Source organism: Coregonus lavaretus (assembly GCF_964263955.1).
Source record: "Coregonus lavaretus genome assembly, chromosome: 9".
NCBI classification, from domain to species: domain Eukaryota; kingdom Metazoa; phylum Chordata; class Actinopteri; order Salmoniformes; family Salmonidae; genus Coregonus; species Coregonus lavaretus.
In genome coordinates this window covers 4173375-4243658 of record NC_139996.1, presented here as the reverse complement: position 1 = coordinate 4243658, position 70284 = coordinate 4173375, and the positions used below count along the sequence as shown (strand labels likewise).

Genomic DNA, 70284 nt, shown 5'->3' with positions numbered 1-70284 from the left:
CTTCTACATCTAGCTACATATTGAACGTCCATCCTCTCAGGCCAGGGGCACAACAATGTATGAATTAATGGTTGGATCAGAATCACTGTTATAATCATTGGCCAGTACATATAATTAAGTAAAACCACAAGTCCAAATCCCTATCTCCATCCATGGCTAATTTAGGAAAGGGACAATTTTAGCTAGCTAGCCACCGAGGACAACAACACAACGAGATGCAACAATTCAAGTTTTTCTGTCAATGACGTATGCTCTCAATGGGATTTGATAGGAGTGAAGCCAAATACAAGCTGGCTTCACCTGACACTTTTTTTTTGGTGCGCCACCATTCACAGTGGAGCTCTCTCAGTCAAGGGAGGACAGATGCTTGCTGGCTTCCCTTTAATGTTGTTGTTTTTAATCGCACTGCTTTGCTTTATCTTGGCCAGGTCGCAGTTGTAAATGAGAACTTGTTCTCAACTGGCTTACCTGGTTAAATAAAGGTGAAATAAAATAACAATTAAATAATGCTATGGGCGGCTACAGTGTGATACTCCTTTTGACCAGACAGCATCAGATAGATGGCCTACAGGTAGAGAGACAGAGGGGCGCTGTTTCACTCGCTCTGATGTTTTCTCCTGTGAGATACATTCAGCCTCTTGCGAATTGAAGGACAATTATGAAACACAAAGAGATTAATGATACATGATTTAATGTTGTTATTTTTTTATTGTCAATTTTCTTGGGGAAGCCTAGCTCCCCTTGGCATCCATGAATACACACCACTGCTTCTAAGTGTCAGAGGAAGGCCCTCAAAATTGTCAAAGACTCCAGCCACCCTAGTCATAGACTGTTCTCTCTGCTACCGCACGGCAAGCGGTACCGGAGTGCCAAGTCTAGGTCCAAAAGACTTCTCAACAGCTTCTACCCCCAAGCCATAAGACTCCTGAACAGCTAATCATGGCTACCCGGACTATTTGCACTGCCCCCCCACCCCATTCTTTTTACCCTGATGCTACTCTGTTAATTATTTATGCATAGTCACTTTAACTCTACCCACATGTACATATTACTTCAACTACCTCAACTAGCCGGTGCCCCCGCACATTGACTCTGCACCGGTACCCCCCTGTATATATAGCCTCCCTACTGTCACTTTATTTTACTGTATATATAGCCTCCCTACTGTCACTTTATTTTACTGTATATATAGCCTCCCTACTGTTATTTTATTTTACTTCTGCTCTTTTTTTCTCAACACTTTTTTTTGTTGTTGTTTTATTTTTACTTTTTTTGTTAAAAATAAATGCACTGTTGGTTAAGGGCTGTAAGTAAGCATTTCACTGTAATGTCTGCACTTGTTGTATTCGGCGCATGTGACCAATAACATTTGATTTGATTTGATTTGAAGTTATGTGGGGTTTAACCTGGGTTGCCAGGTCTAGCTAAAATGTCCCCTGAAAACCCGCCCACAAGACCTGACAACTAGCCCAAAAAGGTTTTTTCGCAGCAAAAGGGGAGTTGCCACATTTATCCAATAAATCCTTTATCCATAACGTTATCGAGCAAATTAAGAAAGAATATCAACGTCATTTTTAACAAAAGTAGGCTAAGAAGCAAAATTAGTTTTTCCATCTAAATTATAATTATTGCGAGTTTAAGAATATGTCAATGTGTCAATTTATCAATGGATGTCAATTTAACCGGTTTTGACCGCTATGATTAAGCAATAAGGCCAGAGGTGGTGTGGTATATGGCCAATATACCATGGCTAAGTTGCTGTTCTTATGACATAGCCCTTAGCCGTGGTATATTGGCCATATACCACAAACCCCTGAGGTGCCTTATTGCTATTATAAACTGGTTACCAATGTAATTAAAACAGTAAAAATTATTTTTTGTTATTCCCGTGGTACACGGTCTGATATACCATGGCTTTCAACCAATCAGCATTCAGGGACTCAAACCACCCAGTTTATAACTGTAAATAAATCCTGTTTGTGCATAGCTATAGATAAATCCAACAGGAGAGTTTGAGTGATGAAAGATGGACAGAGGATCTCGAAATCTCTGTGCAAGAAACACTTGGACGAAAAAAAAAAAAAAAAAAAATGTTAGGCTATTTCCTGGTAATTGTGCCGTTATTATGTTCCAGATGTTAAGACTACAAACCGTTATAAATGGCCCATTTGCGAGATTTACTTATTATTTAAAATAGGCATAGGCTAGTGACTAAAATCTGGGTTTATAATTGCAATTCAATTTTGCCATAGTTTGCTGAGCTAGATGCAGCTAGCCTATAGCCCCTGATAGGCCTACATCTAATTTCAGGGAAAAAAGTCCACAATGAAACTGACATTACGCTGACAAACCGTTATAAAATGGCCTAACAGAAGCGGGCGAGGGAGTTCCATAACTTCCATTTCAAATGTCCAATCGCGCAGCGCTCCACACCCTAAAACTGAGCATGAGTAAAACCCTTCGCGTGATACGGTTATCCATAAGAAAAGTCGACATTAGAATGCAGTTTACTTTAAACCACCTCTGGGTGAATTTATCTAAAAGAGCTCTACAGTTCTCGCCCGTTTTAATATGTTTTAATGGAAAAAGGGTGTCTCCATAATGAACGCAACGTGTAAAGTGTTGGTCGCATGTTTCATGAGCTGAAATAAAAGATCCCAGACATTTTCCATAAGCACAAACAGCTTATTTCTCTCAAATTTTGAGCACAAATTTGTTTACATCCCTGTTAGTGAACATTTATCCTTTGCCAAGATAATCCATCCACCTGACAGGTGTGACATATCAAGAAGCTGATTAAATAGCATGATTATTACACAGGTGCACCTTGTGCTGGGGACAATAAAAGGCCATTATAAAATGTGCAGTTTTGTCACACAACACAATGCCACAGATATCTCAAGTTTTGAGGGAGCGTGCAATTGGCATGCTGACTGCAGACATGTCCACCAGAATTGTTGCCAGAGAATTGAATGTTAATTTCTCTACCATAAGCAGCCTCCAACGTCGTTTTAGAAAATTTGGCAGTACGTCCAACCGGCCTCACAACCGCAGACCAAGTGTAACCACGCCAGCCCAGGACCTCCACATCCAGCTTCTTCACCTGCGGGATCGTCTGAGACCAGCCACCCGGACAGCTGATGAAACTGTGGGTTTGCACAACCGAAGGATTCCTGCACAAACAGTCAGAAACCGTCTCAGGGAAGCTCATCTGGGTGCTCGTCGTCCTCACCAGAGTCTTGACCTGACTACCAGTGTGGCGTCGTAACGGACTTCAGTGGGCAAAAGCTCACCTTGGATGGCCACTTGCACACTGGAGATGTGTGCTCTTCACGGATTAATCCCGGTTTCAGCTGTACCGGGCAGATGGCAGACCACAAAGTCCTGGAAGCTGAAAATGTCCCAGTTCTTCCATGGCCTGCATACTGACCAGACATGTCACCCATTGAGTATTTTTGGAATACTCTGGATCGACTTTTACGACAGCGTGTTCCAGTTCCCACCAATATCCAGAAACTTCACACAGCCATTGAAGAGGAGTGGAACAACATTCCACAGGCCACAATCAACAGCCTGATCAACTCTATGCAATGGAGCTGCATAAGGCAAATGGTGGTCACACTAGGTACTGACTGGTTTTCTGATCCACGCCCCTGCTTTTTTTGTTGTTAGGTATCTGTGACCAACAGATGCATACAGTGGGGAAAAAAAGTATTTAGTCAGCCACCAATTGCGCAAGTTCTCCCACTTAAAAAGATGAGAGAGGCCTGTAATTTTCATCATAGGTACACGTCAACTATGACAGACAAAATGAGAAGAAAAAAATCCAGAAAATCACATTGTAGGATTTTTTAATGAATTTATTTGCAAATTATGGTGGAAAATAAGTATTTGGTCAATAACAAAAGTTTCTCAATACTTTGTTATATACCCTTTGTTGGCAATGACACAGGTCAAACGTTTTCTGTAAGTCTTCACAAGGTTTTCACACACTGTTGCTGGTATTTTGGCCCATTCCTCAATGCAGATCTCCTCTAGAGCAGTGATGTTTTGGGGCTGTCGCTGGGCAACACGGACTTTCAACTCCCTCCAAAGATTTTCTATGGGGTTGAGATCTGGAGACTGGCTAGGCCACTCCAGGACCTTGAAATGCTTCTTACGAAGCCACTCCTTCGTTGCCTGGGCGGTGTGTTTGGGATCATTGTCATGCTGAAAGACCCAGCCACGTTTCATCTTCAATGCCCTTGCTGATGGAAGGAGGTTTTCACTCAAAATCTCACGATACATGGCCCCATTCATTCTTTCCTTTACACGGATCAGTTGTTCTGGTCCCTTTGCAGTAAAACAGCCCCAGAGCATGATGTTTCCACCCCCATGCTTCACAGTAGGTATGGTGTTCTTTGGATGCAACTCAGCATTCTTTGTCATCCAAACACGACGAGTTGAGTTTTTACCAAAAAGTTATATTTTGGTTTCATCTGACCATATGACATTCTCCCAATCCTCTTCTGGATTATCCAAATGCACTCTAGCAAACTTCAGACGGGCCTGGACATGTACTGGCTTAAGCAGGGGGACACGTCTGGCACTGCAGGATTTGAGTCCCTGGCGGCATAGTGTGTTACTGATGGTAGGCTTTGTTACTTTGGTCCCAGCTCTCTGTAGGTCATTCACTAGGTCCCCCCGTGTGGTTCTGGGATTTTTGCTCACCGTTCTTGTGATAATTTTGACCCCACGGGGTGAGATCTTGCGTGGAGCCCCAGATCGAGGGAGATTATCAGTGGTCTTGTATGTCTTCCATTTCCTAATAATTGCTCCCACAGTTGATTTTCTTCAAACCAAGCTGCTTACCTATTGCAGATTCAGTCTTCCCAGCCTGGTGCAGGTCTACAATTTTGTTTCTGGTGTCCTTTGACAGCTCTTTGGTCTTGGCCATAGTGGAGTTTGGAGTGTGACTGTTTGAGGTTGTGGACAGGTGTCTTTTATACTGATAACAAGTTCAAACAGGTGCCATTAATACAGGTAATGAGTGGAGGACAGAGGAGCCTCTTAAAGAAGAAGTTACAGGTCTGTGAGAGCCAGAAATCTTGCTTGTTTGTAGGTGACCAAATACTTATTTTCCACCATAATTTGCAAATAAATTCATTAAAAATCCTACAATGTGATTTTCTGGAGAAAAAAAATCTCAATTTGTCTGTCATAGTTGACGTGTACCTATGATGAAAATTGCAGGCCTCTCTCATCTTTTTAAGTGGGAGAACTTGCACAATTGGTGGCTGACTAAATACTTTTTTCCCCACAGTATCTGTATTCCCAGTCATGTGAAATCCATAGATTAGGGCCTAATTTATTTATTTCAATTGACTGATTTCCTTATATGAACAGTCTTTGAAAGTGTTGCATGTTGTGTTTATATTTGTGTTCAGTGTATATTGATTAGATAAGTGTCACACCCTGGTTCGGGGACTCATTATGTTGAACCAGGGTGTGTTCATTCTATGTTTTCGGTTTCTCTGGTGGGTGTTCTAGGTGGTTTATTTTCTATGTTTGCCGGTGTGACTCCCAATCAGAGGCAAACGAGTGTCAGCTGTCGGCTGTTTGTCTCTGATTGGGAGCCATATTTAATCTATCTGTTTTCCTTTCGGGTTGTGGGATTTTGTTCGTGTGTGTGCGTGTTGTACCACAGACGTCACGGATTCGTTGTTTATTTGTTTTGCTCGTGTGAGCATTTAATAAATATACTATGTTCACTCGCAACGCTGCGCCTTGGTCTCCTGTTCTAGACGATCGTGACAGAAAATCCCACCAGTACCAGACCAAGCAGCGTGAGGAGGAGAAAGGAAGGACCTGGGATCAGGGGAGTAGGAGTTTCGGCTGGGCCACGCTAAATGAAGAGGAGAGAGGCTGGTCGATGAAGCAATGGATCGAGAGTCTGACGAGAGCTAGGGAGGCCTGGTCCACGGGGAGGAGAGAACCCCAGAAAATCTTTAGGGGGGGGCTCACGACGTGGACGACGGGGCAGCAGGAGGCCGCGATGGAGCGGTCCAGCGGGTGTGAAGAGGAGGCCGCCAGGTTAAGGGGGCCACTGGTCACAGAGGAGAGGGATAGTGTGGAGGCACGGCGAGAGGTACTGGGGTGTGTGTCCAGTCCGGTCCGGCCCGTTCCTGATCTCTGCGTAGGGCCAGTGGTGTGTGTCTCCAGTACGGGCCGGCCTGGTCCTGTTCCTCGCATCGTGCCGGTGGTGCGCGTCGCCAGCCCGGTCCGGCCCGTTCCTGCTCTCCGCACCAAGTCTGTGGTGCGCGTCGCCAGCCCGGCCCGGCCTGTTCCTGCTTCCCGCACTAAGCCTGTGGTGCGCGTCGCCAGCCCGGTCCGGCCCATTCCTGCTCCCCGCACCAAGTCTGTGGTGCGTTTCGGCCGCCCGGATCGGCCCGTTCCTGCTGTCCACACCAAGCCAGTGGTGTGCGTCGTCAGTCCGGCACGGTCCGTTCCTGCTCTCCGCACCGAGTCTGTGGTGCGCGTCGCCAGCCCAGTCCGGCCCATCCAAGCTTCCCGCACCAAGTCTGTGGTGCGTCTCGTCAGCCCTGTCCGGCTCGTTCCTGCTCTCCGCACCAAGTCAGTGGTGTGCGTCGCCAGCCCATTCCGGTCCATTCCTGCTCCACGCACCAAGCCAGGGGCGCGTGTCGTCAGTCCGGCTCCGGCCAGCGGGGCTAGACAGGACCAGGAGTACTTTGGGGGGTTGGAGAGGAAGTGGGGATCAAGCCCGGAGCCGGAGCCGCCGCCGAGGAAGAATGACCACCCAGCCCTCCCCTGTTTTGCTCGTATTTAGGCGCGGTCACAGTCCGCGCCTTTAGGGGGGGGTACTGTCACACCCTGGTTCGGGGACTCATTATGTTGAACCAGGGTGTGTTCATTCTATGTTTTCGGTTTCTCTGGTGGGTGTTCTAGGTGGTTTATTTTCTATGTTTGCCGGTGTGACTCCCAATCAGAGGCAAACGAGTGTCAGCTGTCGGCTGTTTGTCTCTGATTGGGAGCCATATTTAATCTATCTGTTTTCCTTTCGGGTTGTGGGATTTTGTTCGTGTGTGTGCGTGTTGTACCACAGACGTCACGGATTCGTTGTTTATTTGTTTTGCTCGTGTGAGCATTTAATAAATATACTATGTTCACTCGCAACGCTGCGCCTTGGTCTCCTGTTCTAGACGATCGTGACAATAAGTATTCAACCCCCTGAGTCAATACATGTTAGAATCACCTTTGGCAGCGATTACAGCTGTGAGTCTTTCTGGGTAAGTCTCTAAGCTTTGGATTGTACAATATTTGCACATTATTCTTAAAAAAATTATTCAAGTTCTGTCAAGTTGATCATTGCTAGACAGCCATTTTCAAGCCAAAACTGTAACTAAGCCACTCAGGAACATTCAATGTCATCTTGGTAAGCAACTCCAGTGTAGATTTGGCCTTGTGTTTTAGGTTATTGTCCTTCTGAAAGTTTAATTCATCTCCCAGTGTCTGTTGGAAAGCAGACTGAAACAGGTTTTCCTCTAAGATTTTGCCTGTGCTTATAGCTGTATTCTGTTTCTTTTTATCCTAGAAAACTCCCTGGTCCTTGCCGATGACAAGCACACCCATAACATGATGTAGCCACCACCATGCTTGAAAATATGAAGAGTGGTACTCAGTGATGTGTTGTGTTGGATTTGCCCAAAGCATAATGCTTAGTATTCTGGACATAAAGTTAATTTCTTTGCCACATTTTTTGCAGTTTTACTTTAGCGCCATATTGCAAACAGGAAGCATGTTTTGGAATATTTTTTATTCTGTACAGGCTTCCTTCTTTTCACTCTGTCAATTAGGTTAGTATTGTGGGGTAACTACAATGTTGTTGATCCATCCTCAGTTTTCTCCTATCACAGCGATTAAACTGTAACTGTTTTAAAGTCACCACTGGCCTCATCGTGAAATTCTTGAGCGGTTTCCTTCCTCTACAGCAACTAAGTTAGAAAGGATGCCTGTATCTTTGTAGTGACTGGGTGTATTGATACACCATCCAAAGTGTAATTAATAACTTCACCATTTTCAAATGGATATTCAATGTCTGCTTTTTTTTTCCTTTTTTTTTTCATCTACCAATAGGTGCCCTTCTTTGCGAGCCATTGGAAAACCTCCCTGGTGTTTGAAATAATAATGAAATAATGTTAAACACTAATATTTCGGTGAGTCCATGCAACTTATGATGGGACTTGTTAAACACATTTGTATTCCTGAATTTATTTAGGCTTGCCATAACAAAGGGGTTGAATACTTGTTGACTCAAGACAATTCAGCTTTTAATTTGTAATTAATTTGTCAAACAAAATTAAAAACAGAATTCCAATTTAACATTATTGTGTGTAAGCCAGTGACCGATTTGATTACAATGTAATTAATTTAATCAATTGTAAATTCAGGCTGTAAAAAAGTCAAGGGTTGTGAATGCTTTCTGAAGGCCCTGTATGTTACACGGTGTGACCGACAGAAAGGGAACTGATATCAGCACTCCTACTCTGTACCATTGTGGATTGGTGCTACAGGAAAATAATTAAGTGGAAATGGCGTGGCAGTACAATTATGGATATTACATGGTGCTTTCAGCCTTTCAGAGACAAAGGAAGTCTTACAACAGAGCACACTGGTCTATGTGTGCTCATCATTCATTAGGCTCAGTTCAAGTCTCACTTGTTCATTTAATGAATGCTTTCCTTGTTCAGAATTATCTTGAAACTTTAGCAAAAAAAATTCTCAAGCAGCATGCACTTGGCATGAAAACCAAGAACACCACAATAAGAATGTTGAAATTAGAATGATAAAAGAAAAACTCCCGTGCGCTCTATGCAGCTGTATCCATTTCCTGTCACATATATGATCACTGCTGCTACTAAACTGTTCTCCAGTAGTTTCCAGAGTTGCGCAATGAATCTTGCGTCTGACTCTTAGAAAGAAAAAAAACTACTACTACTACAGCTTTTCTTCTGATTTCTTCAACAGTTCTTCTGTATTCGGTCTCTCGTTCGTTACTTAGCAATAGCATGCACTACCTGTAACAGAGCGTGTTTGTGCCTCTGTGGACGTGAGATCCAGTGCCTAGATCACTGTGTTGTGTGTCAGTAGGGACTATTTGGGATGTATCCGGAGAGGAAGCAGTGTACCATGAACTAAAAAAGCTTGTTGGTCATTTTTGGGAGCAGAGATTTCACCTTTCCTTTTTTTGGAAATAGTCATGACAGGAGCGGAAGCAGGATGACGAGGGAGGGTCGTGGAGGTGGAGGTGGCTGTCTGGGACTCCCAGGGATGTTACGAGTGTTCTTGGCGGGGACGTGTGCTCTGACGGTCCTGAGCTCCGCAGGCTTGGTGTTCCTCCTGGTGCAACACAGGCACCTATCGGCCCACCTGGCCCGGTTGGATCTACAACTGCAGGTGCTCTCAGAGACCTCTGGCACCGTGCTGCGTCATTCTGCAGCAGCATCCCTCAGGACCAGCAGGGACCCTGGAGAGGAAGCTTCCCACAGGATCAGCAGGGACCCTGGAGAGGAAGCTTCCCACAGGATCAGCAGGGACCCTGGAGAGGAAGCTTCCCACAGGACCAGCAGGGACCCTGGAGAGGAGACTGATGGGGTACAGGTGCTCTCAGAGGACTCTGGGTTGCAGACATCACCCCACAGGACCAGCAGGGAGGACCCAGGCAGAGAGGCAGAAAGGGAGCTGCAGCATAGCCGACCCCGCGGTAAGAGGAGCCAGGATGGCCGACCCCGCAGTAAGAGGAGCCAGGATGGCCGACCCCGCAGTAAGAGGAGCCAACATGGCCGACCCCGCAGTAAGAGGAGCCAACATGGCCGACCCCGCGGTAAGAGGAGCCAGGCTGGGGAACACCAGACTAAGCGACAGCAGAAACGTGAAGACGGGGACATGATGATGATGATGACATACTCCATGGTCCCGGTAAGAATCCTCCAAAAATATTTACTACATTAATTATAGACAGTATGTTATAGTTAGTTATATTAGGTTATAGTTAGTTATAGTAGGTTAGTTATAGTTAGTTATAGTAGGTTAGTTATAGTTAGTTATAGTAGGTTAGTTATAGTTAGTTATAGTAGGTTAGTTATAGTTAGTTATAGTAGGTTAGTTATAGTTAGTTATAGTAGGTTAGTTATAGTTAGTTATAGTAGGTTAGTTATAGTTAGTTATAGTAGGTTAGTTATAGTTAGTTATAGTAGGTTAGTTATAGTTAGTTATAGTAGGTTAGTTATAGTTAGTTATAGTAGGTTAGTTATAGTTAGTTATAGTAGGTTAGTTATAGTTATTTATATTAGGTTATAGTTAGTTATAGTAGGTTAGTTATAGTTAGTTATAGTAGGTTAGTTATAGTTAGTTATAGTAGGTTAGTTATAGTTAGTTATATTAGGTTATAGTTAGTTATAGTAGGTTAGTTATAGTTAGTTATAGTAGGTTAGTTATAGTTAGTTATAGTAGGTTAGTTATAGTTAGTTATAGTAGGTTAGTTATAGTTAGTTATTGTAGGTTAGTTATAGTTAGTTATTGTAGGTTATAGTTATAGTAGGTTATTTTTGTAATTTAGTGGTAGTGAGTGCATACGTTTTTAATACTTATTTCCAGTACTGATCCCCCGTGGGAATCGAACCCACAAAACCCTGTTGTTGCAAGCGCCAATGCGCTATCAACTGAGCCACATTGGATCATACCATGGATCATACCATTGGATCACACCATTGGATCATACCATGGGTTATGTGGTATGTGCAGTATAAACTGTAAGAAGACTGTGACCAGCTAGGACTGTCATGGCTTGAGTATTGGGTTTTCTCATGCATGTGTATCATCTATGTCCAACTGTGAATGCATATGAAAAGGATAGGAGATCGGGAAAGTTTAAAACTGATTACAGAACTTCAAGTTATTAGAGAGGTTTTTTTAACAGAGGAAGGAATATTCTCCACATGTCCAGTCATCTCCTCTTCTCAGTCTTCTGGGATTAGCAGAAATGTCCTTCCCACGCCAATAATAATCACAACCGAAGTCTCTGGATATATGATTAAGAGGAGGAAAACTGAGGATGCGTCTGAAATTGAACCCTTTATAGTGCACTACTTTCAGCGTTATGGGGTCCTGGTCAAAAGTAGTGCACTATAAAGGGAACAGGGTGCCATTCGGGGCGCAGCCTGAGCGTTTTTCCAAGTGGTGTTTCCTGGAGAAGTAGGAAAAAACTCTGAGCATGACAGGCTGTCGTTGGATTAGTATGGCAGAGTACCAAGCCACTGAATGTGTCCCAAATTGCACCCTATTCCCTATGTAGTGCACTGGGTTACTGGTCAAAAGTAGTGCACTGTATAGGGAATAGGGTGCAATTTGGGATGCATTCAGTGGCTTGGTACTCTGCCATACTCATCCTATCCTCTGGGCCTTGGCTAAACTACAGAGGGACCCACTTGGCTGGAGAAATGACACAGGAAATTAACATCAAACCACTGATCAGACAGTCATATGGAAATGAACCACTGGCAGTATTATTAGGTACATGATTCATTTACTTTCTCTGGCTGCTCTCAACTAATTACCCTTTAAAGCGGACTGGAGCTAAATGGTGAAGTTGCTGTTGTCGTCTTTTGAACCTTTCCTTCTGCCTTTCAGATCAAGGTCCTGTTGGAATTATGTAACAGCAGAAAAGACATGTGTTTAACAGGTGTGTTGTTGGAAATATCTCTTCTAGTATCTTGGGTACACGGGTAAGAAGAAACACATTGTTTGAAAACTACAACGATTAAATCAAACATTAGCACCTAATTGAAATACTGTGTGTTGCGGATTGCACACGAAATGGACATGAATATATATATTTTTTAAAAAGGTACATTACTAAACCATTCCTTCCATCCTACATTATAGGACCACCAGGACCTCCAGGTAAAATTAATCAATAACATTTTTCATCAAATCAAAGCATGACAAAAAGGCATATAGTTATTGATGATCAATACACGATGGTGTCTGTCCCAAGGAATTCCAGGTGTGGATGGGAAGCCAGGATTCAATGCTACAGATGGTATTCCAGGACCACCTGGAGTTGCAGGGAGACCTGGAAAAAAAGGTAAAAGACACTGTTGGTGGTTTGTGACTTTTCCTTCCATGCATAAGTGCTGTATTATGTAGACCAGTGGAGGCCGTGTCACCTTCAATTGGAGGACTTGTAATTCATTCCATTCCAGCCATTAGAACGATTCCATCTTCCAATTCGAAAGTGACACCAGCCTCCACTGGTACAGTACCCAATAACGAAAACAAAATAATTTTTAAAGAAATCTTTCAAAGAATCCATCCATAACTGTCATGATGACCCCCTGCCTGCCCAGGTCCCCCTGGGGAGAGAGGGGAGCCTGGACCTCCAGGACTGAAGGATGAGACCTCCAATGACATCATCATAGAGGGTAAAAGAGTGTAGAGTTCTCATTCTCTTCATAAATCCATCTCACTAGCTCATCCTACTACATTATCAACTACATCTGAGCTACTAGCACGGATTTTGCAGATAAAGCTGCAATTAAAAAAAAATGTTTTACTTGCAATGATCATTGTGGTTGTATTAGATACTGTAAATGTGGTCCTCTGTAGCTCAGCTGGTAGAGCACGGCGCTTGTAACGCCAAGGTAGTGGGGTTCGATCCCCGGGACCACCCCATACACAAAAAATGTATGCACGCATGACTGTAAGTCGCTTTGGATAAAAGCGTCTGCTAAATGGCATATTATTATTATTATTATGTTAGTTTCTCTGAGAAGCCTGTTCAGATCCTGTGCCTCTGGTTGTGTTTGAAGGACCTCCGGGACCAAGGGGCCCTCCTGGCCCTGCCGGTCCCCCTGGTCTACCTGGCCCCCCAGCGACCTTAGAGGCCCCAGAACCCTCCAGAAATAGGACCATCCGAGCACACCTGTCGGAGAACGCCTGTCTCTATCAAGCCAACACGTCTGACTCTCTGGGTGAGTACGCTGTCGGAGATTCCACCAACGATGACACGCATTCCACTTCACTGTCAATGCAAAACACTGTTACATTTTCTCTTAGCTTCAGAGAATACAGCCACAAGCAACGACGCCTTGAATGTAACCGACGCAGAGAATGTTAATGGGAACATCCGAGCACACACCCATCAAGCCAACGTGTCTATGGGTGAGCGTACTGTCCCTGGCAGAGATTCCACCAACAAGAACTCAGAATCACTATGTACGAACATACGTTTATTCCTCACTGTAAAATACTATTGCATCTTTCTCCCCTTAGAGTCAGCGAATCCAGCCGCCATTAATGACACGTTGAATGTAACTGACACCGAGAATGTGGAAGCAAATAACCGACAAATGACAGACACAGAGGTTATGGAAGAAGCTCCTTTGAATGTAACTGTCTTAGAGAATTTGAAAGAAACATACACAGAGATTGTGGAAGAAGCCCCTTTGAATGTAACCGTCTTAGAGAATTTGGAAGAAACTTATTTGAAAGCAACATACACAGAGATGGTGGAAGAAGAAAATAACCGACAAATAACAGACACCGAGGTTATGGAAGAAGCTCCTTTGAAAATAACTGACACAGAGAATGCGGAAGAAGCAGCTTTTAGGAAAACTGGTATGAAACTATTTACATCTATAAGGATGTTAGAAGGTGTTGAAATTGTCTTCATAATTGATTGCATTTTATGTACATTTTCAGCAGAAATCTTCTCTGTTCCCCCCAATGACACCTTGAATGTAACCGACAGAGAGGATGCAAAAGAAGCACCCGTTTGGAAAGCTGGTATCAAACTATTTCTACATAGGCAACACTGGGGGTTTAATTGGGATGTTGAAGGTAGATAATTTTTCCTCATAATTGGTTGCATTTTGTCAACAGAAGGCCTTGACGTCTTCCCTGTTCCCACAAATGTAACCCCAACAATTAAAGGTACAGTCTGTAACCTTAGTTTGTACCACTGTACTGTGCCTTCAACCTTTACTCACGAGCACCCCCTAGTGGAAACTGTTGCTGAGTGAAGTGTTTTGTCATTTCAAACATTCTTTAATTTCCATGTTTTTCCTTCCGTATCCATATAGAATGCATTATCAAAACCATAACATGCTTTACAAATGTCACTCAAATGGAAACTACATTTGGAGTTTGGATGCAAGACGCAGCCCAGGTGAATGATAACCAGATTTGGATGGCTGAGCACTTTTCAGGTACAGTGCCTTTGGCAAATAGTAAAGGAAATACCCGTAATATTGAGGAAATATGTATTTATAATAGGGAAAACTCAGGGCCAAAGAAAGAAAACAGCTTGGTACAATACATCAAGTTTATATAAGTTGCAACAATGAAGCAATCTCCAGCAGAGCAGAAAGAGACTGTGTGTGCGATTTACATTTGGCTTTCAGGTCGAGTCTTGAAGGAATACAGGAGCATCGCATCATTTCCCAACAGTAGCAGCAAGTCCATCGACATGAGGAAATTCTACCAGGGCTGTGGCCACGTCATCTACAACGGATCAGTGTACTATCACAATGCAGGAACCTCTAAAGTTGTCAAGTAAGCGTTTCTTCACTGCAGTTTAAAGCAACACGTATCAGATACGTATCCAAAAAAAATCGGAAGTATTTTGTCCCATTCTCAATATTTTTGCTTTTACAGGGATAACCTGAAGACCAGGAGATTACAGACACTGGCCATTGAGAATGCCCTTTACCACAATCTGACCTATCTCTTCCACAACTCCAAGACATACTTTAAGTTTGCCGTGGACGAGAATGGACTGTGGCTCATCTATGCTTCGGTTGTCGAGGAAACCATGATGGTAGCCAAGTTAGACCACAGGAGGTTTTCTGTGTTGTCTGTGATTGACACGTCCTATCCTCTACTGAAAGCTGGGAATGCCTTCATTGCACGTGGAGTTCTGTACGTGACTGACACCAAAGACACGAAAATCACACACGCCTTTGATTTAATGAGAGCGAAACCTTTGAATGTAAGTTTGGATCTCAGATCAGCCAATGGTATTATGGCTATGTTGTCATATTATCCCAAAAATCAACTTTTGTATATGTGGGACAACAGCTCTGTGAAAATATGCAAGGCTTATTTTACTTTGGATCAAAAAGTATAGTCAAATCTTATTGGTCGTGGGAGAATTAAACATTCTGCCTATGTCTTGAGCTTATTACATGTCAATGACGTGATCTGTTCATAATATTTTTGAATTTTAGTGTCATAAAATATATATTTTTGTATAATGTAGCATCAATTTTTTATATATGTTTCTTATTCATTTTGTACAATTTTACCAATAAATATGTTTTCTTTTCATCTTTTACTGTAATCCTCAATTCACCTGTAATCCAACCCTCATTCCTGTAATCCAACCCTCATTCCTGTAATCCAACCCTCATTCCCTTTCAAAGTTTGATAATGGGATACATGACATTAGTTACTGGGGCGTCATGCACCCCAAACATCTGAGGGGCCACAAAGTATGTGAGGATGGATGGGTTGCAGACCCGGGGCCAGGATAAAGTGACTAAAGGGGGCAGTTGAAATCGGTGAAGGGGCACAATTTTGGGAGGGTTGACGCATTGGAAATATATTGAATTCTGCTTACATCACGCTATACCACAATAAACATGAAGTTCAAATGCCGCGACTCAGAGACAATCGGGTGCTTTTGAAGTGACAGGTTGGCACAATCTGTAGGCTATCTCCGCTGCGTCAGCACAAGGGACAGCACCCTACACACTAAAGCAAGCCTGTTTTGGTAATGAATATAGGCTACAAGATAGATAGGGTAATTCACCTATTACAGACAGCCAATGTGAATGCAGCCGTACACACAGCGGTCTTGCCAAAATAATGCAAACTAAATGCTGAAAGTAGTAGCCTAGTTATTCATGCAAAATAAAAACACTGAATGGCAGTTTGGCTTAAGATAACGACAATTGCGAATGCGAACGAAGGAATGCTGTTACGTTCCCCAGCTAGAAAACCAAATAATGTCGCTCAAACAGAAGGGTGAACTAACACTTTACAAAACTGAGCAGGTGGGGTTCTAGAAGGGGTTCTAGAAGGGGTTCTAGAAGTTGACCAGCAACAACAACTGGAACCTAAAAGACACCCACCATGAGCGCCCACAAAATTTGCCCAAGAAGAGGCAAACAAAAGAAAAACCCACATCAAACTTAAAGACAAGAAACAAACCAAAACGTTGAGCAAAACAAAAACAGGGAAGATCAGACAAAGGAATGTTTTTCTAGAAATCAACTAGGGCGAGCCAACTAAAGGAGTTAACCCTCCACGTCTCTCAAGACAACTGGAGCACTGGGCCAGCCACTCTTAAATAGCACCTGGGCCAGCACAGGTGAAACACCTTCCCACTAACGAGATGGCAACCAGCACAGGTGTTAAATTTAGAATCTGCTTCCTATTTCGCAACAAAGCCTCCTTCACTCATGCTGCCAAACATGCCCTCGTAAAACTGACTATCCTACCGATCCTTGACTTCGGCGATGTCATTTACAAAATAGCCTCCAACACTCTACTCAGCAAATTGGATGTAGTCTATCACAGTGCCATCCGTTTTGTCACCAAAGCCCCATATACTACCCACCACTGTGACCTGTACGCTCTTGTTGGCTGGTCCTCACTACATATTCGTCGCCAAACCCACTGGCTCCAGGCCATCTATAAATCACTGCTAGGCAAATCCCCGCCTTATCTTAGCTCATTGGTCACCACAGCAACACCCACCCATAGTATGCGCTCCAGCAGGTATATCTCACTGGTCATCCCCAAAGCCAACACCTCCTTTGGCTGCCATTCCTTCCAGTTCTCTGCTGCCAATGACTGGAACGAATTGCAAAAATCTCTGAAGCTGGAGACTCTTATCTCCCTCACTAACTTTAAGCATCAGTTGTCAAAGCACCTTACCGATCACTGCACCTGTACACAGCCCACCTGAAATTAGCCCACCCAACTACCTCATCCCCATATTGTTATTTATTTTGCTCATTTGCACCCCAGTATCTCTATTTGCACATCATCTCTTGCACATATATCATTCCAATGTTCATACTAATTGTAATTATTTTGCACGATGGCCTATTTATTGCCTTACCTCCATAACTTGCTACATTTGCACACACTGTATATATATTTTCTATTGTATTTTTTGACTTTACGTTTTGTTTACCCCATATGTAACTCTGTGTTATTGTTTTTATCGCACTGCTTTGCTTTATCTTGGCCAGGTCGCAGTTGTAAATGAGAACTTGTTCTCAACTGGCTTACCTGGTTAAATAAAGGTTAAATAAAATAAATAAATTAATAAAAAACACATACTGACTAACGAGGTGACATCAGTCGGTGCGCCCTACGTTCTAACGAGCTATACGTGCTAAAGTCCAACCTCAAAACATAAATGGAAAAAAAAACAAAAACAAATCTGTAACAAAACAAAACAAAACAAATCTGTAACAATGCGAACAAAACAAAACAGAGGTACCAAGTAGACCTAGTAAACAGAATATCAGATCAATAAAGGCAAGACACCATCTATGTTTAGGCTAGTTAAAAACACCGTAAACAAAAAGGCGACTGGAGACCCAAAACAACCAAAACAACGACGCCTAACGTCTACTACAGTGAGATGCAGCCATGCACACAGCTGTCCTGCCAAACGAACAGGCCTATAGGCCCGCTTCAATCATGCAAAATCACGGCGGAAGCCAGTCCAGGAGAAATAAAATGCCATATGACAACCTGTGTTGTGATAATTGCATTGTTTGCTCTATAACCTGTTAGTTCATATGCTTTGACACCGTGATATAAAGGCAGAGACAATAAGAAGACCACACCTGTGCTTCATCACAAAACTGGAGAGCAACATCCGTCCGGTGAAGTCCACAAAACATATTGCATGTAACAAACAGTTACATGACCGACAGCGTGGTCAAGAAAGTTAATGTTTCCGACATTTTTGGACCACTAAACATCCATTGATTTTGAACCACGGAGAGTTTTACTGCAAGTCGAAAAGAAAACTGGAGCTGCCTCCACTATTCCAGCACCATTTCAACTTCAACATTTCAACATCATCAAATCACCTATGCTTATTTTAATACAGTGACAACTAAAAGATGCCAAAAAACGATTTAGTCCAATCAACGTATGCTAAATATGATGTGGCTATCCATGGTACTGATTTCTGTGTGTGTGCATGCTTGCAAGTAGAAAAAAACATGTTGACTCACCCTACTTGTAGACAAACGCCAATGACATCCTCCTATTTTTCTTGTTGCCTAAACGGTCTTTGACTCTGTCATACAGTACATGGCGTTTATTTGTTGTTGTCCAAGGCTACCTGGATAAAATGCTTGCTCTCTAGCCTAACTTCCATTCATGGGCAATAATACGCCAGTCCAGCTAATTAACATTAGCCTACCACCTCTAGCTACATGTTGAACTTCCATCGTCTCAGTCCAGGGGCACAACGTATTGAATTTATGGTTGGATCAGAATCGCTGTTATAATCATTAGCCAGTACGGAGAATTAAGTAAAACCACAAGTCCAAATTCCCATCTCCATCCATGGCAAATTTAGGAAAAGGACGATTTTAGCTAGCTAGCCACCGGAGGACAAAGACACAACGAGATGCAACAATTCACGTTTCTTTCTGTAAATGACATTCTGTTTTTTATGTGAGGTGATTGGTGTGAAGCCAAATCCAAACTGGCTTCCCTTGACACTTTTTTGTTGGTACGCCAGGTCCATTCACAGTTGAGTTAGCTCAGTTTAGCTCAACGCTGATTGGCTATTTTTATTTTTATTTTTATCAAGGCAGGCCAAATGCTTGCTGGCTTCCCTCGCATTCAATCCGATAACAAAGTCATACTCTTTTTGACCAGACAGCAGATGGGCTACATATACTGAGAAAGATTGGCACCGTTTCACTCGCTCAGATGCTTTCTCCGGTGAGATACATTCAGCCTCTTGCAAATTGAAGGAAAATTCTGAAACACAGAGAGACGAAAGATAAAAGAATATATGTTTTTTTAGTCAAAACCAATACGCTACCAAGACAACCATAATAGAACGTATCTATTTCTATGATGAAAAATACCAATATGTAGCTATACCCAGGGGGACGTCATTTGGGTTCTTGCATTGGAATTATATTGAATTCTGCTTATATCACCCTGTACCACAATAAACATAAAAGTTTAAAATGCAGACACCATTGAATGCTTTTGACCAAGAAGTGACAGGTTGGCTCGAAATCTCCGCTGCGCTCTATCAGCAGCGTGAACAGTGCCCCACACACAAAGCAAGGCCATTGGAAAACACAGGCTGCTGGCTAAGGTAGTCATTTTGACATTCTAGACCCTAGATCTTTGCTGAAAGGACGCCATTGGCTATACCACCAAGATGTTGATAAAAACCAACCCGGCTAGATTGTTTCTTACCTTTTCAGAAGAGTTGCAGCCTCCTTGATGCTCTGTGGAACTTCCTGAGTAATCAATCATTCCATTCTCCCTGAAATCTTCTTGTAAGAACCCCCTCAAATGCCAGTTGGATTTGTTGAGCTTTCCTCAGGTGAACACGTTGGTCAAAGTAGGAAATGAGTTCTGGCATGTAGCTGTGGACACCCCACTCATGAGCCCTATGATTTAATTTTGAATATGGTGTGATGTGTATGTGGGGTATGGTGCTAAACACCTTGGCATGTTCCTTGTCTTTTCGGAGAGTATATTCCCTCATATACAGAGGAGGTCCACTGCCCCCCTCCCCTCTTGACTCTAACCCTCAGTGGTTGCTGGTTTGAAACAAGGAACTCAATAAAATCGCAGACAAATACATGTGATTTCTTGCCAGCTGCCCATCATTCCCCCTTCTGATAACCAGGTGGCGAATCGCATCTCTGCATGTCTGGCAGACATATCAGTATGGATGACGGATCACCACCTCAAGCTGAACCCTGGCAAGACGGAGCTGCTCTTCCTCCCGGGGAAGGACTGCCCGTTCCATGATCTCGCCATCACGGTTGACAACTCCGTTGACCCTGGACAACACCCTGTCGTTCTCCGCTAACATCAAGGCGGTGACCCGATCCTGCAGGTTCATGCTCTACAACATTCGGAGAGTACGACCCTGCCTTACACAAGAAGCGGCACAGGTCCTAATCCAGGCACTTGTCATCTCCCGTCTGGATTACTGCGACTCGCTGTTGGCTGGCCTCCCTGCCTGTGCCATTAAACCCCTACAACTCATCCAGAATGCCGCAGCCCGTCTGGTGTTCAACCTTCCCAAGTTCTCTCACGTCACCCCGCTCCTCCGCACACTCCACTGGCTTCCAGTTGAAGCTCGCATCCGTTACAAGACCATGGTGCTTGCCTATGGAGCAGTGAGGGGAACGGCACCTCCGTACCTTCGGGCTCTGATCAGTCCCTACACCCAAACGAGGGCATTGCGTTCATCCACCTCTGGCCTGCTGGCTCCCCTTCCTCTGCGGAAGCATAGTTCCCGCTCAGCCCAGTCAAAACTGTTCGCTGCTCTGGCACCCCAATGGTGGAACAAGCTCCCTCACGACGCCAGGACAGCGGATGTCACTTACCACCTTCCGGAGACATTTGAAACCCCACCTCTTTAAAGAATACCTGGGATAGGATAAAGTAATCCCACTGGCTATATGGTGAATGCACCAATTTGTAAGTCGCTCTGGATAAGAGCGTCTGCTAAATGACGTAAATGTGCCCTTGAGCAAGGCACTTAACCCTAATTGCTCCTGTAAGTCGCTCTGGATAAGAGCGTCTGCTAAATGACTAAAATGTAAATGTAAATGTAATTAACAACTGTTGACAGCGATGTTCCCAATAGCCCTTCCAACTAGTTTTTTCTTTCCACAGTGCATTTCAAATGCTTTTGCTTGATGGCGCCTAGCTAATCTTAGAATGGTACTATCCATAGCATTCTTCCAGTTAGAATACCCAGCTTGGGTGAAGGCCTTGTCTGCGTTAGCATTTGAACCAACACAGAACTTTTGACATGGGAAACAAAATGCTGCATCTTCAGTAACCGAGTATTCCAGCCACTCTCTTGCTAATGACCAGTTGCTATTAAATTAACGTTTTCGAACAGAAAACCTGCGGCTAGGGTAGGATTCTAGGCTAACCTGGGCTGGCTCCTCTGTTCCAAGATTATCAGGAACAGTCGGAGGTCGAGGGGGCTGTGGAGCCATTATCCTGGCGGCGCTTGTGGAAGGGTGGGTAGGCTCTGTACGCGGAGCTAGCTGGAGCTTAAAGACTCCAGTCACCCAAGTCATAGACTGTTCTCTCTGCTAGCGCACGGCAAGCGGTACCGGAGCATCAAGTCTAGGACCAAAAGGCTCCTTAATAGCTTATACCCCCAAGCCATAAGACCGCTGAACAATTAATGAAATGGCCACCAGGACTATTTACATTGACCCCCCGTTTGTTTTTGCACTGCTGCTACTTGCTGTTTATTGTCAACGCATAGTCACTTTACAAATTACCTCGACTAACCTGTACCCCCGCACATTGACTCGGTACCGGTACCCCCTGTAAATAGCCTCGTTACTGTTACGTAATTTTTTTTCTTCTTTTTTTTTTCAAATACTATTTTCCCTCACTGTATATATATATATATATATATATATATATATATATATATATATAATATACACACACACACAACTGAGAAATGTCTCCATGTTTGTCATGCAGAGCACTAACAGCTCTGCTGACAGTGTTCCACATAACAGTGCAGTAGTAGGCTACCGGATGTATTTTCTCTCCTATTTAGAATAGAATAGAGCTGAATAGATTCTAGATTCTAGAACAGGTCTAGAATTTGTGGCAGTGGCATCCTGAAACCAGTTTAGTAGGTTAATCACCTTCACAGCAGATGGCAGCAAATGACACAATGTGACGAAATTTACATTTACATTTACATTACATTTTTTGTCCTGACCTCAATGACCTCAATGACCTCAAACCAATCCAAGGGAAGAATACTTTTACACTCCCCCTTGGATACATCTGATGCAAACAGCCAACAACATCGTTCTTAATACGTATTAACACAGGGGGGAATTGCTGACCTCGGTCTCGCAGTTTCCCTGACGTACTAACAGCTAACGTTATATCACACAGGGGACCAGTCGTCCCACCTGCGCTGGGGTTAGCATCGGTCTGACGCCGCGTTGACGTGCTAGTCGGAACTAGGAAACTGACATTTCCCGTCATGCTAACTGGTTGTAGTTATACACGTGCAGCGTTCAACGAATCAGCATGTCCGGAATTTCCTAGTTCCGATTAGCATGTAAACGCAGCATGAGTTGAAGCAGGTTACCAATCCTGTTACGAGCTTATGTGCCGAATACATTATGATGTTACAGGTGTCAAACTTATGGGCATGTGGCAGCAGTGTGTAGGAGGGAGGTTCCAAGGTGTGAGAAGTGTGAAATTGAGGTTGTGGTGGCAGCTGCAGAGAGGTATTTGGGTGTGCGAGACTTGACATCAGAAGAGTGTGGGGATCTATTTTCTTATAACTAGATGTGATGCCTAGCTTAGAAAGAATACATTAATGATTAAACATAATAGGTTTGTACTGTACTGATATAGATTGTTTAACATAACAAGCTGTGATTAATGTGGGGAACTGTTAGGGGGTAGGATGAGATAAGACTTGTGTCTCACATACACACACACTGCCTCTTTGTTAAACCGTTCAAGGACATGTGTTCTGCTACAGTGGAGAGGAACAGACTATGTCTGAGGTTGCTGACTCGAGACAAGTTGTGGAGATAACAACTAATGCCTGGCAACAGTGAAGCGCCAACGATAGGCTGAGTAAGTCTAAACCACGCTCAGTCTCTACTCTGATAGGCCTGCTTGGAACAGGAACTATCTCTGTCAGAGTATTTAAAGAAGAACTTATAACAATGGCTCAGTTCTCTGTCTGCCCTGCGTGGTGTTTCAGTGGACCCGTATATATACGAACATCATATTTACAATTCAAGTGTTTGCATTAATTAAAATACTAGTCTATTTTAGAAGACGTGTATTGACCTCTTTTTGTTCCTATACCAGATTTGAATTGACGCAACTTAACAAGAGTTACGGGGATTGTTAAGTGGTGATGTCCCATCATTTCAGGTTGAGGGCATGAGGTAGGAATGAGTATATTTGAATAGTGGAGTAGGGTGGTGTTAATTATTAATAATATTTTTGAATTTGTGAGTCTAGTGTTAGATGGTGGGGTATTTCTTTATTTTATTTTTCAAGCAAAATATAAGGGAGTTGTACTCCAGTCTAGTAGGTGGCGGTAATGCAACAAATTGGATGCCAACCGCCGTTAAACCTCATCGAAGAAGAAGACGAAGAAGAAGAAGAAGGTGGTTACCCATGCTAGCTGGACAGTCACACATTGGTACGACACCGTTGACCTGCTACCCTACACAGTCGCAGTGACTCGACGAAATTGTGCTCCGGAAGAAACTGTCAAGACTTGTTTTGGTTCCATCGTGCTCCTTTACGAGTCGACAGGTAACGTTAGCTGGCTAGCAAACCGTATTGTCAAGACACATTTTGCGTCTCTTAAACATGTCACATAGCTAGCCAGTTGAAATGTTTAGCTATGTTTCACACCGCTAACTAGCTAAATGACCTCTTTTCCGCAATGCTCACTTGTTTTTCTGTCGCCAGCCGCGTTTGCTAGCTAACATAAGCTAGCTAACTGCCCCACTCCATCCAAAATCATGCCTTGGCCTACCATCTCTAGGGGTGTTATTTGTGTTTTCAAGTTTGTACAGTAGCTTGTAAGTCATGTAACTACGCCCGCTACTTGTTGACCGGTGAACCCGATTAACTAGTTAGCTGTATTGTTTGTAGGGACTTTAGTTAGATGTGTGTACTTTGCTAGCTACCTAAAATATGGCCTATGTAGTTACAGTACCTAACAGCTGCCCGGGTTGATCAATGCTAGTTAGTTAATCCTGCTTCTCTGTATTTATTTGCTAGACCTCGACTAAAGTATGTCCTGCACATGCACGTCGGCCGCGAGGATATTCTTGAATTCCGCACACAGAGGTAAGAACTTTACAATCATGAGAAATTAGTTAACTACAGTAATTTATTGGTCGTCTAAACGCTTCTGCTAGCTACCTAATTTGCCAACCTAGACTCTTTAAGTCTGTGGATAAGCTACGTGACATTGACCTCGTGAACTAGTTTTGAAAACGGGTCGCCTGTTGCATTCTGTATTTGCTAGCTGTATTTCCATAATACCAATTGTTGACGTTGTAAACAACACGTTAGGCTACGTCAATTCGTGATTTCCTGAAAGGCTGATCTAATGATTGGCTGATGAAGAAGGAAGGAATCATTCTATTTCTATGGAACAGGGAAGTTGGGCTGACCTAATATGAATCATGGTGTTAAGTTGCGTCAATTCAAATCTGGTATATACGGGTCCACTGAAATACCACGCAGGGCACTCAGAGAACTAAGCCATTGTTATGAGTTCTTCTTAAAATACTCTGACAGAGATAGTTCCCGCTCCCTGCTGGCCAATCAGAGTAGAGACTGAGCGTGGTTTAGACTTACTCAGCCAATCCGTTGGCGCACAGGCTGGTCTCAGCCCCTTGGCGCTCCACTGTTGCCAGGTGTCTAGTTGTTTTGCAACTTATCCAGAAAGTCAGCACTTTTGCAGTACACACGTCCTTGGACGGTTAACAGATCACAAAGAGGCAGTGTTCGGGTATTGTGAGACACAAGTTCTTATCTCCCCCTACTCCCTAAAACAGCTCCTCACATGAATCACAGCTTGTTAGGTTAAACAATTTATATCAGTACAGTACAAACTTTTTATGCTTAATCATTAATGCATTCTTTCTAAGATAGGTATCACATCCAGATCCCCACAATGGCCATCAGAAATAAAGATATAGGAAAAGTACACATTTATGGATTATAACATCAGCCTAAACATTTGGTCGCATTGTGTTTTCTGTTGTACAGGACTGTCTTGTTCTCGGATTCAGCTGTATGCTCTGAGCAGACCTGGTTCTCGTGAAGCCCCCCTATCTCCCAGAGTCCGAGTGAGATCCATCCATGAAACGGCAGTATGTTTCGCCGCTAAAGATGGATCCACCAAGGATGGATCCAGCGATGGCGGAAAGGTGAACTTGATTCCACTGGATTATGACATATCTGTTTGCCGCTTTACAGAATGAATCACCCAGTGGTGACTAGCTTGGACCCAGGTCTGTTTGTGCTGTCTCGCAAACTCCTATGGTCATTGCCAAACATGGCATAACAACGTGGCACGACGGCTTGTTCCCTTGTCTGTTTATGCTAAGTGGAGACGTCATAATTGAATGACTGAATTGAAATGGAATTGACCCCATCTCTGGTGGTGACATCATAATTGAATGACTGAATTGAAATGGAATTGACCCCATCTCTGGTGGTGACATCATCATTGAATGACTGAATTGAAATGGAATTGACCCCATCTCTGGTGGTGACATCATCATTGAATGACTGAATTGAAATGGAATTGACCCCATCTCTGGTGGTGACATCATCATTGAATGACTGAATTGAAATGGAATTGACCCCATCTCTGGTGGTGACATCATCATTGAATGACTGAATTGAAATGGAATTGACCCCATCTCTGGTGGTGACATCATCATTGAATGACTGAATTTAAATGGAATTGACCCCATCTCTGGTGGTGACAATACACAAGAATAGACTTTCTAATAAATGCCCAGTGGTTTCGACGTGTGACAACGACATAGAAACAAAGCTTCCTATCTGTGGGTATGTGTTCTACATGATGGTTTTTCCTGCTGTTTTTGATAGATTGTCTCTATTGTGTCCAATCATAATGCAGAAGAACCTCAGTGAAGGAAAGAGACTGTCGGACTCTTCTGGTGGATCAGGGAAAGGGGGGAACCAGCTGCACTGTCCCAAATGTGGAGACCCCTGCACACATGTGGAGACCTTTGTATGTGAGTACCTTTAAAAAAAAAAAAAACTCTGCTCGCATAGGCTGTCTTTTTCTAAAGATTCAAGTCGTAGAAAAAGCAGCCGTATAAATGATTGACTTGTCACACCGTCACTACTATTTTATGAAATCAAAGACGGGTAACGGAAACATTTCTTTTTTTTTTCTTTTCTTTTCAGCGTCAACACGTTTTGTGAAGTGTGAGAAATGCCATCACTTCTTCGTGGTGCTCTCTGAGACAGACTCTAAGAAGGGTCTGAATAAAGAACCAGAGTCGCCCGCTGAGGCTGTCAAAATGGCCTTCGTACAGAAACCTCCCCCGCCACCCAAAAAGGTACGAGCACCAATGACAAACAGGAACTGGTTCTTTTTTTTCTCCAGTTTTTTTTTGTTTCTATGATGTGATGGTTATTTTCAAACAGGAATTACTATGATAATGCTGCAGGTATACCTGGAGCTATAATGCATTCCCTCTAAATGTACACATTTTGTGCTCTTGTAGAACTATGCAAAATATCTTGCATAGTTCGTTTTGTTTCGGTATGTTGCATTGTAAGTGGCTAATATTGCGTTGATTTGATCACAATTGCCACGGTAAAGGGAAAACTGGAGTAGTGGTCACCAACCTTTTCTGAGTCAAGATCACTTTCTGAGACAATGAAAGCAGAGATCTACTGCTCAGTTTTTTTAAAAGTGTATTTATTTATTTTTTAACATGACTTAACGTAAGCCTATGCTACATTAACCAATTAAAAACAGTACTGTAGCAATGAGGTTTGTGCAGTAAGCTATAGGTCCAATACATTATCACCACATATTGTCTTTGCTTGAATTGCCCTGCCAATGCATTATTCTTTTAAGTTATATTTAAAAAAAATTGAGGTAGGCTATATGATCACACTGGTAATAGATCTGTGGTTGTATTACTTGTGAGGCACAGCTGAGTGAGCAGACATTTTTAAATAATTTGCTTTTTATTTTACTGGGCTGATGGTGCCTGGGCTGATGGTGCCTGCATCTGATGGTCAGTCTCAGCGGAGGGAGAGAGCGGCAGACTGAGGGTCCGCCTCTCAACATCCCTCCGCTCTCCCTTTCCTCCACTGACACTGAACCAAAAAGGGACCCTTTCCTCCACTGACACTGAACCAAAAAGGGACCCTTTCCTCCACTGACACTGAACCAAAAAGGGACCCTTTCCTCCACTGACACTGAACCAAAAAGGGACCCTTTCCTCCACTGACACTGAACCGAAAAGGGACCCTTTCCTCCACTGACACTGAACCGAAAAGGGACCCTTTCCTCCACTGACACTGAACCAAAAAGGGACCCTTTCCTCCACTGACACTGACCAAAAAGGGACCCTTTCCTCCACTGACACTGAACCAAAAAGGGACCCTTTCCTCCACTGACACTGAACCAAAAAGGGACCCTTTCCTCCACTGACACTGAACCAAAAAGGGACACAGTCTTCCAGCTGATGGCTAAACTCGAGTCGCACCGCCTAATGCACAAATTCATGTTGTTACTCCTATGAGCAGAGAAAGTGAAATATTCCTCCAATATAGAAAAAAAAGCCTATAGATACTCATTCACTACTGCTGCAGCACTGAGTGGAAATAGGATGAATGCTCATTTTACAGCTTATTCAAAAGTATTGAATACAAAGTGACATTGCTGAGTAATAACTTTAAATATGAACTCACTCATTAAAAACAGCAGCTCTTTGCTGTATTCGTTGACAGTCTCTCTGTAGTCATGGTTGTATGAAAATAAAAGTATGCACTCACTAACTGTAAGTTGTTCTAGATAAGAGCGTCTGCTAAATGACTAAAAGGTAAATGTAATGGTTGTAAATGTTTTGAAATCTCACCGTATCACTTTTCTGTAGCTTTCTTTTATGCCTGCTTCACAGTAATCTGAGCCATCCGATTGGCCAGCGGTAGGCCTATAGTGCACTTGATTTGCTCTCCGGGCCCACCGGGAAGGCAGAGTTTGTACCTTCGGACACATGAAATAGTTCAAAATGGCAACAGTTCGCCTACTCGGCGAGCAGCGCAGCTGAATCAGGTGCACCTACCGCCAGCCCGAGGCGAATAAAAACAAAATATAAATAATGTTATAATGTGAGCCTACCAGACAAGCTAAATGCCTTCTATGCTCGCTTCGAGGCAATACTGAACCATGCATGAGCGCACCAGCTGTTCCGGACAACTGTGTGATATCGCTCTCTGTAGCCGATGTAAGACCTTTTAAATAGGTTAACATTCATTTAACATTTACATTTTAGTCATTTAGCAGACGCTCTTATCCAGAGCGACTTACAGTTAGTGAGTGCATACATTTTTCATACATTCGCAAGGCCACAGGGCCAGACGGGATACAATGACGCGTACTCAGAGCATGCACTTACCAGCTGGCAAGTGCCTTCACCGACATTTTAAACCTATCCCTGACCCGGTCTGTAATACCAACTTGTTTCAAGCAGACCACCTTGTGCCCAAGAACGGCAAGGTAACCTGTCTAAATGAATATCGCCCCGTAGCACTCACATCTGTAGCCATGAAATGCTTTAAAAGCCTGATCATGGCTCACATCAACACCATCATCCCAGACACCATGGACCCACTTCAATTCGCATATTGCCCCAACAGATCCACAGATGGCACAATCTCTATTGCACTCCACACTGCCCTCACCCACCTGGACAAAATGAATCCCTATGTAAGAATGCTGTTAATTGACTACAGCTCAGCATTCAACACCATAGAGCCCTCCAAGCTCATCCCTAAACTAAGGACCCTGGGACTGAACACCTCCCTCTGCAGCTGGATCCTGGACTTCCTGACGGGCCACCCCCAAGCGGTGACGGTAGGCAACAACACATCCACCCGCTGACCATCAACACAGGTGCCCCTCAGGGGTGTGTGCTTAGTCACCTCATGTACTCCCTGTTCACACACGAAAGCGTGGCCGCGCACGGCTCCAACCCCATCAAGTTTGCTGACGACACGATGGTGGTAGGACTGATCACTGTCAACGATGGGGCAGCCTATATGGAGGAGGTCAGAGACATGGCAGTGTGGTGCCAGGACAACAACCTCTCCCTCAACGTCATTAAGGCAAAGGAGCTGATCGTGGACTACAGGAAACGGGGGGGGCGAGCACGCCCCCATCCACATCGATGGGGCTGTAGTGGAGCGGGTCGAGAGCTTCAAGTTCCTCGGTGTCCACATTACTAAGGAATTAACATGGTCCACACACAACCGCACAGTTGTGAAGAGGGCAAGACGGTGCCTCTTCCCCCTCAGGAGGCTGAAAGGATTTGGCATGGGCCCTCAGATCCTCAAAACGTTCTACAGCTGCACCATTGAGAGCATCTTTACTGGCTCCATCACCGCTTGATGCGGCAACTGCAAGGCACCCGACCGCAAGGCGCTACAGAGGTTGGTGAGTGCAGCCCAGTACATCACTGGGGCTGAGCTCCCTGCCATCCAGGACCACTATACCAGGCGGTGTCCGAGGAAGGCCCAACAAATTCTCACACTCCAGTCACCCAAGGCTTAGACTAAGGATATTCAACACTTACCCATCCGAGGTCCGGAGCCTGCTGGTTTTCTGTTCTACCTGATAATTAATTGCACCCACCTGGTGTCCCAGGTCTAAATCAGTCCCTAATTAGAGGGGGAACAATGAAAAACACAGTGGAACCTGCTTTGAGGTTGAGTTGAGTTTGAGGGACATAGACTGTTCTCTCTGCTACCGCACGGCAAGCGGTACCAATGCACCAATAGGACCCTGAACAGCTTCTACCCCCCCAAGCCATAGGCCTGCTAAATAGCTAATCAAAATGGCTACCATGACTACCTGCATTGATCTCTCTTGCACTGACTCTATGCACACACAGTGAACTCTACCCACGCACTCACTCATACTTACACTGACACCCCAACACACACACACACACACACACCCTACATGCGCACACAAGTATACTGACGCCACACACACACAATCTCACACTCACCACATACGCTGCCGCTACTGTCTTATCTATCCTGTTGCCTAGTAACTTGACCCCTACCTATATGTACATAGCTACCTCAATTACCTCGTACCCCTGTACATCGATTTGGTACCGCCTGCAGCGCCATGTTATTTTTATTCGTTATTCGCTGTGTATTTATGACTCGTGTCACTATTTTTAAATCAAATCAATCTAAATGTATTTATAAAGCCCTTTTTACATCAGCAGATGTCACAAAGTGCTATACAGAAACCCAGTCTAAAACCCCAAACAGCAAGCAATGCAGAAGCACGATGGCTAGGAAAAACTCCCTAGAAAGGCAGAAACCTTGGAAGAAACCAGAGAGGAACCATGCTCTGAGGGGTGGCCAGTCCTCTTATGGCTGTGCCAGGTTGAGATTATAATAGTACATGGCCATTAAGGCCAGATCGTTCTTCTAGATGTTCATAGATGACCAGCAGGGTCAAATAATAATCACAGTGGTTGTAGAGGTTGCAACAGGTCAGGATCTCAGGAGTAAATGTCAGTTGGCTTTTCATAGCCGGGCATTTAGAGGTTGCGACAGCAGGTGAGGGAGCGAGAGGATTGAAAACAGCAGGTCCGTGACAAGGTAGCACGTCTGGTGAACAGGTCAGGGTTCCACAGCCACAGGTAGGACAGCGGAAACTGGATCAGCAGCACCACCAGGTGGACTGGGGACAGCCAGGAGTCATCAGGCCAGGTAGTTCTGAGGCATGGTCCTAGGGCTCTCATCCTCTGGGAGAGAGAGAGAGAGAGGGAGAGAAAGCGAGATGGGAGAATTAGAGGGTGCGTTCTTAAGTTCACACAGGACACCAGATAAGACAGGAGAATTACGCCAGATAGGACAGACTGACCCTAGCCCCCCGGCACATAGACTATTGCAGCATAGATACTGGAGGCTTAGACGGGGGTGTCGGGGGACACTGTGGGCCCCGTCCGACGATACCCCCGGACAGGGTCAACCAGGCAGGATATAACCCCACTCACTTTGCCAAAGCACATCCCCCACACCCCTAGAGGGATATCACGATGTGACGCACCCCTCCTAGGGACGGCATGGACGAGCACTAGTAAGCCAGTGACTCAGCCCCCGTAATAGGGTCAGAGGCAGAGAATCCCAGTGGAGAGACAGGAGCCGGCCAGGCAGAGACAGCAAGGGCAGTTCGTCACTCCAGTGCCTTGCCGTTCACCTTCACACCCCTGGGCCAGACTATACAATCATAGGACCTACTGAAGAGATGAGTCTTCAGTAAAGACTTAAAGGTCGAGACCGAGTCTGTGTCTCTCACATGGAAAGGCAGACCATTCCATAAAAATGTAGCTCTATAGGAGAAAGACCTGCCACCAGCTGTTTGCTTAGAAATTTTAGGGACAACAAGGAGGCCTGCGTCTTGTGACCGTAGCATACGTGTAGGTATGTATGGCAGGACCAAATCAGAGAGATGGGTAGGAGCAAGCCCATGTAATGCTTTGTAGGTTAGCAGTAAAACCTTGAAATCAGCCCTAGCCTTAACAGGAAGCCAGTGTAGAGGGGCAAGCACTGGAGTATTATGATCACATTTTTACATTTACATTTTAGTCATTTAGCAGACGCTCTTATCCAGAGCGACTTACAGGAGCAATTAGGGTTAAGTGCCTTGCTTAAGGGCACATCGACAGATTTTTCACCTAGTCGGCTCGGGGATTAGAACCAGCGACCTTTCGGTTACTGGCACAACGCTCTTACCCACTAAGCTACCTGCCACCCCATTAGTACAGCAGGCCAGTAGTACAGGAGGTTCTATTCAAGATTCTAGCAGCCATATTTAGCAGTAACTGAAGTTTATTTAGTGCTTTATCCGGGTAGCCGGAGAGTAGAGCATTGCAGTAGTCTAATCTAGTGACAAAAGCATGGATTTTTGGACAAACAATTTCAGATTTTAGCAATTTGACAAAGGTGGGAAAAAAAGCTGCCCTTTGAAATATACTTCATATGTTCGTCAAAAGAGACATCATGGTCCGGAGTAATGGCGAGGTCCTTGAGTTTTATTTGAGACGACTGTACAACCATCAAGATTGTCAGATCAAACAGCACATCTCTTTGTTTCTTTGGACCTAGAAGTAGGATCTCTGTTTTGTCTTGAGTTTAAAAAAGTAAATAATGTGCCGCCATCCACTTCCTTATTCCTGAAACACAGGCTTCTATTTTTGTTACATTTGTTATCTTTATCTCACTCTGCATTGTTGGAAAAGGACCCTTAAGTAAGCTTTTCACTGTTAGTCTACGCCTGTTGTTTTACGAAAAACATGTAGAAAATAAAGTTTGACTTGATTATGCACCGTAAGACTTGTCATGAGCTTGAAGACTTTACTTAAAGCCTGGAGATATACAGTACAACGCGTTTATGAAACAGTTCCTTTATTGTTAGACTTGTATGACCACGTTTATAATGTCTTTATCGTAAATGACAACGGTCCCTGTCTTCCAGATCTATGCCTACCTGGACAAGTACGTAGTGGGGCAGTCCTATGCTAAGAAGGTGCTGGCGGTGGCTGTGTATAATCACTACAAGAGGATCCACAACAACATCCCTGCTGGAAGCAGACAGGTGGAGGTGGATAAACAGGCCTCGCTCACACCACGAGGTCAGTACAGTCTACTGTTAGTTAGAATCAGGCCTCGCTCACACCACGAGGTCAGCCTTACTGGTGTAGTCTTCTGTTAGCTATAGTAGTTCTCACACCAGAAGGTCAGCAGAGTTCAGTCAGCTACATGCCTTTTGTTTGTTTAAAATATTAATAATAGTCAGCCGCCAGAAAAACGTTTACTGGACAAAATTAAAGTTGGCTTACTTCAGAATAGTATAATTTCATTAGGCAACAGCGTTATGCTTTCGTTATGAGCAAAGTTTGTGCTGAAACACCTGTTCAGATGTCAGTCACCTCATGGCGCTCTCATCTGTATAATTTGGCATTTGTTCAAATGATTTGCTTTTACACCCACACTTGACAGCTTGAAAGGACGATGCTAATGGATTTAACAAGATAACTGGGTGATGATTACGAACAACAAACAGTGGAATGTGATTCTTCCATGCAGAAATGTAGTGATGTGTTAATCTGGCAGTACGTGATGTCATCCTCTCTCTGTAGAGCTAGAGCTGAGAAGGCGGGAGGATGAGTACAGATTCACAAGTAAGTGATTTGATTGGTCCTCCTTACGTAGCTGTCTCCGTATCATTGGCTATTTTAAACATGTCACTTTTTTGATTGGAGCGTTCTGTTGTGGTATATGTTTTATTTTCAAGAATTGCACAAATGATCAAGTTTACAGACTAGCTTCTCTTGTTGTCAATGACGTATTGTTTTTAGGGTGTGTTAGATAAAATAAAATAAAAATGTATTCTAAACTTTCACACCAGAGGAGCACCATGCTCTAATTAACTGAGCCACACGGGAAGCCCATATAAAGTATTTGAAATTATTTTGAATACTCCACACTGGCTCCCAGTAAAGAGTAGAGCAGGGCACCTGTATTTTTAGATTGAACTTGGACCTATTGCCGTGATGCAGCACCACCACAGATACTTCACGTTATAACTAGGGAGCCTGGCGAACTGAAAATGCGAGACACAAACGTGTTATACACGGAGTGTACAAAACATTAAGAACACCTTCCTAATATTTTTACTTTTTTTTTTTTGTCATTTTAGCAGACGTTCTTATCCAGAGCGACTTACAGTTAGTGAGTGCATACATTCTCATACTGCCCTCCCCGTGGGAAACGAACCCACAGCCCTGGCGTTGCAAGCGCCATGCTCTACCAACTGAGCTGCAGGGGACTTATATTGAGTTGCAACCACCCCTTTTGCCATCAGATCAGCCTCAATTCGTCAGGGCATGGGCTCGACAAGGTGTCGAAAGCGTTCCACAGGGATGCTGGCCCATGTTGACTCCAATGCTTCCCACAGTTGTCAAGTTGGATGGATGTCCTTTGGGTGGTGGACCATTCTTGACACACACGGGAAACTGTTGAGCATTAAAAACCCAGCAGCGTTGCAGTTCTTGACACAAGCTGGTGCGCCTGGCACCAACTACCATACCCTGTTCAAAGGCACTTAAATATTTTGTCTTGCCCATTCACTCTCTGAATGGCACGTATACACAATCCATGTCTCAATTGTTTCAAGGCTTAAAAACATCATTTTTTTCTCTTGTGGCTGTATTTTACCCCCTTTTTCTCCCCAATGTTTGATCTTGTCTCATTGCTGCAACTCCCCAACGGGCTCGGGAGAGGCGAAGGTGGAGTCATGCGTCCTCTGAAACGTGACCAGCCTAACCGCGCTCCTTAACACCCGCCAGCTTAACCCGGAAGCCAGCCGCACCAATGTGTCGGAGGAAACACTCTTCAACTGGCGACCGGGGTCAGCCCGCAGGCACCCGGCCCGCCACAAGGAGTAACTAGAGTGAGATGAGCGAAGTAAAGCCCCACCGGCCAAACCTTCCCCTAACCCGGACGACACTGGGCCAATTGTGCGCCGTCCTATGGGACTCCCGGCAGCGGCCGGTTATAGCACTGCCCGGAAATGAACCCGGATCTTTAGTAACGCATCTAGAACTGCGATGCAGTGCCTTAGACCGCTGCACAGCTCAGGAGGCCCTATAAATCCTTCTTTAACCTGTCTCCTCCCCTTCATCTACACTGATTTTGAAGTGGATTTAACAGGTGACATCAATAAGGGATCATAGCTTTCACCTGGTCAGTCTATGTCATGGAAAGAGCATGTGTTCTTAATGTTTTTTTTACACTCGGTGTACATTACAATACAGTGCAAACGTGTAATACAACTTAAGTTGCCAGATCACAGAGAGTAGGCCAACATTGCATATCCTGTTCGGAAAAGTTACGTTTTAGTGCCTGGTCATTGCCATGAGAGATGGGAAACATTGACCCAAAATGGATTCCCCTAGCCTGGGGGCAAATCTGTTTCTGCCCTCTCGCCAACTCCTTATGGAATCCGTCATGCCAAACAAGCTTGACGAGGACAACAATGGAGTTGACATTTGGCAAGAGCACAAACAGATCTGGCACCAGGCTAGAAATCACCACTATCCTGCTGCCAAATCTGAACCCAAATATACAATATGGCTGTTTTGTTTACATTTGTCATTTGTAGAACTCCTTCAGATAGCAGGGATCAGTCCCCATGGCAACGCTCTGGGGGCCTCCATGCAGCAGCAGGCCAATCAGCAGGCTCCTCAGGAGATGAGGGGCGGGGACGTGTTAGACTCCACCCACACCGACATCAAACTGGAGAAGAGCAACATCGTGTTGCTAGGCCCCACCGGATCAGGTTACTAAACTACTAAATGTATTCACTACACGTGGCAAATTTAAACTATTTTTGTCCAAAACAACTTACTGCTGTGAAAATATATATATCCTTGTCTCATGTCCATTAAAATATTTCTCACTATATTTCCCAGGAAAGACATTGTTGGCCCAGACCCTGGCCAAGTGTCTAGATGTACCCTTTACCATCTGTGATTGTACCACCCTGACCCAGGCTGGCTATGTTGGGGAGGACATCGAGTCTGTTATCGCCAAGCTGCTGCAGGATGCCAACTACTCTGTGGACAAAGCACAGCAAGGTGGGTGGCTCACAAACTCTGTTTTCTGGTTCTCCGGGACTTAAATAGATCTGTTATGCTTTTCGTGTACAGTACTTTGTAACTTGTGTGTAGTCTGATGCAGGGAATTATTAATATTTTTTTTTTGCGGATGAGAATTCACTATTCTCTTGTAGTTCAAATAGAACTATCTTATTCACATAAGCCCTCTGTACAAAATCTATATCTGTTCAATATAATGACCACAATCTCACTAAGATGTGGTACAGGCATTGTGTTTCTGGGTTATTTACAGTGCCTTCAGAAAGTATTCACACCCCTTGACTTTTTGTTGTTACAGCCTGAATTTTAAAATTGATTACATTTAGATTTTGTGTTACTGGCTTACAAACACAATGCCCCATAATGTCAAAGTTGGCTACCTCATCTTTGTGCCCCACACATACAATTATCTGTGAGGTCCCTCAGTCGAGCAGATTCAACCACAAAGACCAGGGAGGTTTTCCAATGCCTCGCAAAGAAGGGCACCTATTGGTAGATGGGTAAAAAAAAAACCAGACATTGAATATCCCTTTGAGCATGGTGAAGTTATTAATTACACTTTGGATGGTGTATCAATACACCTAGTCACTACAAAGATACAGGCGTCCTTCCTAACTCAGTTGTCGGAGAGGAAGGAAACCGCTCAGGGATTTCGCCATGAGGCCAATGGTGACTTTAAAACAGTTACAGGGTTTAATGGCTGATGGTGATCGGAGAGAACTGAGGATGGATTAACAACATTGTAGTTACTCCACAATACTAACCTAATTGACAGAATGAAAAGGAAGCCTGTACATAATAAAAATATTCCAAAACATGCATCCTGTTTGCAATAAGGCACTAAAGTAACACTGCAAGAAATGTGGCAAAGACATTTATTTTATGTCCTGAATACAAATTGTTATGTTTGGGGCAAATCCAACACATCACTGAGTACCACTTCATATTTTCAAGCATAGGGGTGGCTGCGTAATGTCATGGGTATGCTTGTCATCGGCAAGGGAGTTTTTTTAGAATAAAAATAAATGGAATAGAGCTAAGCACAGGCAAAATCCTAGAGGAAATCCTGGTTCAGTCTGCTTTACAACAGACACTGGGAGACAAATTCACCTTTCAGCAGGACAAAAACCTAAAACACAAGGCCAAATATACACTGGAGTTGCTTACCAAGACGACATTGAATGTTCCTGAGTGGCCTAGTTACAGTTTTGACTTAAATCAGTTTTAAATAAGTTCTATCAATGATCAACAACCAACTTGACAGAGCTTGAAGAATTAAAAAAACATTGTGCGCAAATATTGTAAAATCCAGGTGTGCAAAGCTCTTAGAGACTTACCCAGAAAGACTCACAGCTGTAATCGCATGCCAAAGGTGATTCTAACATGTATTGACTCAGTGGTGTGAATACATCTGTATTTCATTTTCAATACATTTGCAAAGATTTCTAAAACTATGTTTTCACTTTGTCATTATGGGGTATTGTGTGTAGATCGGTGAGATATTTAATCCATTTTGAATTCAGGCTGTAACACAACTACATTTGGAATAAATCAAGGGGTATGAATACTTTCTGAAGGCACTGTAGTCGTTTTTACCTACTTTAGTTGAATGTAAATGTCTCCCTGTCCAGGCATTGTGTTTCTGGATGAGGTGGATAAGATCGGCAGTGTTCCTGGAATCCACCAGCTCAGAGACGTAGGAGGAGAGGGAGTACAGCAGGCCAGTACTCAAGCCGTACTTTATTATCCAAAGCTTAGGAAACTCATTTGGTCAACTTTACATAAGTGACCAGACATACGCTGAGAATACAAAACATTAAGAACACCCTGCTCTTTGTAGATTGTCCACTAAAGCCCAAACCAGATGGGATGGCGTGTCGCCTGCAGAATGCTGTGGTAGCCATGCTGGTTAAGTGTGCCTTGAATTCTAAATAAATCACAGACCGTGTCACCAGCAAAACACCATCACGTCTCCTCCTCCTTGCTTCACGGTGGGAACTACACATGCAGAGATCATCCGTTCACCTACACTGCGTCTCACAAAGACACAGCGGTTGCAACCAAAAATCTCCAATTTGGACCCCAGACCAAAGGACAGATTTCCACCGGTCTAATGTCCATTGCTCGTGTTTCTTGGCCTAAGCAAGTCTCTCCTTTTTATTAAAATTTTAGTCATTTAGCAGACGCTCTTATCCAGAGCGACTTACAGTTAGTGCATTATTACATTATTTTTATTTTTCATACTGGCCCCCCGTGGGAATCGAACCCACAACCCTGGCGTTGCAAACGCCATGCTCTACCAAATGAGCTACATCCCTGCCGGCCATTCCCTCCCCTACCCTAGACAACGCTGGGCCAATTGTGCGCCGCCCCATGGGTCTCCCGGTCACGTCCGGCTACGGATTCGAACCAGGATCTCTAGTGGCACAGCTAGCACTGCCATGCAGTGCCTTAGACCACTGCGCCACTCGGGAGGTGTCCTGATTCACACAGTCTCCTCTGAACAGTTGATGTTGATGTGTCTGTTACTTGAACTCTGTGAAGCATTTATTTGGGCTGCAATTTCTGAGGCTGGTAACTCTAATGAAATTATCCTCTGCAGCAGAGGTAACTCTGGGTCTTCCTTTCCTGTGGCGGTCCTCATGAGACCCAGTTTCATCATAGTGATTGATGGTTTTTGCGACTGCACTTGAAGAAACTTTCAAAGTTCTTCACATTTTCCGGATTGACTGACCTTCATGTCTTAAAGTAATGATGGACTATAATTTGTCTTTGATTATTTGAGCTGTTCTTGCCATAATATGGACTTGGTCTTTTACCAAATAGGGCTATCTTCTGTATACCACCCCTACCTTGTCACAACACAACGGATTGGCTCAAATGCATTAAGAAGGAAAGAAATTCCACAAATTAACTTTTAACAAGGCACACCTTTTTAATTGAAATGCATTCAACTACCTCATGAAGCTGGTTGAGAGAATGCCAAGAGTGTGCAAAGATATGAAATATATTTTGATTTCATTAACACTTTTTTGGTTACTACATGATTCCATATGTGTTATTTCATAATTTTGATATCTTCACTATTATTCTACAATGTAGAAAATAGTCAAAATTAAGAAAAACCCTTTAATGAGTAGGTGTGTCCAAACTTTTGACTGGTACTGTATATATATTTATTCATAAATTTTCTCTGAAAACTTTGGCCGCCAAATGAATCCACCTGCAGGCCAAAGTCGGCCCGCGGGCCACCAGTTGGGGAACCCTGTTGTAGAGTGTTACCTTACGGGATGGGAGATATCAGTGATTTGACGTCTGTGTTTTCTGAATGTAGGGCCTGCTGAAACTCCTGGAGGGCACGATAGTGAACGTCCCAGAGAAGAACTCCAGGAAGCTGAGAGGAGAGACGGTGCAGGTGGACACCACTAACATCCTGTTCGTAGCGTCAGGAGCCTTCAACGGACTCGACAGAATCGTCAGCAGACGGAAGAATGAAAAGGTTAGCAAGAAGAAAAATAAAATAAAAATTTCCCTCATTGTATCGACACAGAACTGTAAAACGGCTGCGGTCCTTTTTTATTCTGTTCACTGGTTTTCAAGAGACTCGGTCAACAGTCTCTCTAATCTGAGCAATCTGCAGTTGCTACATCCATTTAATAATATGTACCCATTGATTCTTGAAGAATATAACTTATAAATAAATACCTAATGAGCTTAAATTCAACAGTCGTACCCCATCAGAACCTACACTGAACAAAAATATAAACGCAACATGCAACAATTTCAAAGATTTTACTGAGTGACAGTTCATATAAGGAAGTCAGTCAATTGAAATATATTCATTAGGCCCTAATCTATGGATTTGACATGACTGGGAATACAGATATGCATCTGGTCACAGATACCTTTAAAAAAAAAAAAAAAAGTAGGGGCGTGGATCAGAACTAGTCAGTATCTGGTGTGACCACCATTTGCCTAATACAGCGCGACACATCTCCTTCGCATAGAGTTAATCAGGCTGTTGATTGTGGCCTGTGGAATGTTATCCCACTCCTCATTGGCTGTGTGAAGTTGCTGGATATTGGCTGGAACTGGAACATGCTGTCGATCCAGAGCATCCCAAACATGCTCAATGGGTGATATGTCTGGTGAGTATGCAGGCCATGGAAGAACTGGGACATTTTCAGCTTCCAGGAATTGTGCACAGATCCTTGCGACATGGGGCCGTGCATTATCATGCTGAAACATGAGGTGATGGCGGCGGATGAATGGGCCTCAGGATCTCGTCACGGTATTTCTGTGCATTCAAATTGCCATCGATAAAATGCAATTGTGTTTGTTGTCCGTAGCTTATGCCTGCCCATACCATAACCCCACCGCCACCATGGGGCACTCTGTTCACAATGTTGACATCAGCAAACCGTGAAGAGCACACTTATCCAGCGTGCCAGTGGCCATCGAAGGTGAGCATTTGCCCACTGAAGTCGGTTACGACGCCAAACTGCAGTCAGGTCAAGACCCTGGTGAGGACGTCGAGCACGCAGATGAGCTTCCCTGAGACGGTTTCTGACAGTTTGTGCAGAAATTATTTGGTTGTGCAAACCCACAGTTTCATCAGCTGTCCGGGTGGCTGGTCTCAGACGATCCCGCAGGTGAAGAAGCCGGATGTGGAGGTCCTGGGCTGGCGTGGTTACACTTGGTCTGCGGTTGTGAGACCGGTTGGACGTACTGACAAATTCTATAAAACGACGTTGGAGGCGGCTTATAGTAGCGAAATGAACATTTTGATTATCTGGCAACAGCTCTGGTGGACAATCCTGTAATCAGCAAGCCAGTTGCACACTCCCTCCATTTAAAAAAAAATAAAAAAAATTTAGCTCACCAAACATTTTATGTTGCATTTATATTTTTGTTCAGTATAAAATAGAAGCTTGTTCAACTCCGTTGTCTGTAATCAAAGTAAATGTAAACTAACACTATATAGCCTCAACATGGTTAAAACTGTAATTGTGATGTCATGGATGGTCAGTCCTTGCATCCACAGCTCTGTCTGTTTAATCTGAGAGTGGGTACATTTCTCCATCCCCATCACTCTGCTTTTTACCAAAACAGTGGCAGGGTGTCACTTTGTTATTGTTTGAACTGATGGTTACCGCTTTAATGTAGTATTTTAATGAATGGAACATGAATGTCTAGGCCTGCCTCTCCTAGATGACGTCTCATTTCTTCAGTGTTTTAGACCACGTGTTTTCCTTAACCTTCTCCTCTCTGGTCCCTCCGCCTGTGTAGTACCTGTTGTTCACCCACTAATCGTCTCTTTTTTTTCTTCTAGTACCTGGGCTTCGGGACGCCCTCCAACATGGGTAAGGGTCGCCGTGCGGCGGCAGCGGCCGACCAGGCTAACAGCAGTGAACAGACGGACATGGTGGCAGAGATGGAGGAGAAGGACCGGCTGCTGAAGCTCGTGGAGGCCCGGGACCTCATTGAGTTTGGGATGATCCCGGAGTTCGTGGGGCGTCTGCCAGTGGTGGTGCCTCTGCACAGTCTGGATGAAGAGACTCTGGTCCGCATCCTGACAGAACCACGTAACGCTGTCATACCCCAGTACCAGGCCCTGTTCAGCATGGACAAGGTTAGTAGTAGTAGTGGTCTCAGTACCAGGCCCTGTTCAGCATGGACAAGGTGAGGAAAGAAAGGCCTTTCTCAGGACTGGAAGAACAACTCTACTGCTGAGGATGCACTAGCTCCATACAGCTGACAGGACTGCTGGCTACTTAGCAGACACAAACTAGACAGATAATATTGTCATTTATCAAGGCTGTGTTTGTCATGTTTTAGTCTAACCCAAGTCTTTTGGATGTACATATCACATTCACTCTGCCTGTGTCTCGGTTCCTGTTATAACATTTACGTCATTTAGCAGACGCTCTTATCCAGAGCGACTTACAAATTGGTGCATTCACCCTATAACCAGTGGGATAACCACTTTACAATTAAAAAAAAAAAAAAAAATTAAGGGGGGGGGGGGGGGGGGTAGAAGGATTGCTTTATCCTATCCCAGGTATTCCTTAAAGAGGTGGGGTTTCAAATGTCTCCGGAAGGTGGTGAGTGACTCCGCTGTCCTGGCGTCGTGAGGGAGCTTGTTCCACCATTGGGGTGCCAGAGCAGCGAACAGTTTTGACTGGGCTGAGCGGGAACTATGCTTCCGCAGAGGAAGGGGAGCCAGCAGGCCAGAGGTGGATGAACGCAATGCCCTCGTTTGGGTGTAGGGACTGATCAGAGCCTGAAGGTACGGAGGTGCCGTTCCCCTCACAGCTCCATAGGCAAGCACCATGGTCTTGTAACAGATGCGAGCTTCAACTGGAAGCCAGTGGAGTGTGCGGAGGAGCGGGGTGACGTGAGAGAACTTGGGAAGGTTGAACACCAGACGGGCTGCGGCATTCTGGATGAGTTGTAGGGGTTTAATGGCACAGGCAGGGAGCCCAGCCAACAGCGAGTTGCAGTAATCCAGACGGGAGATGACAAGTGCCTGGATTAGGACCTGTGCCGCTTCCTGTGTAAGGCAGGGTCGTACTCTCCGAATGTTGTAGAGCATGAACCTGCAGGATCGGGTCACCGCCTTGATGTTAGCGGAGAACGACAGGGTATTGTCCAGGGTCACGCCAAGGCTCTTCGCACTCTGGGAGGAGGACACAACGGAGTTCTCAACCGTGATGGCGAGATCATGGAACGGGCAGTCCTTCCCCGGGAGGAAGAGCAGCTCCGTCTTGCCAAGGTTCAGCTTGAGGTGGTGATCCGTCATCCATACTGATATGTCTGCCAGACATGCAGAGATGCGATTCGCCACCTGGTTATCAGAAGGGGGAAAGGAGAAGATTAGTTGTGTATCGTCAGCGTAGCAATGATAGGAGAGGCCATGTGAGGATATGACGGAGCCAAGTGACTTGGTGTATAGCGAGAATAGGAGAGGGCCTAGAACTGAGCCCTGGGGGACACCAGTGGTGAGAGCACGTGGTGCGGAGACAGCTTCTCGCCACGCCACTTGGTAGGAGCGACCGGTCAGGTAGGACGCAATCCAAGAGTGAGCCGCGCCGGAGATGCCCAGCTCGGAGAGGGTGGAGAGGAGGATCTGATGGTTCACAGTATCAAAGGCAGCAGACAGGTCTAGAAGGACAAGAGCAGAGGAGAGAGAGTTAGCTTTAGCAGTGCGGAGAGCCTCCGTGATACAGAGAAGAGCAGTCTCAGTTGAATGACCAGTCCTGAAACCTGACTGGTTTGGATCAAGAAGGTCATTCTGAGAGAGATAGCAAGAGAGTTGGCTAAAGACGGCACGCTCAATAGTTTTGGAAAGAAAAGAAAGAAGGGATACTGGTCTGTAGTTGTTGACATCAGAGGGATCGAGTGTTGGTTTTTTGAGAAGAGGTGCAACTCTCGCTCTCTTGAAGACGGAAGGGACATAGCCAGCGGTCAAGGATGAGTTGATCAGCGAGGTGAGGTAGGGGAGAAGGTCACCGGAGATGGTCTGGAGAAGAGAGGAGGGGATGGGGTCAAGCGGGCAGGTTGTTGGGCGGCCTGCAGTCACAAGTCGCAAGATTTTATCTGGAGAGAGAGGGGAGAAAGAAGTCAAAGCATAAGGTAGGGCAGTGTGAGCAGGACCAGCAGTGTCATTAGACTTAACAAACGAGGATCGGATGTCGTCAACCTTCTTTTCAAAGTGGTTGACGAAGTCATCCACAGAGAGGGAGGAGGAGGGGGGGGGGGGGAGGATTCAGCAGGGAGGAGAATGTGGCAAAGAGCTTCCTAGGGTTAGAGGCAGATGCTTGGAATTTAGAGTGGTAGAAAGTGGCCTTAGCAGCAGAAACAGATGAAGAAAATGTAGAGAGGAGGGAGTGAAAAGATGCCAGGTCCGCAGGGAGTCTAGTTTTCTTCCATTTCCGCTCAGCTGCCCGGAGCTCTGTTCTGTGAGCTCGCAATGAGTCATCAAGCCACGGAGCTGGAGGGGAGGACTGAGCCGGCCGGGAGGATAGGGGACATAGAGAGTCAAAGGATGCAGAAAGGGAGGAGAGGAGGGTTGAGGAGGCAGAATCAGGAGATTGGAGGGAGAAGGATTGAGCAGAGGGAAGAGATGATAGGATGGAAGAGGAGAGAGTAGTGGGAGAGAGAGAGCGAAGGTTGCGGCGGCGCATTACCATCTGTGTAGGGGCAGAGTGAGTAGTGTAGGAGGAGAGCGAGAGAGAAAATGATACAAAGTAGTGGTCGGAGACATGGAGGGGAGTTGCAGTGAGATTAGTAGAAGAGCAGCATCTAGTAAAGATGAGGTCAAGCGTATTGCCTGCCTTGTGAGTAGGGGGGGGCGGTGAGAGGGTGAGGTCAAAAGAGGAGAGGAGTGGAAAGAAGAAGGCAGAGAGAAATGAGTCAAATGTAGACGTAGGGAGGTTGAAATCCCCCAAAACTGTGAGGGGTGAGCCATCCTCAGGAAAGGAACTTATCAAGGCGTCAAGCTCATTGATGAACTCTCTAAGGAAACCTGGAGGGCGATAGATGACAAGGATATTAAGCTTAAATGGGCTAGTGACTGTGACAGCATGGAATTCAAATGAGGAGATAGACAGATGGGTTAGGGGAAAAATTGAGAATGTCCACTTGGGAGAGATGAGGATTCCTGTGCCACCACCCCTCTGACCAGATGCTCTCGGGGTATGCGTGAACACATGGTCAGACGAGGAGAGAGCAATAGGAGTAGCAGTGTTTTCAGTGGTAATCCATGTTTCCGTCAGCGCCAGGAAGTCGAGGGACTGGAGGGTAGCATAGGCTGGGATGAAGTCAGCCTTGTTGGCAGCAGAACGGCAGTTCCAGAGGCTGCCTGAGACCTGGAACTCCAGGTGTGTGGTGCGTGCAGGGACCACCAGGTTAGAGAGGCAGCAGCCACGCGGTGTGAGGCGTTTGTGTAGCCTGTGCGGAGAGGAGAGAACAGGGATAGGCAGAGGCATAGTTGACAGGCTGTAGCAGATGGCTACAATAATGCAGAGGAGATCGGAATGAAATGAACTAAACATCTGGGAAAGGAGAGAGCAGGGCCTCCCTCACCAAAACTCCCAAATATAACTCACCCAACTTCCACCTCAGAAACTATAATTGTTTCACTGAACCACCCGAATAAAACTCTCCCAACTTCCACTTTAGAAATTAGAATTGTTGTAAACTACAGCGGTTCAATGTTTCAAGGAATAGACTCAACTTACTTTATTCAGCTAGCTAACTATGACGCCATAGCTAACTAGCATGCTAGCATCCAATAACACACAGTTTAGCACCAATACTTGGTTACAACAAACTACCAATAGTGTGTTAACACACTAAACAGATAATTAGTGTCCGTGTCTAGTTCCTTTCATAACGCAGCAATAATTAAACGTTGGCTAGCTAGCACAAAGATATTGTATTTAGCTGCTACAGTACAGCTAGCTGGTAGTGTTGGCTAGCTAGCAATGGCTGCTCTGTTGACTTTGTTTGAAAAACGGCGTCGCTGCGAACGAATGTAGCTGGCTAAAAGGATATTGTATTTAGTTGCTACCGTTGCTAATAGCTACTCGCCAGCTAGTCCAGGAGGTGAGTTAGCTAGCTAGCTTCGTGCTACACCCGGCACCGCCGAATACAATACTAACCTACAATAATTACATACAATAACTACCCATAACAACCCACGATGCCTACCTACAATACCTAACTACAATCTAAATACATAGTTTAAGCCTTACTCGACAAAGCCCAAGCTATGTATAAAGCCAAACTTACCCGACGCCAGCTGTCTGGGTGGCAGACAAGAAGACATTGGTCTTCTGCAATCAGTAGCTGTAATTAAGTACAGTAGCTACTAACTACCTGACGTTAATGCTTCAGATAATGAGGTTAGAAAAACAGCTGAATGGTAGGTAGCTAGCTGGCTTAATTACAGGTACTCTTAAGCGTGAAATAACATTGGAAACAACTATCCACAGTTGCTAAAAGTTACCAGTAGCTACCCGCTAGCTAGCTAGCTTTATTGGTCCAGGTAGTGGGTTAGCTAGCCTCGTGCTTCACCGGGCTCAGCCGAATACAATACTTACCTACAATAATTACCTACAATAACCTACAATAACTACCTAAATAACGTTCCTCTCTCTGTGATTTGTGTTCCAGTGTGAACTGAATGTAACCACAGATGCACTGAGGGCCATCGCCAGGCTGGCTCTGGACAGGAAGACGGGAGCCCGTGGCCTGAGGTCCATCATGGTCAGTCAATACAACGTGCTCAATTCCTATACATTTGGTATTTGAGTCTTTATCAGCAGTAAGAATATACACAGAACGGATTCGGTTGCTGATGGTAAATCTAAGTGATATTTCTACTATGGTGAGTGACTGTGACAGTGTAATGAAGCAAGAAATTCATTAATGAATGTCCTGTTTCAGTTTTCTGACACTGCTGTGTGAAATCTCTCTCTTTTTCTTTTTTTTAATACAGGAGAAGCTTCTTCTGGAGCCAATGTTTGAGGTGCCGTGTTCAGACATCATGGCTGTGGAGTTAACGGAGGACATGGTCCATGGTAGATCAGAACCACAATACGTCAGGTTAGTCAGCACCTGTTAGGATCTTACTGTCACTTGGCTTCGTACTGTCTGTGTTTTTATTGCTGTACTTATCTCTTGCCACTTGCCAGGCCACCATTAATTGACTTGCCTGGTTAAGTAAAAGTTAAATTAATAGATACAGTGGGGGGTGGGGGGGGGGAAGTATTTAGTCAGCCACCAATTGTGCAAGTTCTCCCACTTAAAAAGATGAGAGAGGCCTGTAATTTTCATCATAGGTACATGTCAACTATGACAGACAAATTGAGGGGAAAAAAGTCCAGAAAATCACATTGTAGGATTCTTTAATGAATTTATTTGCAAATTATGGTGGAAAATAAGTATTTGGTCACCTACAAACAAGCAAGATTTCTGCCTCTCACAGACCTGTAACTTCTTCTTTAAGAGGCTCCTCTGTCCTCCACTCGTTACCTGTATTAATGGCACCTGTTTGAACTTATCAGTATAAAAGACACCTGTCCACAACCTCAAACAGTCACACTCCAAACTCCACTATGGCCAAGACCAAAGAGCTGTCAAAGGACACCAGAAACAAAATTGTAGACCTGCACCAGGCTGGGAAGACTGAATCTGCAATAGGTAAGCAGCTTGGTTTGAAGAAATCAACTGTGGGAGCAATTATTAGGAAATGGAAGACATACAAGAACGGTGAGCAAAAATCCCAGAACCACACGGGGGGACCTAGTGAATGACCTGCAGAGAGCTGGGACCAAAGTAACAAAGCCTACCATCAGTAACACACTACGCTGCCAGGGACTCAAATCCTGCAGTGCCAGACGTGTTCCCCTGCTTAAGCCAGAACATGTCCAGGCCCGTCTGAAGTTTGCTAGAGTGCATTTGGATGATCCAGAAGAGGATTGGGAGAATGTCATATGGTCAGATGAAACCAAAATATAACTTTTTGGTAAAAACTCAACTCGTCGTGTTTGGAGGACAAAGAATGCTGAGTTGCATCCAAAGAACACCATACCTACTGTGAAGCATGGGGGTGGAAACATCATGCTTTGGGGCTGTTTTTCTGCAAAGGGACCAGGACGACTGATCCGTGTAAAGGAAAGAATGAATGGGGCCATGTATTGTGAGATTTTGAGTGAAAACCTCCTTCCATCAGCAAGGGCATTGAAGATGAAACGTGGCTGGGTCTTTCAGCATGACAATGATCCCAAACACACCGCCCGGGCAACGAAGGAGTGGCTTCGTAAGAAGCATTTCAAGGTCCTGGAGTGGCCTAGCCAGTCTCCAGATCTCAACCCCATAGAAACTCTTTGGAGGGAGTTGAAAGTCTGTGTTGCCCAGCGACAGCCCCAAAACATCACTGCTCTAGAGGAGATCTGCATGGAGGAATGGGCCAAAATACCAGCAACAGTGTGTGAAAACCTTGTGAAGACTTACAGAAAACGTTTGACCTGTGTCATTGCCAACAAAGGGTATATAACAAAGTATTGAGAAACTTTTGTTATTGACCAAATACTTATTTTCCAACATAATTTGCAAATAAATTCATTAAAAATCCTACAATGTGATTTTCTGGATTTTTTTTTCTCATTTTGTCTGTCATAGTTGACGTGTACCTATGATGAAAATTACAGGCGCCTCTCATCTTTTTAAGTGGGAGAACTTGCACAATTGTTGGCTGACTAAATACTTTTTCCCCCCCACTGTAAATACCAACCATATCAGTCAAAGGTCTATTGGTTTCATCATGCCGGAGGTATGTTAAGATCAGAACACTGAGTACTGAAACCTGACCTGAAGTTCCCATGTAATGTTCCCAAGTGAAAACACCTCAACAGACCGTACCTTGGCTCCACTACCACTAATACTGACCCCCCTCTCTCTCTCTGCATAACTAACCCTACCACTAATACTGACCCCCCTCTCTCTCTCTCTCTGCATAACTAACCCTACCACTAATACTGACCCCCCCTCTCTCTCTCTGCATAACTAACCCTACCACTAATACTGACCCCCCTCTCTCTCTCTGCATAACTAACCCTACCACTAATACTGACCCCCCCCCCCTCTCTCTGCATAACTAACCCTACCACTAATACTGACCCCCCTCTCTCTCTGCATAACTAACCCTACCACTAATACTGACCCTCCTCTCTCTCTCTGCATAACTAACCCTACCACTAATACTGACCCCCCTCTCTCTCTCTGCATAACTAACCCTACCACTAATACTGACCCCCCTCTCTCTCTCTGCATAACTAACCCTACCACTAATACTGACCCCCCCTCTCTCTCTCTGCATAACTAACCCTACCACTAATACTGACCCCCCCCCCCTCTCTCTGCATAACTAACCCTACCACTAATACTGACCCCCCTCTCTCTCTGCATAACTAACCCTACCACTAATACTGACCCTCCTCTCTCTCTCTGCATAACTAACCCTACCACTAATACTGACCCCCCTCTCTCTCTCTGCATAACTAACCCTACCACTAATACTGACCCCCCCTCTCTCTCTCTGCATAACTAACCCTACCACTAATACTGACCCCCCCCTCTCTCTCTCTGCATAACTAACCCTACCACTAATACTGACCCTCCTCTCTCTACATAACTAACCCTACCACTAATACTGACCCCCCTCTCTCTGCATAACTAACCCTACCACTAATACTGACCCCCCTCTCTCTGCATAACTAACCCTACCACTAATACTGACCCCCCTCTCTCTCTCTCTCTACATAACTAACCCTACCACTAATACTGACCCCCCTCTCTCTGCATAACTAACCCTACCACTAATACTGACCTTCCTCTCTCTTAGTAGTCTGCATAACTAACCCTAAGAGCGTCTACTAAATGACTAAAATGTAAATACCTTTCCAGGGCTCCAGTGAAGGAGGCAGCAGAGGAGGAGTATGACTCTGGTACCGAAGAGGAGAACTGGTCCAGACAGGTGGACGCAGCAGCCAACAACTGATTTGATCCCCCTGTCCTTTACCGTCACTCATTTCAAGAACTCCTACATAATCTACACACAGTGTAATCTAGAATCATTAGAACACCTTCTAGAACCTTTGGAAGCCAGTTGTGGGTTCCTCGAATTCCAGCCTCTGAGACTCCTACAGGCCACTACTGAAACTACAACACAATGAAACGCATTGTTTCTTGACCCTCTCTTTCTCCTTTTCACTCTCTTTCTCTTTTTCTCTCTCTTTTTCTCTCTCTTTTTCTCTCTCTCTTTCTCTCTTTCTCTCTTTCTCTCTTTCTCTCTTTCTCTCTCTCTCTCTCTCTGAAAGTGTTTTGATAATGAACAACAAGGATGTGAGATCTGTAAATACCTTTTTGGTCCTGTGAATCAGATGGGAATTATTTAGTTATAAATCAAGGGCTGCTAATGAGGTGGACCTTTTTATAGTATATATATTTTCCATCTTTGGGGATTGCCTTCTATCTATCGTAAGAGAACGCAATTTTTATTCTTAATGATTTAAATAGGGGATTGTGTTTCTCTCTTGTGTTGTGGTGATGGCAGGTTGAAATGGCAAAGGAAACAAATATAACATGAATGGGACACTATATTGTACACTTGAAGACATAGCCAGGGCTAGGAATGTTCAGTTTTTGTATCTTCAATGTTACACAACAATATACAACTAATACCCTGACTGTCACCGGCAGACCTGGGTTCAAATACTATTCAACATTTTTTACAAATACTTTGCCACTTGCCAGGTAGGTAGGGGTTCACACTGTTGAAACTATTTTATTGATTCCATTGCGCCAGGAAAGCTTAATCAAGCCGAGCTAAATAATTTTAAAAGTAGTATTTGAACCCAGGTCTGGTCACCGGAGCGTGATATTCCACGATGAGCACATCATTATTGTGATGTTTTTCTATGGAGTAAAAAAACAAAAACAAAAAAACATTCTTGCACTAATTTCACTCCATATCTCCTCTTATCCACCATTGTACTAATGGTGTTCATAATTAACATAACTGAGCTGTATATGTTGTTAATAAGCATCAGTGCTCCTTAGAAAAAGTGTATAATCTTGTATCACAGGAACACACCTGTAAAGTGATTAGGGAAAACATGTGTACTACACCAGCACACTGAACAGTACGGGCTGCGTCCAAAATGGCACCCTATTCGACTGTCCAAAATGGCACCCTATTCGACTAGGGCCTCTGGTCAAAGGTAGTGCACTATATAGGGAATAGGCTGCCATTTTCAGACGCAGAACAGTTGTGTGTAGAAGTGACCTTTTACAAATTTAAAGAATGGTTATTTCTGTACTGTTGTATACCCCTCCAGCTGTAAACCCATTCTCTACTAGGGAATGTATGCATGTCTGCTCTCTCTAACCTCGCAGGATTACCGTTTGGATTAATTTCAAAGGTAAATTATATGTGAAACGCCCCAAAGTTGTGAAAAATCTCCACATTTTATTGATGTGATTTGTTTAAATATTATAAATAAAATGTATATCTCTATTACTGTCAATGTAGATTGTTTTAAAAGCTTATTTGTGCTGTTTTTGTTTGAACTCCACTTGCAATGCCATGTGGCACCACTGAGGGGCACCACTGAGGGCCACCATGACCACCATGGCTCTACCTCCACATGTCAGAGATTAGAACTGGCCATGTGTAATCTGTGTTGTAAGTGTGTTGTTCAACACATTCCTGTTTCTCAACTCGTCAGCATTTCCCTAATCCTCTCCCTTCAGCCTCCCTGCTACTTTTCAGGAAAACACACACCCAGGAACTGGAGGTTGCATAGGTAGATGGGGGGAGGGTTAAGAACATTTGTTCCATAAATAAAATAAAATAAAAGCTGATTTTTAACTAACTCAATGGTAACTAATTAACTTATCAACTGCAGCAGAGGTAACTCTGGGTCTTCCTTTCCTGTGGCGGTCCTCATGAGAGCCAGTTTCATCATAGCGCTTGATGGTTTTTGTGACTGCACTTGAAGAAACTTTCAAAGTTATTCACATTTTCCGGATTTACTGACCTTCATGTCTTAAAGTAATGATGGACTGTCGTTTCGCTTTGCTTATTTGAGCTGTTCTTGCCATAACATGGACTTGGTCTTTTACCAAATAGAGCTATCTAATGTATACCCCCCCTACTTTGAAGAATCTCAAATATAAAATATTTTGATTTGTTTAATGCTTTTTTGGTTACTACATGATGTGTTATTTCATAGTTTTGATGTTTTCACTATTATTCAACAATGTAGAAAATAGTAAAAAATAAAGAAACCCTTGAATGAGTAGGTGTGTCCAAACTTTTGACTGGTACTGCATTTTCAGGTCTCTCCAGAGATGTTCGATAGGGTTAAAGTCAGGGCTCTGGCTGGGCCACTCAAGGACATTCAGAGACTTGTCCCGAAGCCACTCCTGCGTTGTCTTGGCTGTGTGCTTAGGGTCGTTGTTCTGTTGGAAGGTGAACCTTAGCCCCAGTCTGAGGTCCTGAGCGCTCTGGAGCAGGTTTTCATCAAGGATCTCTCTGTACATTGCTCCGTTCATCTTTGCCTCGATCCTGACTAGTCTCCCAGTCCCTGCCTACGGCGGCCAGATCTAGGAAGAGTCCTGGTGGTTCCACATTTCTTCCATTTAAGAATGATGGTGGCCACTGTGTTATTGGGGACCTTCAATGCTGCAGAAATGTTTTGGTACCCAGATCTGTGCCTTGACACAATCCTGTCTCAGAGCTCTGTGGACAATTCCTTCGACCTCATGGCTTGGTTTTTGCTGTGACATACACTGTCAACTGTGGGACCTTATATAGACAGGTGTGTGCCTTTCCAAATCATGTCCAATCATTTGAATTTACCACAGGTGGACTCCAATCAAGTTGTAGAAACATCACAAGGATGATCAATGGAAACAGGATGCACCTGAGCTCAATTTTTAGTCTCATAGCAAAGGGTCTGAATACTTATGTAAATAAAAATGTTTAATTTCTAAAAACCTGTTTTTCGCTTTGTCATTATGGGGTAATGTGTGTAGATTGCTGAGGATTTTTATTTAACCAATGTTAGAATAAGGCTAATGTAACAAAAATGTGGAAAAAGTCAAGGGGTCTGAATACTTTTCTGAAGGGCACTGTACATCATGGGTTCCACTCCATCAATGAGTAGTTAATAGTAATGTGATGTCAACACATCTGATGATGTCAGACAGGGCGGGGGCTTATACCTGAGCAAGAGAATTAGCTCGTGTGTTCATACTTAAGCTAAGTCATTTACCGTACATCTGTCCTGTCAACACGTCACACACGGTGGACCGCTGAGAGGACCGCTGAGAGAGGTGAGTACTGCAAGGAATGTGTGTGATCGATAATTTTAAGATGAGAACTGCCTTGCCTGCCATCTATTCATTTTGATGACTATAAGCCTTTCGTGTTTCTAGATATGACATGTTTCCTATTAAATCTGCCTTCGCTGTCATACTGACAGAATGTTGTATTTCAATTTCACCAAGGGAATAGAGAACTAGTTTAGACCAGTTTAGTTTGTTCTTTAGTTTGTTTGAATGTGTGTTATTTGTGTGTGTGTGTGTGTGTGTGTGTGTGTGTGTGAGTACGTACGTGTGTGCTTGCGTTTGTGTGCATGAGTCTCTGTGTAAAGCTATGTGTCCTCGGTGTAAGTGTGTGGGTTTCATTGTTTTACTGTGTATACAGACAGGATGACCAGTCTAGAGGAGGTTCCCTTTTAAGAGCCCTCTGGGATCACCACAGGAGCTGGGGCCCCTGGGACGAGAGATGGAGCTGGTTATGGCCCCAGATCTCACCATATCAGACTACCTCCAGATACTACGAGACACTGAGGCTAGTTAAATGGCTTACGGCTATGTGATGTAGTTTTGTGATTATGCTGGCAGGTTGCCTAGAGATTATATGAGACGGGCTTCTGAAGCACAGGGTTTGATTCCCAAGTCCAATGAAAATATATTTGGTGGGATTCTATAAATACTATTTTAGACGCAATCTCCTGCCGTTGTACTCTTGAGCAGGGCAATTAACACCTAAACTGACAATGAACAATCAAGTACACTGCATTCGGGAAAGTATTCAGACCCCTTGACTTTTTCCATATTTTGTTACGTTACAGCCTTATTCTAAAATGAATTAAATTGTTTTTAAAAATCCTCATCAATCTACACGCAATACCCCATAATGACAAAGCAAAAACAGGTTTTTAGAAATGTTGGCAAAGTATTTAAAATAAAAAACATACCTTATTTACATAAGTATTCAGACCTTTTGCTATGAGACTTGAAATTGTGCTCCGGTGCATCCTGTTTCCATTGATCACCCTTGAGATGTTTCTACAACTTGATTGGAGTCTACCTGTATAAATTCAATTGATTGGACATGATTTGGAAAGGCACACACCTGTCTATATAAGGTCCCATAGTTGACAGTGCATGTCAGAGCAAAACCCAAGCCATGAGGTCGAAGGAATTGTCCGTAGAGCTCCGAGACAGGATTGTGTCGACGCACAGATCTGGGGAAGGGTACCAAAAAATGTCTGCAGCATTGAAGGTCCCCAAGAACACAGTGGCCTCCATCATTCTTAAATGGAAGATATAGGATTATTTTATGTATCATTATGGCACATGTAGGGAGATGCCAAAGGTAAAATATAATAAACATGTTTGATATTTTATAATTCAGATACATGCTTAAATAAGGAATATAGACATGTAGAATATGCTGTGTTTTAAATGAATGCATGTGTTCTTTCACAGAGGCTCTCAAACAGTGTGCATTACATTAGTTTTTTTAAGAAGGGGCCTAAGCCACGCAGCCAATAGAATGATAGAATGAGAGGCTTCATATAGAAAAAAAAGCATTCATGACATTTTAGAGTGGACATTGTGTGACAGCTGGACGTTGAAAAAGAAGGGTGGGGCAGAACTAAAATAAGTTAGGAATGTATGCATGTTTTTTCATTTGTGTGTGTATATAAGAGATCTCTAAGCCAGAGAGAGACAGTTGTTCCATGGAGCAAGCTCGGCTTTGTTATGCAATAAAGTCTAATTCTTGGATTCACAAGCTCCGGTGTCTTGAGAGATATTTTTGAGTTGATTATCTATTAGTCAAATATTTCTACAACATAATTGGCGAGCTTGCCAGGAGTTGAAAAATAGGGATCAGAGACGGTGTACATCTGCAGTTGTGAAACGGCTTGGACGGACCATACAAACAAAAGCGGCCGCTTTTAAGAGGTAAGCCAAGTTCTTACTTATATAGTATAACGTTTGTGTGGTTCGATCCGGGGCTCGGCAACATCTGCAGAAATACCTAGTAGGTCTCTCCAAATATAAGAACCAGAAAATTAGACACTGGGAGCTTTTGAATTTAAAATACATGCTAAATGATGAAAAGCCTCGAGGGTTGCAATAAGTAGAAAATAGTATAAATAGGTCTACCTGGGTTGGTGTAGGTCTGTCATTGTGGTTGAGTGGGGTGGGTTATCTGTCTCGTTTGAGTTGATCATTTGGTCAGTATGAATGCATCTGTTTGACTAAACCGACGGTTTGACGCGTCTTGTACTCGTCAATGACACTCGGTTGTTCGTCTGAACCGTTTCTTCAAAACATTTGATTAAATTGTTCATCCTGCTACTAATTCTGTTTAATCCATTGTGATTTGATAGATTGTGGTCAGGTTGGATGATTCATCTGTCTCATTCGGGTTGCTGAGTTGGACAGTCTGATTGATCTGTTTGAGTCGACTGCTCAACTCGTGCGTTCAATCGTCGGGGTCACTCGGTTACTCATCTGATGCGTCTGTTCGATTCGGTCGATTCATTTGATTCATTTTGCTGATCGCTCTGTCTGGGTCATTTCGACACGGGCGGCTGTCCAGCTGGTTGAGCGATCAGACAATAACATTTTTACATTTACATTTACGTCATTTAGCAGACGCTCTTATCCAGAGCGACTTACAAATAGGTGCATTCACCCTATAGCCAGTGGGATAACCACTTTACAATATTTTTTTTTCTTCTAATTTTTAATTTTTAGGGGGGGGGGGTAGAAGGATTACTTTATCCTATCCCAGGTGTTCCTTAAAGAGGTGGGGTTTCAAATGTCTCCGGAAGGTGGTGAGTGACTCCGCTGTCCTGGCGTCGTGAGGGAGCTTGTTCCACCATTGGGGTGCCAGAGCAGCGAACAGCTTTGACTGGGCTGAGCGGGAACTATGCTTCCGCAGAGGACATGTTAAGTCCTTCGAATACCGCTATAAACGTGTAGCGAAAGTGTATCGTTTATAGGCTGCTTAGGTAGGCAGAAATCCTGTGTAATACCACTCCTTTTTCTGTGTTGAGGAAGTGTAACAGAAAAAATAGGGCAGAATTTACAGGTCGCTTAGGAAAGCGTAGTATAAGTCCACGTGTGTAGAGGAAGTGTAACACCTAGGGGGCTAAATAAATAGAAATCCTGTGGATACTGCTTTGGAGAGCTAAAATTAGCACTCCAGAGGTCTGAACGGGCAGGTAGGGCATCATCCTGTGTTGTGGTGATGCCAAAATTAGGTAGGGTCGATCAGGTAAAAAAAGTTAGGTCATCCGGCATAGGTGACACCATAAATTGGAGTAACACCGGTCATCCTGAGTAGGTGAACGGGTTAAATAGTTTAAATAAGGGCTTAAAAATTTTGATAAAGTGTTAAATAGAGTAGGTCTGCTCATCTTGTGTGAGTGAGTGGTTTTGCTTTGGCGGCTGTGAGTCATTCAACTGTCTGATTCATTTGGGCACAAGTGGCTGCTCATCTATATGAATGAGAATAATAAGAAATCCTGCAGATAACAGCTCATTTTCTGTGTTGAGGAGAGAAGCTGTGTTTGAGGTCGTTTGAAGTGTCGGTGTTTGGTGGAGAAAGGTTGGCGCACCTTTTCTGGACCGTTACTTGAGTGTAACCTGGTAAGAAGGACGCACCCGGTCTCACACCAAGAGTGAAAGAGTGAAAGAGTGAGAGTGCAAGTGAGTGTGAAAATCTCTGTCCTTGGTGGGGAAAGGTTGGCGCACCTTCTCTGGACCGTTACTTAAGTGTAACCTGGTAAGAGGGACGCACCCGGTCTCACACCAAGAGTGAAAGAGTGAGAGTGCAAGTGAGTGTGAAAATCTCTGTCCTTGGTGGGGAAAGGTTGGCGCACCTTCTCTGGACCGTTACTTAAGTGTAACCTGGTAAGAGGGACGCACCCGGTCTCACACCAAGAGTGAAAGAGTGAGAGTGCAAGTGAGTGTGAAAATCTCTGTCCTTGGTAGGGAAAGGTTGGCGCACCTTCTCTGGACCGTTACTTAAGTGTAACCTGGTAAGAGGGACGCACCCGGTCTCACACCAAGAGTGAAAGAGTGAGAGTGCAAGTGAGTGTGAAAATCTCTGTCCTTGGTAGGGAAAGGTTGGCGCATCTTCTCTGGACCGTTACTTAAGTGTAACCTGGTAAGAGGGACGCACCCGGTCTCACACCAAGAGTGAAAGAGTGAAAGAGTGAGAGTGCAAGTGAGTGTGAAAATCTCTGTCCTTGGTGGGGAAAGGTTGACGCACCTTCTCTGGACCGTTACTTAAGTGTAACCTGGTAAGAGGGACACACCCGGTCTCACACCAAGAGTGAAAGAGTGAGAGTGCAAGTGAGTGTGAAAATCTCTGTCCTTGGTGGGGAAAGGTTGACGCACCTTTTCTGGACCGTTACTTAAGTGTAACCTGGTAAGAAGGACGCACCCGGTCTCACACCAAGAGTGAAAGAGTGAGAGTGCAAGTGAGTGTGAAAATCTCTGTCCTTGTAAGGGAAAGATTTATGAGGTGTCCACACAAAAGAAAAGTGGACATCAGGAAATATTATTATGATATAAGGAGACTGTCAAATGCCCATTAATAATAAATAAGTTCTAACCAAACAATAATCAAAGAAGCACAAATAGTCTAACAATAAAAGCAAATACTAACATAAGAATAAATAAATAGGAGGAATACTAAAATAGATTAAAAAGGAAGTTAAAAATATAGGCCATAAATATGAATAAAACGGCGGTAGAAATACTGAGTGCCAGGTATCCCTTAGGCAAGGAAGAAATAGCGAAAACATCTGAAAAATGGGCACCAAATGGCCAGAAGGAGGAACATTTGATGTCTCGGTGTGTGAGGAAATGGAAACACTGATAAAGAACCATAAAGCAAAAGACACAGGAAAGAAGAGAAGTGTCAAAAAAGAAAGAGAAAAATAAGTACTCAACATGTTCAAAATGGAAAGAGAAGGATTGCTAAAGAACATGCGAGAAGCCAGAAACATGTTGAGTAAAGATGATGAGAAAACAAACAAAAAGAAAGCAGATTGGTCTGTGGGACCCCCACCATATGTTGGTGGACAATATCCCCAGGTGTCCGGAGTAGTATCAATAAAAGGAGAAATAGAAATGGAAGAAGAAAGACCTTTGTTTACATCCTCCCAAAGGATGGAAAAAGACTAAAAGGAAACAGAAGGAATCAAGCGAAGGGTAGAAATCAAGCCAAATAGATTGGACTGCTATGGAGAGCTGAGGGAAGCATTGGGAAGAATGAAAATGACGAAGAGAGATGATGGAGAAATCTCAGATGAAGAAATGGCAGATATTGAAGCAACAAACGAACAAATAGAGAGAGAAATGGACAGGATGAGGCGAATGTTGAGAGAAAAGGAAGAAAAAAAGAGGGCGCAAAGTGAGGTAAGACATTATACAGGCAGAGAGCTAGAGGGGGAAGAAGGAGCATCAGCTGAGATATGGGGAGATTGCAATCAAGGTGTAAGGGAAGAAAGTTTGCGCAATAGGAGAACATTGAGAAGACCTGAAAAATATAAGGGACAATATCCAATTCTGATAAAAGGTACCCAGGCTCACTGTGTTCCGTGGGGATCACAGGACCTGGAAGGATTGGTTGCCCGTCTGCCAGATTTGCATGATGGGGCGGGAAAATGGATTAGGATTTTTGAGGAACAGACCATGGGGAAACTGCTGGCTGTGGGGGATCTGAAGGCACTGTTGGCAAGGGTGGTTGGAAAGGCAAAGATGGAGGATATACTGGGGAACAGTGACCTGAGTAGAGAAGTGAGTGACCCACAAGGAGATGGGATGGACTTTGATTCACACCGCCCCGAAGTCTGGCAAGCACTAAGACTGGAATACCCGGCGAGAATTGACCCCAAGTCACTGAAAGGGGGGACACTGGGAGAAACTGAGAATCCAGCTGCCTATCTACATGAACAGATGAAACGATGGAGACTGGAAACGGAACGAGATCCAGAAGGGGACCCACTGATGACAACTCTATTCCGAAACGCCATAATAGAGGCAATGCCCCAATCAGTAAGAAGCAGGCTGGAGGATGTGGTGGGACTAACCTCAAAGACACACAAAGAATGCTGTGACCATGTGATACATGCAGTAGAAAAACACAGAAAGGATGAACAGAGACTTATGGAGCAGGGGAGAGACATTCAGAGGAAACTGACTCAACTCCAATTGGAAGAACTGACAAACAGAGGGAAGAAGAAAATCCAGGCCCCAGTAACAGCACCTGCGAATGAAACAGGAATGATGGCTGCAGTTACTCCAGGAGGGCCATATCTGCCTCCCGTGACACAGGCCCAAGTACAACCCACAGTACCAGTAGTGAATGTGTATGCACAACAACCCCGGCAAGGGAATAATAACAATAAACAACAAAAATTTCAGCAAAATAATCAAAAAGGAGGAAATCAGGGCCCACAAGGGCAACCTGGAATTTGCTGGGGATGCCAGCAGCAAGGGCATATCAGACGAAACTGCCCCACAAACCCCTGGCAACAACAGGGGAACAAAAACCAAAATAATTGGAAGCAACCTGGCGGCTGGCAACAAAATCAGCAACAAATCCAAGGTCCTGTGAATCCATGGGCTGGGCCTAATCAGGGGTACTAGGGGTGCCCAGAGAATCCTACCGGGGAGGGTCAGTTTACAGTACTAACTACACAAGCTGATCAAGAACCTATGCTGCAGGTTCAAATAGAGAACAGAGGCACACCAATGATGGTTGATACTGGAGCCACTTACACTTGTGTAAGTCCAAATTATGCCTCTCACCTCCCCATGTCTGGCAAATATGCAAAAACTATAGGATTCTCGGGACAAACGCAGTTAATTCCAATGACAGCTCCAGTTCGCCTGACAGCGGATGACAAATCCGCAACCCTCCCTATACTTGTATCAGAACACACCCCTGTCAATCTATTGGGAAGAGATGCCCTATGCAAAATGGGTATACACATTCGATGTTCCTCTGAAGGAGTAATTATAGAGAGGGCAGGGTTAAACGTACAAATGGTAATGAAACAGGATACAGCAAATGTCTATTGGTTAGGGGATATTGAGACAGAAGTAGATAGAGTAGTAAAGAAATGGGGTAGGTTTATTCAGGCTCAGATACCAGAAGCGGAAAGAGGAAAGTCAGAATTTCACTGCACCAGCAATATGATCCCTATCGTGATGACCTTTTAGAGCAACTGTGGTTGTTAAATACAAATGGGAAATCAGTACCTATAATGTCTCAGTACATAATTATAGGAAAACAAGGAGCAGCAATGGAGGTGACGGACATGGATGGCTCAGACTTTGTGGCAAAATGGTATAATGTTTCTGAAGCTGCCCCACACATTACCTTGCTGGTGAACAAGGGAATGGAGGCTAAGGATTTGGGCACCATGATGATGCGAGCAAAAACAATTCAATGGAACAAAACAGAAAATCCACTGATTTATCACTCGAAAGATAAAGCCTTAATCAAGATACACCATACTACAATAATGATTGGGGACCCAGGGCAGTGGAAGTTACATCCCAACAGCTAACACAGCTAGGGGAAGTAACATAATTTGAGGACAAGCTAAAACAGGAAATGGAGAAAAACATACCTCAGGAGGTATGGTCACAACATATGTTGGATTGGTAAAATCGGCAAGTCCTGTGTTTGTCAAAACAAAGCCAGATGTTAAGCCCCCTTGGAGGGCTCAATACCATATGAAACCTGAAGCAGAAGAGGGCATCAGTGGCACAATTGAAGGACTGATAAAAGCAGGAGTACTAATAGAAACACAAAGTTGTTGTAATACACCTTTGTTGCCGGTCCTTAAAGCAGATGGGAAAACGTGGAGGCTGGTACATGATTTAAGGGCCATAAATGAAATAGTACAAGATTGGCCTGCTGATGTTCCAAACCCTCATACGCTACTCACCAATGTTCCCCCAGAAGCAAAGTACTTCACAGTGATTGACCTATGTGGAGCATTTTTTAGTGTGCCCCTGACAGAAGAATGCAGACACTTGTTTGCATTTACCTACAAAGGTAAACAACTTACATATACTCGAACTCCACAGGGATTTAAGCATTCTCCTCATGTGTTCAATCGGGTGTTAAGAGTAGATCTAGAAGATCTAATACTTGAAGGAACATTGATCCAGTACGTGGATGACCTGTTGATCTGCGCTCCCTCCTTAGAACAATGCCATGCTGATTCTATGAAGGTTTTAAAGCGACTGGCAGAAGGAGGACACAAGGTGTCAAAAAAGAAACTTCAGTATTGCCAATCTCAAGTTGAATATCTAGGAAGAACAATTGCACATGGAACAAAGACAATAGCACCAGGACAATTGGAAGGAATCAGCAAGGCACCACTACCTCAAACAGTTGCTCAGATGATGACGTTCTTAGGGATGACTGGATTCAGCTCAGACTGGATAGAGGAGTATGCAGTTAAAACTGCTCCTCTGCGAGAAATCATGAAAGAAGCAGGACAACTAGACCTTAGAGCAAGCCTGGAATGGAACAGTGACGCATTGACTGCGTTCTAAACAATAAAGAAGGAAATACAGTCAGCTCCGGCTCTAGCAGCCCCAGATTACACAAAACCATTCTTGTTGTATGTGGCAAATAGATGTGATAGGTATGCAACAGTGGTACTTATGCAAGAGACATGCAGTGGAAGACGAAAACAACCTATTGCGTATTATAGTTCTAAACTAGATTCTGTTGCCCAGGGATATCCACCCTGTTATCAAGGTCTAGCTGCATTACAATATGCATATGACAAAGCGTCCACAATTACTATGGGATACCCGGTAATAATATATACACACCATAAAATAGTGGAACTAATAGAACAAGGGAAGTTTGTCCTTACCAATGCTAGAACTTTGGAATACTTGACTCTATTGACCTATCCAGATGTTTCCATTAAACGATGCAGTACAGTAAACCCAGCTGAAAGAATCCCCTTAGAGTTTGAGGGGCAAGCACATGACTGTGTAGCAGATTCATTGACATTTACTCGACTAAGGCCAGACTTAGAGTCAATCCCGTTGTCCAGCCTAGGGGAAGAGTGCATAGAAGAGTATTTTGTTGATGGATCCTGTTATAAAGATCATGTGGGAAATCATGCAGGCTATGCAGTAGTGCAAAAACAAGGAGAAAGTTTCAAAGAGGTGATAGCAGAGTACTGTCCACAGCCATGCTCAGCCCAGTTGGCTGAACTAAAAGCACTCACTGCAGCTTGCATCCTAGGAAAACGAAAAACTGTTAATATCTATACTGATTCAGCATATGCACATGGGGTGTGTCATCTATTTGGGGCAGTCTGGAAGCAGCGAGGGTTCAGGAAAGGCGATGGTACACCCATACAACACCACGAGCAGATTGTGGAATTAATGATGGCGTTAATGTATCCCACTAAATTGGCGATAGTGAAATAATAATAATAATAATAATATGCCATTTAGCAGACGCTTTTATCCAAAGCGACTTACAATCATGTGTGCATACATTTTTACGTATGGGTGGTCCCGGGGATCGAACCCACTACCCTGGCGTTACAAGCGCCATGCTCTACCAATTGGGCTACAGAGGACCACTGTCAGGCGCATAGGAAAGGAAAAGGATTTATAACTAAAGGAAACAATGCAGCTGATGAAGCTGCAAGAAAGGCATCTAGATGCACCGTCCCAGTGTTAACAGCACCAATGGTCATTATTGAATCCATGCCACAGCCAGATGATATAATAAGGATGCAGGAAAGAGCAGGACATTATGAACAGACTATGTGGCACCAAAGAGGGGCCACCAGAGATGTGAAGGGATTATGGAGGTCTCATGAAGGAACCATAGTAGCACCCATTGTGTTGCTCAGCTTACTGATAACTGATGCGCATGGTTTTGACCATTGCGCAAGGGGGGAAATAGTAAGGAAAATTAAAAAACAAGGATACTGGTCTCCATACCTACAGGCAACAATAGATGAGGCATTAGCAAGATGTGAGGTGTGTGCACAAAACAATGTAAGGAAAGGAATAACAACGCCTATAGGGCACATACCGGTTCCTGAAGGACCATTTCGACATTTAGTCATGGACTATGTAGATATGATAAAAAAGGTGAATGGCAAAAGGTACATGCTAGTGATCATAGATAGATTCAGTAGATGGGTAGAAGCGGTACCCTCAGTAGATCTAGGATCAGGAACAGTAATCAAATTTCTAACTAGAGAAGTAATACCCAGATTCGGAATACCAACAGAAATCAGTTCAGACAATGGATCAGCGTTTATTCAGAAAACAGTGAAGCAAGTATTACAGCAGCTAAGGATTAAGCAAAGATTAGGGTGTGTGTATCGGCCGCAATCTCAGGGGATGGTTGAGAGAATTAATGGCACCCTCAAGGCTAAACTGAATAAAATCTGTGCTAGTGCAAAGCTCAATTGGGTGGATGCACTACCACTAGCATTGATGAGTTATCGCATGCAAACTAACAGAAATACGCATCTTACCCCGCATGAAATGCTTACGGGTCGACCCATGCCAGTGCCAGGTCTAAGAGGGCCCTACAAAGGACCCTCATTGGAACAATTAGAGATGGAACTTAAAGCATATGTAAGACAACTAACTGCTATACATAAAGTGATCTATCTCCAGGAAAAAGGGCGAGAACCGGAACCTGGACCAGAGGAGCCAGGGCCAGTGATTCCAGGAGATCAAGTCTACATCCGAGTGTTTCGTAGGAAGTGGAACGAGCCCAGGAGAGAAGGACCATATACGGTGATCCGAGCGACGCCCACAGCAGTACAGGTGGAAGGAAGCACGACGTGGTACCATCTAAACCACTGCACCAGGGTCCCGAAGAGAACCGGTCTGCCATCGGCGAGCCATGGGGAAGAGGAGGATGTCGAGGCACCAGATGGAGTCCAAGAAGAAGAAGCATGCACGAGTCCAAGTGCCAACGTCGAAGGACAACAGGCACTCCCACCTGAAAATCCGGAGAGTCGGGAGGTGGGGCCTGATGATGTGGGGAATACTGCTGATAGGATACCTGCTATGGCAGATCCCCCAAACACAAGCAGACACCCAGGGAGTGGAGGGACAACAGGAGAAGGAGGAAGAAGCGATCTTTCTACCATTGAAGGAAGGGACTCCTCTGCTGTTGAGGAAAGAGACTTTCCCACAGTTGACTTCTCTGCCCTCACATGATCTCGGACAATTTAAGAACTGTGGAATTGCTCTAACGGTAATAGCAGTTAACCTAGGAGAGATGGTGGTGGGTCTGCCTACAACTATACAATATTCTAGAGATAGTCTTACTGAGCCAGGAAGAATTGCGGTTGTAAACAAAGAACAAGTATCGTATACAGGATGGCCTAGATTGGGGAAATGTCAGATTGAAGGATATGTAATGTTTAGAATAAAATGTCTAAAAAATAATTGTGTAGAAGTTGAGCCAAAAGTAAATAGACATGGAAAAATAATGGATATAAAACAAGCTAAACATTTCATGATTCCATCAGTGCTTAAGAAATTGGCCCCTAAAGTTAGATTGAAGAATAGAATAAAAAAGCATGTACCATTGGGGATAGCTCGAACTAGTATTTCTATTCCAGCGCAAGTACTGACAGTTGAAGAAACTCAAAGATCCTTTTCAATACGTAGGATAAAACCTCTGCCAGAAAAATCACTTTGTGGGTGGGCTAAACATCAAACGAGGAGAAGCAATCTGGGATGAATATGGCTGCCAAATAGAAGTTAACAAAGGAGACACTAGTTGGGAAATTACCTTTAAGGAATTGACTCAAGAAAATAATGCAAAGTACATATTGGAAATAGATAGTGTTAAAGGGTTAGAAGGAAATAGTATAACAACAATGGACATTGATCCTATTTCCAAACACCAATCTAGACAGGAGGAAGAACCTGAAATAGTTAATGTAACTATGACCACTACCCAAGGACCACTAATTACTATAGCAGTTGAACCAACAAAGACAGGATTAGAAAAAATAGGAACAAATGGGTTTTTTCAAAATGTATGGGATTCTTTAACAAACTGGGGAAGTCAGGAAAATAGACAATCTACCTCAGCCCCAACAGTAATACCGAAAGTAATAATAGCATCACAAAAAATAGAAAGGCTATGGGAGGGAGCCATGCAAAATGATTGGTACAAATGGGCACAATATTCAGCTAAAATAATTAATAGAAAAACAAATTGTTTAGTATGTGCTCCTTCTCCATTAAAATAATTGATAGTAATACCAAGTCCACACAGTTACAAGGACTGTGCTAACTTCCAACGAAGCTACTGTCATCTTAAAAGAGGAGAAAGGCCCTACTGTCCTGCAGAATGTTTATCATTTTTGGGAAATCCCTATCATTACAGATTCTATAATCAAGCAGGATGGGGAGAGTGGTGTAAAAAATTAGATATCAGAATAGAGCCCAGAAAAATGGAAGCACCGGAAAAATACAGTTTAGACTATAATCTAAATTATGAATGCTACAATAAAACGGATGGGGAGCATGATTTGGGAAAATTTAAGGGAAAGTGTGAGACCACATGGCACCTAAATAATGATACGTCCTGGAATGCAGATACCCCCACAGAGCAGTTTATCAGGCAGCAGGATCAAGTATTGGGGTAATAGCTACAAATGGAGGGCCGGGTGACCCTGGGGAATGTGAGAAGCAAACACTGGCAATGCCATTGATTTCTCCTTATGAGGATCAATCGGTGGCAGTGGCAGATTTATTTTGGGTATGTGGAGGACAAAGGATTAGAGGTACTTTGCTTAAAGGATGGAAGGGAGTATGTGCTAGAGTACAAATGCTTCAGGAGGTGGTTATATCGGAGTGGGAGGTAGACCAAACAACAAATAGGGATGCACAGAATAATAATAAAAGGGTAAAAAGATCATATGAACATGACCCCAGTGTATATTTGGATGCAATAGGTCAACCCAGAGGAATTCCAAATGAATATAAGGCAAGAGATGAAATTAAAGCAGGATTTGAATCAATATTTGTCTGGATTACAACCAACAAAAACCTAGAATGGATCAATTATATTTACTATAATCAACAAAGGTTTATTAATTACACAGATTCTGCATTATCAGCTTTAGGAGAGCAAGTACAGGCTACCAGTAGAATGGCATGGCAGAATAGGCAGGCTCTAAACTGGCTATTAGCGGAAAAAGGTGGAGTTTGTGTTATGTTTGGAGATGAATGTTGTACTTTTATCCCCAATAATACTGCCCCGGATGGTTCTTTCACTGAAGCAATGACTAAACTCAAGGGACTACGAAAAGAGGTTAAGGATAATGCTGGGTATGATGCTCATGTTTGGGACTGGATGGAATTAACTTTGGGAAAATGGGGTGCAATGTTTACAAAAATGGCAATAATGATAGGAATATCACTTGTAGTAATGGGAGTAGTGTTTTGTTGTATACTACCTCTGTTAAAATCACTTTTGATTCAAACCACAGTAAAACAAATGACTGTACAGACAATTTTTACTAGTTCAGCCAAAGAAATACACCCAGTTCAGGGAGCTCCAGGACAGTATGTTAATAAATATGGGAAATCTTGTAATGTTAAAGGAGGACCAATGGACTGTCCATTTGGGAATCCTGAATGTCTGTATGGAGTTGTTCCTGGGGGTGGATGGGCCTGCCATGGTTAGAAAGCCCAACAGGAAAATGTGGAGGTGAATTTAGAGGAAAACCTTGCAGACTTGTATCCAATACCTGACTGGGCTATGGGTCCTCATCAGGATGGGTCAAGTAATGAGGAAGATATATTGGTTTAAATATATGCGTGTGAAATGAAACCACATATGGCAAGGCTAAGAATAAGTAAATGCACATGCTTACATTGATTTTAAAATTAATCTTTGTATTATTTGGGACATTTTTGGAATGTCCCATAGGGGGGGATTATATAGGATTATTTTATGTATCATTATGGCACATGTAAGGAGATGCCAAAGGTAAAATATAATAACCATGTTTGATATTTTATAATTCAGATACATGCTTAAATAAGGAATATAGACATGTAGTATATGCCGTGTTTTAAATGAATGCATGTGTTCTTTCACAGAGGCTCTCAAACAGTGTGCATTACATTCGTTTTTTAAGAAGGGGCCTAAGCCACGCAGCCAATAGAATGATAGAATGAGAGGCTTCATATAGAAAAAAAGCATTCATGACATTTTAGAGTGGACATTGTGTGACAGCTGGACGTTGAAAAAGAAGGGTGGGGCAGAACTAAAATAAGTTAGGAATGTATGCATGTTTTTTCATTTGTGTGTATATAAGAGATATCTAAGCCAGAGAGAGACAGTTGTTCCATGGAGCAAGCTTGGCTTTGTTATGCAATAAAGTCTAATTCTTGGATTCACAAGCTCCGGTGTCTTGAGAGATATTTTTGAGTTGATTATCTATTAGTCAAATATTTCTACAACAAAGAAGTTTGGAACCACCAAGACTCTTCCTAGAGCTGGCCGCCCGGCCAAACTGAGCAATCGGGGGAGAAGGGCCTTGGTCAGGGAGGTTACCAAGAACACGATGGTCACTCTGACAGCTCCAGAGTTCCTGTGTGGAGATGGGAGAACTTTCCGGAAGGACAACCATCTCTGCAGCACTCCACCAATCAGGCCTTTATGGTAGAGTGGCCAGACGGAAGCCACTCCTCAGTAACAGGCACATGACAGCCCGCTTGGAGTTTGCCAAAAGGCACCTAAAGACTCTCAGACCATGAGAAACAAGATTCTCTGGTCTGAGGAAACCAAGATTGAACTCTTTGGCCTGAATGCCAAGCGTCAGGTCTGGAGGAAACCTGGCACCATCCCTACGTGAAGCATGGTGGTGGCAGCATCTTGCTGTGGGGATGTTTTTCAGCGGCATGGACTGGGAGACTAGGCAGGATCGAGGGAAAGATGAACAGAGCAAAGTACAGAGAGGTCCTTGATGAAAACCTGCTCCAGAGCGCTCAGGACCTCAGATTGGAGCGAAGGTTCACAGGACAACACAATGCAGGAGTGGCTTCAGGACAAGTCTCTGAATGTCCTTGAGTGGCACAGCCAGAGCCCGGACTTGAACCCTATCGAACATCTCTGGAGAGACCTGAAAATAGCTGCGCAGCGACACTCCCCATCCAACCTGACAGAGCTTGACAGGATCTGCAGAGAAGAATGGGAGAAACTCCCCAAATACAGGTGTGCCAACCTTGTAGTCTCATACCCAAGAAGGCTCGAGGCTGTAATCACTGCCAAAGGTGCTTCAACAAAGTACTGAGTAAAGGGTCTGAATACTTATCGAAATTTGAGATTTTTAAATTTTTTTTTAAATAAATTGTCTAAAAAACTGTTTTTGCTTTGTCATTATGGGGTATTGTGTGTAGATTGATGAGGGGGGGACTATTTAATCCATTTTATAAATAAGTCTGTAACAAAATGTGGAAAAAGTCAAGGGGTCTGAATACTTTCTGAATGAACTGTATTTCTTATTTTTCTTCAGTATGAGTTCACCTTGGAGAACTGGGTGATGACTGAGCTCCATGGAGGACGCTACCCCCCCAGGGAGACCCAACCTCCAGCCCCTCTGCTACCCCCCTGTTGTGGGGAGGCCCTGGCCCCCTCCTGCACCCATACTGGCTCATGTTCTCCAGTCCCCAGGAGAGTTGCCTGGGCAGCAGGTGTTCTCATGTTCTTCTTTTTGTTGTCTTATGTAAAAAATAAATGAAAAACATTCATTTTATTTAAATGTTAATCACATGAATGTAGCCTGGTGCCAGATATGTTTGTGCAGTCTTAACAAAGACAGTACAGTATGAAGATTGGCTAAAACTGCAATTGGATATGCCCGATCACACTTGTAGGCGATGTCATGGCGACATTGGCTAGCAAAGCTCATGCGTAGAAACACGTCATCGAGTCTAACGGTCGTCTCGCGCCGAACTGTGCACGTGCAGGCCGTCAAATCAAAGGCACTCCTTCAGTATAAAGTTGTTTTTGACGAAAATGAAATTGTCAGTTTGTCACTTTCACGAGGTTGGAGTGATAACATGTTCAACCACTTAAGACATTGGCTCGAATCTAGGCTGTGCCTTTAGATTTCAAGAAAATTAACAACTAATGAAGTATTTTTCACTTCTCTCACTAGCTAGGTTTCCATTAACTTGTCCTGTGATTTTTTTGTTGTTGTTGTTGTCCACAAATAGAAAGTTCTAGAAAATGGATGCGACAATTGCCAGCTAGGGTGCGTTACCGTTTAACTATCTCGTGGTCCTCTGTAGCTCAATTGGTAGAGCATGGCGCTTGTAACACCAGGGTAGTGGGTTCGATCCCCGGGACCACCCATATGTAAAAATGTATGCACACATGACTGTAAGTTGCTTTGGATAAAAGCATCTGCTAAATGGCTTATTATTATTATTATTATATTATTATTATTATTATATTATTATTATATTATTGTGCCATTTAATAGTTGTAAAATAGATTTAGCAGGCAGTAGGCATTTAGAATGAAATGTGGAGTAGGGCCTCCCGAGTGGAGCAGCGGTCTAAGGCACTGCATCGCAGTGCTAGAGGCGTCACTACAGACCCGGGTTCGATCCCGGGCTGTGTCGCAGGATACATTCCGAGTAAGAATTTCAGATTAATCCCGTGTACCGGGTTGTGCTGCGGCTGACCCCTTAAATAGCTGCCACCACACTACTCCCACCTCATGTCCTATTCGAGGCACCATAAGAGGATTGGAGTGATCCCATAGCTCACATAACTGTGGTTACATACATATCCTTCGTTATGTAGAACTATATTGGATCACTCCAATATGGTATCACAATACCAGATTAAAATCGGTGAACTAGGCATAGCCAGACGAGCAAAATCCCGTAAGACTGAGCTCAGGGCAGTCATAGTCGCTGTGTCCCTCCATCCCCCTCCAGGGAAGTGGTGGCAACACCCAACACAGCCGTTCCCGAACCTGGTTGGCACCAGCAGCATTGACTCGATAGTACCTAGCAAAAGTGCTAGACGACGCCCAACTGGCCATGGCGCAAATGTCATCAAGGGGAACTCCTCGGAGCAGGGCCCACGATGCAGCTACTCCTCTAGTAGAATGTGCCACTACAGCAGATGGCAGAGGCTGGCCATCCAGCTGATATGTTGTAGTAATAGTGTCCACAATCCAATGTGAGAGTGTCTGTTTCGATAGGCTCTTCCCCAGAACTCTCTGACCATAACACACAAACAGCTGATCCGACTGTCGTATTGTCTTAGTCCGTGTAACGTAAGTGTCCAGTGCCCTCACCGGGCACTGCACACTTGGGGAAAAACCTAGCCCACTCGCAGCCGTGGGAGGTGCGTTTGCGGACAAATGTAAGGGCTGGTTCACATGCCTGTTAGACAGGACCTTCGGCAAAAAAGAGGGGTTAGGCCGGAGAGTAACAGTTCCCTTATCTGCACCCATTTGGAAACATTCAGCGCTCACTGAAAGAACATGAAGTTCACTAACCCTCTTAGTAGAGGTAAAAGCCAA

The 70284-nt window shown here is 44.0% G+C and overlaps 1 protein-coding gene across 1 annotated transcript; it reads left to right on the top strand.

The window, feature by feature from the left end:
• Nucleotides 1–23470: 23470 nt before the first annotated feature.
• Nucleotides 23471–50896, top strand: LOC311135100 (ATP-dependent clpX-like chaperone, mitochondrial). The gene is made up of 15 exons (XM_084168966.1): nucleotides 23471–23634; nucleotides 24109–24177; nucleotides 25108–25268; nucleotides 25991–26108; nucleotides 26284–26438; nucleotides 32618–32774; nucleotides 33282–33323; nucleotides 35306–35482; nucleotides 35616–35780; nucleotides 37433–37521; nucleotides 39136–39300; nucleotides 41134–41433; nucleotides 45981–46073; nucleotides 46306–46412; nucleotides 49275–50896. Exons 2-15 carry the CDS (start codon nucleotides 24123–24125, stop codon nucleotides 49366–49368), a joined length of 1878 nt encoding a protein of 625 aa, XP_084025092.1. The 5' UTR covers nucleotides 23471–23634; nucleotides 24109–24122; the 3' UTR covers nucleotides 49369–50896.
• The last annotated feature ends 19388 nt before the right edge of the window (nucleotides 50897–70284 follow it).

Bases quoted from the DNA above. Each gene is read 5' to 3' on its own strand.
- LOC311135100 (XM_084168966.1), top strand. From the start codon at position 24,123: ATGTCCTGCACATGCACGTCGGCCGCGAGGATATTCTTGAATTCCGCA. The intron at 24,178-25,107 runs GTAAGAACTTTA...TCTGTTGTACAG, and splicing joins CTTGAATTCCGCACACAGAG to GACTGTCTTGTTCTCGGATT. The intron at 26,439-32,617 runs GTACGAGCACCA...CCTGTCTTCCAG, and splicing joins CTCCCCCGCCACCCAAAAAG to ATCTATGCCTACCTGGACAA.